At 43.4% G+C, this 69747-nt stretch overlaps 7 protein-coding genes across 9 annotated transcripts in view; 2 read left to right on the top strand and 5 right to left on the bottom strand.

Annotated features, from left to right (window-relative positions):
* Positions 1 to 14404: 14404 nt before the first annotated feature.
* Positions 14405 to 18484, bottom strand: klhl23 (kelch-like family member 23). The gene is made up of 4 exons (XM_062533521.1): positions 18374 to 18484; positions 16693 to 17949; positions 15409 to 15561; positions 14405 to 14820 (listed from the first exon to the last, which is right to left on the bottom strand). The coding sequence occupies exons 2-4, from the start codon at positions 17942 to 17944 to the stop codon at positions 14510 to 14512; spliced, it is 1716 nt and encodes a 571-aa protein (XP_062389505.1). The 5' UTR covers positions 17945 to 17949; positions 18374 to 18484; the 3' UTR covers positions 14405 to 14509.
* Positions 18485 to 19159: 675 nt separating this feature from the next.
* Positions 19160 to 27373, bottom strand: phgdh (phosphoglycerate dehydrogenase). Its single transcript, XM_062534907.1, has 12 exons — positions 27163 to 27373; positions 26388 to 26539; positions 26227 to 26292; positions 25819 to 25873; positions 25502 to 25600; positions 24555 to 24687; positions 23953 to 24101; positions 23110 to 23262; positions 22377 to 22515; positions 21968 to 22095; positions 20978 to 21194; positions 19160 to 19616 (listed from the first exon to the last, which is right to left on the bottom strand). The coding sequence occupies exons 1-12, from the start codon at positions 27298 to 27300 to the stop codon at positions 19462 to 19464; spliced, it is 1584 nt and encodes a 527-aa protein (XP_062390891.1). The 5' UTR covers positions 27301 to 27373; the 3' UTR covers positions 19160 to 19461.
* A 627-nt stretch (positions 27374 to 28000) lies between these two features.
* On the top strand, positions 28001 to 32737 carry cfap210 (cilia and flagella associated protein 210). The gene is made up of 9 exons (XM_062534906.1): positions 28001 to 28212; positions 28290 to 28492; positions 28730 to 28903; positions 29075 to 29280; positions 29825 to 29981; positions 30249 to 30388; positions 31001 to 31193; positions 31789 to 31953; positions 32263 to 32737. Exons 1-9 carry the CDS (start codon positions 28152 to 28154, stop codon positions 32614 to 32616), a joined length of 1653 nt encoding a protein of 550 aa, XP_062390890.1. The 5' UTR covers positions 28001 to 28151; the 3' UTR covers positions 32617 to 32737.
* An 854-nt stretch (positions 32738 to 33591) lies between these two features.
* On the top strand, positions 33592 to 48918 carry fastkd1 (FAST kinase domains 1). Of its 3 annotated transcripts, none has more exons than XM_062534903.1 (17): positions 33593 to 33945; positions 34285 to 34829; positions 36422 to 36490; positions 36798 to 36923; positions 39046 to 39175; positions 39571 to 39839; positions 40064 to 40174; positions 40855 to 40986; positions 41809 to 42027; positions 43354 to 43621; positions 44603 to 44717; positions 45378 to 45506; positions 45971 to 46102; positions 46606 to 46728; positions 47285 to 47426; positions 47919 to 48033; positions 48432 to 48918. In XM_062534903.1, exons 2-17 carry the CDS (start codon positions 34489 to 34491, stop codon positions 48522 to 48524), a joined length of 2514 nt encoding a protein of 837 aa, XP_062390887.1. In that variant the 5' UTR covers positions 33593 to 33945; positions 34285 to 34488; the 3' UTR covers positions 48525 to 48918. The 3 variants fall into 3 exon arrangements, with proteins under 3 accessions (XP_062390889.1, XP_062390887.1, XP_062390888.1); XM_062534904.1 differs by having other exon boundaries at positions 34276 to 34829; XM_062534905.1 differs by lacking the exons at positions 47285 to 47426; positions 47919 to 48033; positions 48432 to 48918 and having other exon boundaries at positions 33592 to 33945; positions 46644 to 46728.
* Positions 48919 to 49917: 999 nt separating this feature from the next.
* klhl41a (kelch-like family member 41a) lies at positions 49918 to 55061 on the bottom strand. Its single transcript, XM_062534900.1, has 6 exons — positions 53612 to 55061; positions 53152 to 53309; positions 52840 to 52947; positions 52316 to 52501; positions 51714 to 51860; positions 49918 to 51425 (listed from the first exon to the last, which is right to left on the bottom strand). The coding sequence occupies exons 1-6, from the start codon at positions 54758 to 54760 to the stop codon at positions 51314 to 51316; spliced, it is 1860 nt and encodes a 619-aa protein (XP_062390884.1). The 5' UTR covers positions 54761 to 55061; the 3' UTR covers positions 49918 to 51313.
* Positions 55062 to 55934: 873 nt separating this feature from the next.
* On the bottom strand, positions 55935 to 65018 carry bbs5 (Bardet-Biedl syndrome 5). The gene is made up of 12 exons (XM_062534901.1): positions 64884 to 65018; positions 64596 to 64678; positions 64138 to 64203; positions 63982 to 64031; positions 63690 to 63817; positions 63204 to 63339; positions 62487 to 62582; positions 62059 to 62121; positions 61645 to 61779; positions 59033 to 59116; positions 56879 to 56902; positions 55935 to 56447 (listed from the first exon to the last, which is right to left on the bottom strand). The coding sequence occupies exons 1-12, from the start codon at positions 64943 to 64945 to the stop codon at positions 56346 to 56348; spliced, it is 1029 nt and encodes a 342-aa protein (XP_062390885.1). The 5' UTR covers positions 64946 to 65018; the 3' UTR covers positions 55935 to 56345.
* A 3523-nt stretch (positions 65019 to 68541) lies between these two features.
* Positions 68542 to 69747, bottom strand: part of LOC134078938 (CSC1-like protein 1) — a 15917-nt gene continuing 14711 nt past the window's right edge. Inside the window, exon 7 of the mRNA XM_062535102.1 lies at positions 68542 to 68617. Coding sequence (XP_062391086.1) covers positions 68542 to 68617 — 76 coding nt within the window. The remainder of the gene's footprint in view (positions 68618 to 69747) is intronic.

Here is a 69747-nt window from a genome sequence, read left to right as displayed (position 1 = left end):
AATGAAAAGGACATTGTGGCATGAACTGATCATGAATTGTGGCATTCGATTGTGGCAAAAGCAGATATGAAGCGAGATTAGTGGTATGTTGACCCTAAAGCCAGAAGTGCAATTAATTTGATAGAGATGAATGTTCTTGGCAAACGTGTCTTTTATTATTATTATTTCTAAATTTGAATGTTTAGTTTAGTTTAAAAACATTTCCATAGTTGGTTTAAAACTTAACAAAATAGTAAGCAACAATGAAATCTTTTACCACTGTTAACTCTGTTTTCCAACATACCGTTAATCTTGTTTCTTTGTCCACCCCTCAAGTCCCAACCTAACACTTTTAAGAGCTGAGATTGAAAAATAATTACAACAAAACAAACACTGCCAGATGCGCATATCACTCCTGAACATTAATTTTGTGAGACAAAAAGCCCTGAGCTCATGACTGACAGACACACCTCTCAATGGGCGATGCCACACTGACACGACAGACACACACACAGACACACACAGACACACACACACACACACACACACACACACACACACACACACACACACACACACACACACACACACACACACACACACACACACACACACACACACACACACACTGTAACTTTAGGACCATCCCCACCTTGGATCAACTCTGGGGCTAAGTGCCTTGCTTAGAAACCAATTGCAGCAGCCCCTGTAATCAAACTTGGAAACTTCTGCTGTCACATAAATCAATAAATAAATAAACAGATCCTTCGCACCTGCAGAGTGAGGTGCATTTGTAACTTACTGCAGCCCTGCTCAGTGCTCATAAGTAGACAGTTGAACCAGCTCAACATAAGTTCCATATTTGCATAGTTCCATCGTAAAATGGCACTATGTTTGAGCTTATGAGCTGACACAATGTAACTGAAAGAATGCAGAAAAAAATAATCATGATCATTCTTGAGCTTTATGTTATAAAAAAGATTTGCCCCCAAGCTGCCAAATACCTTACCAGGCAGGGTTTTTTTTCTCTTTAGAGACCCAAGATCTCTGAAAAGATCACAGCACATGCAGCTCACATAATAACAGGGCTTTACTTAGAATTTTCCTTACAAACCATAAACTGAGATGTGTCCACATAGGTTAAACTGGGAATTCATAATACTGGCTGTTTTTGAGATATTGTAAGTTATTTTCTTTATGAACAATGATTGCCAGCTCAGACCTCAAGCATGTGGTAAGTGCACTTGCACGCCATATTGATAGATACAAATAGAGTTATCAGGATTCACTTCATTGTGAATCCTTTGTTCTAATGTGAAATTGGTTGCACTGCTTGAAGTAGGCTATTCTCCAAACCATCCCTTAACATCCTGAATTCATGATCATTCTAAAGAGGGATGAACATTACCCCAGTGATGTTATCGAGTGTTGGGTGTGGTTTAAGGAGGGAACCGTGGAGTTGGAATGAAAATACTATATAAAGTCTCAATTTCAGGCATCAGAGTACAGAACCTGCTCCTCTACTGTACGAAGGTAAGAGCTCTCCGCTGGTCTTCAACTATTCTTTTGCTCTTTGAAAACACAGAGTACATGCTTCTCTTGCGCAGTAACGGCGACAAACGATTGAAGTTTCGAATAACTGAAGTTGTTAATGAAACATTTCCAATTGTAGTGTTGATGCAGTTAGATATTTAACTCTGTGCTAATAGGCATGTGCAAAATATGATTTAATGCATTCATATATTTTTTTTTTCTTTAAGGATGTTCAAATTCAAAATAAGTAACATGTTCGTATAAGTAATAAGTAAACACATTTTCCATGTGCTTCTAGATTCCTAACTATCTCACGTTAAAGACTATTTCTAAGTGGTTTTGAGTGACTGTCTTTGTAAATCAGTGGTCAATTCAGAATATTGACATATATCTTCAATATTTAACAATGCTATGTAGTATTTTATATTCTTACAATCAATTCAGACCCTCCAATTCCATATTGTACCTGTTTTAAGTGAATATTATTTTATTATTGTTATTATTTTGTTATTAATATTTTATGTATTTTTATTGTTCCCTTCCTCCTTTATGTAAAGCACTGGGTTGCACTCAGTGCACGTTAAATGCACTACATAAATAAATTACTTAGCTTACTTAACTCAACTGTGTTATGTAGGTTATCTTATTATTTGTTTTATTTTGTTTTATTTAGACCTTTTTAACCAAGCTGGGTGAACCCTGCCTGACCTGCCGGTAAACCTGTACACAACCTTTGGGTCCAATCACACTCTAGCTTATCCAAAAGACGCACCCGGATCGTTGGTCTGATTGGTTGTAGGACTATCCAAGCGTACAGAGTCATTTGAACTAAGCCCATTGATCATGGCTCTTGTGCAGTAGAAATAAACTCCCCAGACAAATGTTCAATCTTAAAAGATTTTTAACCACAATTATTATACTATATCTCTTGTTATTTTATTGCTATTTTATCTCAGCTTCATTGAAAATGAGGACTACCCTCAGTAAACCTCAGAGAATAAATAAAGGTTGAATGAATGAATTAATGAATGAATTTCATTCACATAGAATATGATATTAACTCTGAATCAAATACAATTATTTTGTAGGGCTACAGGGTGCAACCAAACATTTCCGATGGTCATACCTGTGTGCCTACAGTTTTACCAGTATAACTCTGTGTGCACCCTTGATGCAGCATTACTTTATTCCCCACTTACAACTGCAGTCAGAGTCAAAGCAGGCTTCTCGGAGGAGCTCCCCTACGGAGTCCCCAATCCTTGCTTGGAACTGCAGCTCTGTGAGGCAGAATTAGCTTGCAATGTTGCTATTGAGAACCTGGAGGCAACAGCTTAATATGTCCCAGTAAATAAGTATTTATTTACTGGGACATATCAATTCTTACACCATCAACCACCTTGCTATATCTTCATTATGTGTACGTATAATGGACAAGGAGCAGATATTGTATTTGGCAGATATCGTATGCGGCATGCTTTTTCATAGTGTACAAAGCTTTCCATGGGATGTAACCAAAGGTTTGGATTAAATCTTCATAAAGAAAAGGCCTATTGAGAGATGTAACTAAGGATTGACTATGATGGACAATTACAGCTTTGAAAATATATTCCTACAATATTCTGTATTAGGTGTCCATGATGATGATCAAGGGGGTTAAGGTAGGGTCTAACCTCCGTCTTCTCTGAAGACCCGCCCCTGCTCTGCCTCTGGTTGGCTCTCAACATGAGCTTTGACTCTTGACACTCGTGAACAATTTTGGTGCACCTAAATCAATGTAAAAAGTCTTCGGTCCTATATTGAATCATACGGTTTGTAAATCATAATCAAATCCAAATGGGTATGGGTAATATCTGTGCCAATACCAGCCCTATTCAACACAATCACATGTTCTCAAGTGGTAAACACAGATGCTGAGTGTTACGTTCTCCCTCTCCTCTTCAGTGTCCAGTGTTCAGTAGGCTATCTGCTAAGATGAGGAAGCTGAAGATGACCTTCACTTTGCTGACTCTGCTACTCCAACTGCTCGTGTCAGTGAAAGCTGGAGGTACAGGCTCTGGGCCACCAGCAGAGGTATGTATGTATATTAAAATGTATGTGGAAGCATTATATGTGCTCTCTTTCTCTCGTTTGGAGTTTACTCTTTTTTTTTTTTTTTTTAATTGCATTGAGCTCAATGAGAATGAAACCAGCTAATAACTGGCTAACTGATATAAAACCTGCCAATCTGTTTTAATTTCAAAGGCCAAGGGGACTTTATCAGGGTGCATAGTGACCTGTATCCATGAAATAACTGGCATTTTAAAAAATAAATAAATAAATAAATAAATAAATAAATATGCCTACCTCTATGGGAAATTTAACACATAGGGTCATCGTAGGTGTTCCAATATTTATGACCCCTGTATTTTAAGGAAATCATTTATTTACTTATGATACATTATTCATTCACAAAGAAAATGTATGTACTTATAAGTTGGGTATTTCCTAATTTATTCATTTAAGGTATTAAGATCAATTTTCAAAAGATGATTTTATATTCCTCTTTATAGTCAACTTTAGCATGTGGTCCAATACTTATGGAGGGGACTGTATATGTGATAGCCAGAACTAGTCAATTCAGAATTTGAGTCTGATACTGCACCTTTAACATGATTATGGTTTGAACTAAAAGGGGGGGGGGGGGGGGGGTAACTTTTACGTTTATTTATAACTTTTCATTTCTCTCTCTCTCTTACAGCCCGCCTTTAATCATCTCATCCTCATAGAATACATTATTAAAGATCAAACAATAACTTTTGAGTGGGTTTTGGGAGGAGGCATTGAGACAATGACTGATGATACTGATGTTTTTCGCCTCCAAGGTAAATAGAATTTAATATTAGTAGCCTACATAAGCCAGTATCTCAACAAGACTTTATTGTTGGTGAAGGTTCAGTAGAATTACACAAGCTAGGGGCTTTATCTCAAAGTTGACTACAAAAGAACTAATGTATGTATGAGAATATCTGCTAACATCGGTCAAATCCTTTTCTCCAAGAGTGTGCCATTGTTAAATGGAAAGACTACACGCCAGGTGCAATAACAGATGTCATCAAATTGGAAAATGATATGGCTGAATGCACTATCGAGCTCATGACGGATTGTAAACTCATCAAGGCCGTCGATAAGTGCAAGTCTTTGCATCCATTCATGACAAAAAAAGAAAAAGAAATGTTTCCGGTATGTGTAAAATGCCAGTACCTGATAACATTTCCAGATACAATGTACTTGGATGGGATTGAGTCAGAATGCTATAACAGTAGATTGCCATCATTGAGTGTTTGTGACTTTGTAACATCTGTATTAGATCATGTCTATCAAAAAGTTGTTATTGGGTAGTTTACAGTTGATCAAAGTTTCACATTATACCATTTGTGTTCATACACTTTATAATGATATGAATGATTCAAGATTTGAATGTATTTTTGACAGCACGCATTAGGGGATCTCATCTGCTTTCATTACCCTGCTCCACAAAATAAGGTGTGGGTTATATATGTAGGAGAAGGACAATTGTATGGACATCAGACAAAGAAAGATGATGTCTTCAAAATTGAAGGTAAATGTACAATACAGCCAATATCTATCTAAGTATTGAAATGTTAATCCAACAAACAAATTTAGCCTTTTTCAGAACTGATTCTATTTTGTAGAACTCATGCTTGTGTGTCAAATCTTTCTCTTTCTACAATCTTCCAGACAAGACATTTGTAAACATAGACACACTAGAAACAGAAGCATTGCAAACATCATCCTATAAAATGAAGGGGTGGGATTCTATTGAATGTATTAAAGCACTCCGTGAGGGATCGAAACCTTTCAAGAAGGTAGACAAGTGCGGTTTTTTGTTTCCTTATATGGAAGAGGTAAGTTGCCAGTAAACTGCTGTAACATTATTTCCACATGGATGGGTATGACTTGAGATTTACTTTGCAGAGTAACATAGTGAAATGACAAATTTTACCCTAAAATTATTTAGCATCTTTTAAATAATCTTAATTTGATGACAAACATTTTTAGGCATAAAATCACTGATAGTCTCAGCTCCTATTTAATTAAACTATTCTGGATAGGGCCATCTCTAGACTATGATTACAGACCTAGCCACTTTAGTTTCGGGTAGGAAACTGTGCTTCTCAACCAGAGGAGTCTGAATCCATCAGACCAGACCAGACCATCTTATTCAAAGCTGAGAAAAACGGCATAATTTAATTTCAGGTGCAAATGTGTTTCTTATGTAATCTTATGTTCCTCCCTATGCCAAAATGTCACAACCTATTTGCCTTACCTGCTGCAAGTCTTATGTTTTCTATTCTTTTACAGCTTAAGTTTGGGGACCTCATTGCATTTGACCACTCACTTTATATGCACTGGGCTGTTTATGTGGGGAAAGGCTTGAAAGGCTTGAATTCAGACCTGAAAGGAAAGACGGAGAACGATGATATTTTTCATATCACTGGTAAATAAACACACACTAGTAGCAGTAATAGACAGTAGTCTGCAAAAGCCTTAAGCCACTGTTGTAAGTTTTGCTTTAGCAATGTTATTACACCCACATATTTTAATTTATCATCCTGCTCTTTATTAGAAAACATCCAGGATATGTACAAAGTATGAAACACTTACATAAATGTGTGGTTTTAGTAGATTATAATTATAACCCTAAAATGTACTGTACATATTTCCTGTTTTTCTCTGGTGGGTTATATACACACACACACTCTTTGAAGAGTTCTTTTCCAGAAAGCTATATCCACCATATTAATGCATTTTCATACATCATTTTTTTCCTTTTGGATTTCCAAGTAATTTTAGGGGAACTATAAATGGGTTATTGTTATTTGATTCATCTTTACTCTAATCAAAACACAACTGCACTTTTACTAATATTACCCGATAAACACCATTATTAGCATAATAACAACAGTTATTAATGCTTTCACAAATGGATTTATAGTGATTTGGAAAAGAGCTCTTCATACATATATATTTAATAAGTCATGTCATGAGTATATATATATATACCATATATACCGTGACCAATATACTACTATAGATTGGCATTGGATTGGCATTGGATTACCTTCACATCTCTGTAACAGGCAATCTGAGGTTTATTGTCCTGGAACAGAAGTTATCTGACTGTGTTTACGGCACCATGGCCACAGTGTCAGGCAAATGGCGTAGGTTTAACTACCTTGATGGAGAGGACGGTTGGAATGTAGAGAAAGAGACTGATATGATTGAAACAATAAATGGGTTGAACAAACAATGTAAGAACAAGTGGAGACCAAGAAAAAACAACTGTGAACACATTGCTACCCAAATTCGCTATGGACAAAGAAACTGCGCGCAGGTAAGAGTGCAACTTACTACAGTAATTTCCCGCATATAAGCCGCATTGTGTATAAGCCGCAGGACAGTGTTATATGCAAGTTAAAATAAAGAAAACCATATTAACACCATATTAACTGCCCCCCTGTATTAACCTCTTAGCAGAAGATTTTTTGCTAAATCTATGTATAAGCCGCGGCTAATAGTCGGGAAATTACGGGTACTGCAATGCTTAACAGAGTTTAAAGTCTCATGAAAGCCAGTGAGTTGTCAAACACCAGGCACACAGTGTTTTTATTAAACATATGCAACTGGATGAATGGATGAATGAAGTGGGAATGTAAAGCCTCTACATTTACTCAGTGTGACATGCCACCAACACAAGCCGCAGGAGAGGGTGAGATCATCCTTTACTAACATGCCTTTTGTTTTGATTGTTTTTCTTTTTATTACTATTATTATTATCAGTTTGAGAAACCCGCGAGCAGATTGTTTAAAAATGCTGTGAGGCCCAAGCCCAAGAGGAAGTTCTCTGGCGAGACTGCTGCTGCTGCAGCATAATCTGATCCTCATACGTTCATCTTTCCTCTGTTCTTCACTGAAGAAAGTCTCCAATAAAACCACAAGCATGCAAACAATGAGTTTTGTCCAGTGTTTATGTATTACCCATGTCTGTGGCCTGATACAGCAGTGACAGAAAGCACGTTTTAAAAAAGATGCATCCTGACTAGATGTGCCGTAGAGTGGTGCAATAGTCCTCCTACCACATACAGTTTGTGCTCCAAGCATTCACTAAAGCAGCTGATTCTAAGTGGCACAACTTCTCAGCCAGGTAGGCTAGAAGAGCTAAGTAGTGAAATCACCTGTGTTTTTAAGCACACAGATAGAACTAATACATGGTAGCTGATTGAAAACCAGCAAATATAATCATATACAGTACCAAACAGAGAGGAAATTTCCCTAGAAGTGAAATATACAAGGACTAGTCCTCAGATGTCCAGATACAGGCAGACCTCATGAGACCACAGTGGACAGTAGCCATGTCTGAGGGTCACGTCAGTGAAAGGGGATACTTCTGGGTCACTTGGCTTTGGATCCCTCGGCAATTTTAAGGGCCAGGGGTAGACTATTGACACACAGTGGCGTGGCGTGGCGTGGCATGCACGTTCATTCCTTGACCCATGACCTCTGTCATCCCTTCTGTAAACTGTGTGTCTCTGAAGACATTTTCAGTTTTCCTGTACCTTTCCAGTTTCCTGTGTTTGTAACAGTTTTAAAAAGGCCAGTAGGTACACCTGTCATGATCCATCTGTTGCACCATGCATCCAGTCACTCCATGACAGAGTTTGCTCAAACACACACATTGCAGGGTTGGCAAGTTTCAGAAAATGGCAAGCGTGAGAGTTCGTCCGCCGACCTTGCGAAAAAAATTTTCACTGTCACACTCAAAGCGTGACATTTGGCAGCTCCGATTAGAGTCGATTTTTCAAGTGTGAACTTATTAAGAAATAGGCAAATAAATGTTACACAGCTCTGCAACAAGTGACAATTATAGACTTAGCAGCCTTAACGTTAACTTGGAAAATCAAGGAGAAACAGCGAATCAACAATGAACAAAATCTAGCAAGCAGTAGAACGTTTTAAATCTAATTGTCGGAGTCGGCACTGGTGTGTGTTTCAAAGAAAAGTAGAGGCGCCAAGACCCGCCTTACGTTGCTTCTGATTTGTTTATATTGCGTGATGCCTTCCGTGGTTGGTGAGATTTAGGCACAAAGGACTGATGGATTGGTTATTGCTGTCAGTCAATCAGAGCTCGAACTACGGCAAGGCAAGGACCAAAGTTTATCATCATGAAAAAAAAAAAATATATATAGTGCACTGAAGGGGGAAATATTTTGCGTGAGAAATGTCAAGTATGGCGTGTGGTGTGAGAATGGGTCAAATTGCGTGACTGTCACGCTCAAAGCGTGAGACTTGGCAGCCCTGCGTTGTCAGAGACAGTGACCTGATCTGCAGACTAGGCCACCATATTTCCACAGTGACAAAGCCTGTAGATGCTGGTCTCTCCTGTGCCTAAAACCTTCCCTCCTTGGCCTCTGTTTTGCCACATTTGAGCACTCCCTGCTCACTGAAACTCCAAACGTGAACATGAACGTCTTCCATGTGTGGAGAACTCAACATACATTTTAATGATAATTTATTATCATTAAATTACTGCAAATAGACTTCAGCACACTTTTTGTGGGAGCTACTTTGTTTATATTTGGAGAACCACGAGTGAGGGGCTGTGGCATCACAGCCCTGGCTACTGCAGTACTGTGAGGGTGCAGCAAGGGAACTTCAAAAAACATATTTAATGACATAGAATGGCAATCATTTTTGTCTTGGTTTTGATGAATTCGGAGAGGTTGTGCATAACCAAAGAGCTGTCATGAACATGAGGCATGGTTGTGCCCTCCTTCATACGAAAATCTTGAACTTAAAAATAGCCACTAAAAAAATGGGCGAATCAGAACAAAGCCGATGTCAAATATCGCAAAGCCATTGAAGTTCAATTGGGGTTGCCATATTTATTATACAGGAAATTATTAAACATAACTCAGTTACAGTTTAAAACGGGCCTGACTCAGTAAAAAGCTGATCTCCAGCAGGTTCCTGTTCAGAAGCACATGTAACAGGGACAAGGCACATCACATCTGCTGCAGTAGCCTACTGTGAGGGCGCCATAAATGAACTTCAAAAACACACATCATACAAGTTCCATGAAAAGAAATCGGCAAGTCAGGTGTCAGTACACACCACACTTTAGTGCACACTAAGCAGAGTGGTGTCAGTGGTGTCAGTACACACCAGACTTTAGTGCACACTAAGCAGAGTGGTGTCAGTACACAACACACTTTAGTGCACACTAAGCAGAGTGGTGTCAGTACACAACACACTTTAGTGCACACTAAGCAGAGTGGTGTCAGTACACAACACACTTTAGTGCACACTAAGCAGAGTGGTGTCAGTACACAACACACTTTAGTGCACACTAAGCAGAGTGGTGTCAGTACACAACGCCCTTTAGTGCACACTAAGCAGAGTGGTGGTAGCCCACTTTACTTGAATAGTTCGCCTACAGCTAGCGCCAGTCAGCTGTATGGCAGCCTGCCACTAGAAACACTTACCCACTCCACAGAACACCCGAGACAAATAAAGACTATCGATGTAAATGTCTGTGTTAGAAATAAAACTAACCTTGCATCACATTGCTATATCTACTTTGTTCCCTGTAGTTGCCAGTAGTGCAACGGAGTATTAGGGCCACACATGAAGAAAATAAATATTTTTGCCATGACGAGATTAAACTCGACATGTCGACTTTAAAGATCATATATCGACATTAAACTCAACATTAGATTTCGAGAACAGAAGTTGAAATGTCATGTGAACTTTAATCTTGACATGTCGACTTTAAACTTGAAATTACAGTTTAAACATAGGGTGATATCAGCTAAATTGGGCCACTTTTTGGTAAATTGCTTGGGACAGTAATACAATGTTATCTATGCCTTTTCCAAGTGTTTTTATAATTAATAATGACTGTTTTTCATACTTTTGTGTTGAAAGTATGTAAAAAAATATAAGTATTTAGGCCCTACAGTTCTTGAAACATCAGCTGTGCCAACTTTTTTCGCATGAGCAGTTTCAGGTAAAATGGGCCAGCAGCTTCAGGTAAAATGGGCCAGTCTAATTTTAAAGGGAAATTATAGTTAATTATCCATTTTCATTTTTAAAATACAATTGCTAATACAGCCACATAACATTTAGACTGCATTAAACAAACATATTCATATGTGGCATTAATAAAAACACATCGTGGGTGCAAACCCATGAGCACTTAAAAAAGTCAATTTTGGAACCTGACTGATGCCAGTGGTGTGTGTGTGTGTGTGTGTGTGTGTGTGTGTGTGTGTGTGTGTGTGTGTGGGTGTGTGTGGGTGTGTTTAGAACAAATGTGTAAATTACAAAAATTCACATTCAAAATTGATAATCGATATATTCAAAATACTAATATTACTAACTAATATTACTAGTGCGTGTGTGTGTGTGATAAAAACATTTTTCCTTCTTGTTTGCCATAGCCTACTGGTGGTGGGGGGAGGGGGGTCATGGTAAGTGTGTGTGTGTGTGTGTGTGTGTGTGTGTGTGTGTGTGTGTGTGTGTGTGTGTGTGTGTGTGTGTGTGTGTGTGAGACTGTGTGCGTGCACGTGTGTGTGTGTGTGTCAGTCGGTGTGTGGGTGCATGTGTGGGTGTGTGTACACACCTACATAGGCTACACACACACACAGAGAGAGATACACCGTGACACACACTCACACACACACACACACACACACACACACACACTCACTCACACACATGTGTATGTGGCCCATTAGAATGGGCCCATAGGATGGCCCATTTTAGCTGAAACCATATGGCCCATTTTACCTGAATGGGTTAAGGTAAATTGGGCCACCAAGAAAAACATGATTTTTCCAAAAAATATGTTCATATATCAAGCTAACAACATTAAGTCTGATGGATGCCATCAAGACAGATATTTTGCATAGTTTTTTTATGGGCATGTTTGTTTTTTTATAGATTTATCATCCTTATAATAGTTCAGTCAGATTCGCTATGCCAGGCTACTTACCACACAGTTTTCTGGTGCAGTCTTGATTAGCATTATTGCCCTGCCCACCATAGCAACCATAAACCAATCAAATCACCTGTTACTTGTCAAGCACAGTTATGACAACAGTTTAACATCCTTTGCAGTCATTGGCTCTAAATTCCAGAGGGGCTGGGACCCCCAAACCTTAAACGGCCCATTTTACCTGATGGCCCATTTTACCTGATATCACCCTACAGTACAGTTTAAGCTGTAGGCCTACACTTCCCAAAACTTCAATATTTGACAATCCTGAATGACAAAAGGCGACCATTTAATTTCTTACATTATATGACATAATTGCTCTAATTCAGACGTTTGTGTGATTACATGCTCTGTAGGTTTCGGATGCCGTTGTGATTAAATAGGACAGCGGTGGCCAACCCGCGGCTCGCGAGCCACATGCGGCTCTTTGCCTCCTCTCGTGCGGCTCGCGGCTGCTCAACTGATGTTCTCACTTCTACTCGGACTTAAACTTTTTCTTTTTGAAATAGCCTTTATTTCCGGTAAATCGAAAAATAATTTCAGAATTTGATAGTAGCCTATTGCCAAAAGTAAGTATTAATAGTTAACAATAATAATTTTACCGTCATGATATGGATAGGAATTTGCCAAAAAGAAGCAGACGTGTTTATTCTCAGCCAGGTTTAATGCTACTGTTTCAATCAGGAATACCCTGAAGCTAATTGTAAGTAGAAGGAACACGTGCCATTAAAAAGGAGGTTGATATCGTTTTGTAGCATTACCCCTCTGGTTAATATGTCAAAGTAATCAAAACAAAAGCACTCCGAGATCGCAAACCTCCGTCTCGCGCATCCTGCTTAACATCTCGCGCCTCCGCTTAACATCTTGCTTAACAGACAAACCCCGATGAAAACATAACCTCATTTGCGGAGGTGATATGTTTCTAGCCTACACATTAGTTTGGTACTTGGTATGCCACTGATTCATAAAGCTTCAAACCTGAACATGTCCTACATACTTTTGCAAGTAGGCTACAAGGTAATGTCTATAGACGTCAGTCACTCGTTTTCTTTTTGTTTATTTGACAGTCACATTGCATTATCAGTTGTTGGAGCATTGCTCATGGTAATAAGTCATTCAGTGAGGGGGAATTTGATGTGTGTCTGATCTTTGTTGCTTGCTACTGATCATTTTTCAATGATCATTGAGCATCTGCCAAGTGTCTTACTTTAAATGAAAAACAAAGGAGCTATAACTGTAGGCCTAATGTTGTGCTGTTGTAGTATGGACACCTTTTTTGTTGTGCGGCTCTTTTGAGTCTTGTGGAATGTTTTTTGGCTCTTCATGCTAGACTGGTTGGCCACCCCTGAAATAGGATAAAAGCACAGACCACTATAGACTCTTTCATGGTTCAAACTTCTGTGGATCAACATTTAAGTCATTTTTATTTTAGAACAAAACTTCTAGAAATGAATTGCAGGGAGGTAATGCTAACAGTTCACTATTTAAAAAAAAAAACACAAATATACAGTATGAACTGATGTCATTGCACATTGATTCATCAGTAATTAAATAAAATAAAAAAACATGTAATATGCACACAGTTCTCTGGCAAGACCATTTTGAGAGGCATTCAAGAGCATTAACTGGGTAGAAGATACCAGTAGAAGATTCTATTGCACAATTAACACCATTGCACTCCATGTTCAATACAATGTCAACTTGGATCTGTTTGAAAACAGTGCACATTAGATACAAAGAAGCTACAGTATACTCACCCAACAATAAAGTAAAAAAGCAATACACGTTTACTTTATAATATATAACATTCTACAACAAGTATAAATGATTTAGTGCATTTGTGTATGCTTTGCATAAGGCATGCATCGTCTTCAAAACAGAATGAATAACATTTTGTTTGCACCAACACCTCTGTAACTGGTCCTGGCTGCATTACCAGTGGTTTCATAAACATCATCCATAATTTTCTTAACTATATGCAACGCAATCGAAATTATTAGAAATTATAGAATATTGTGAAATCTTTCAGTGAGCTTTCATGTCATGAATTGATCTTTTTATGAAAAAATGGCAAATCCTACACGGGTGTGACCATCATTTGAACTATTTACTTTAATCTTATTCAAGGCATTTTTTTAGGAATTAATACTATGTTTATAGGTGTCAAAATATACTAACTGTATAAGCCAAAGGCATATTTTGATTGATCTACTTGATTCACATTTTAACTTTGCTATCTCTTGTTCAAGGAGCAACAGCATCTGCTATGACAGAGGTAATCCGGTGTTGTGCACCTTTATCAACACTAGATGGCAGTGAGTAGCTGCATCCGTTTGGCTCAAATACATGCTGGACTGCAGCAGCTCTCACCTGAGCACTCTCTAAGCTGCTTAGCAGAAATATATCACACTCACCTAAAAGTGTCCTTCACAAATACACCACATTAACCTAAACTGATTTGTTAATAACTATATCACATTAAAGGTGACATAGAATGGAAATCACTTTTGTCTTGGTTTTGATATAGAAGAGGTTGCGCATAACCAAAGAGCTATCATGAATATGAGGCATTGTTGTGCCCTCCTTCATACAAAAATCTTGAACTTAAAAAGTGCCTCTAAAAAATGCAACAAAAATAGCCTACTTGTGATGTCAAATATCGCAAAGCCATTGCAGCTCAATTGGGGTTGCCAAAGAGGGCGCCATTTAGTCAAAGGCACCATTTCAATACCTAGCCTAAATATAAGGTTTTAATTGGGCTTGTAAAATTGCAATTGAGTTTAATTTTTATGAATCAAAGTTGAATATATACTATTGTAACATCAGAGAACACAGTACAATACTCAATTCATCCATTCTATGTCCTCTTTAACCTAAAGTTAACTTTTACCAGAAACATTGAGCACCCCACAAGGTAACACTGACAAGCCCAATCCGGTGTTAAACGCCATAGAAACAGACACAGCCGTGAGACCGGGTGGCAGTGGGCAGGTTGCCCACGATCTCCCAGGTGTCCAGCTCGGGGTCGTACTTCTCCACGCTCTGCAGGTACGTGCCCTTGGAGTACGAGTAGCCCCCCGTCACGTAGATGCAGCCGTTGATGATGGCGGCGCCACACTCCATCCTCCTCTCCTTCATCACGGACATCTGTCGCCATTCGTCCCGCTCGGGGTCGTAGCAGTCGGTGATGGTCGTCTGGCCTCCCACCAGGTACAGCTTGTTGTCCAGGGACACCGAGCACAGGCCGTACTCTGTCAGCGAGGAAGAAAAATCCAGCATGAACCACTCCAATCCAAATGACCATGGTGGCTTATATCTAGATGCCTTCTTTGTGACATAATATATTTTCACTACAAAACAAAACTGTCACATCAAATTCACTGCATCAGTAAAACGGTCTTGATAAGGTGCATGTGTTACCAGTGTAAATTACTGGCATTACATTTTGCCTAGAAAAAAAATTCTTTCAACGGACTTTGGGCAGTTTATCGGACAGCTATTTTCCTGTTCAAGTGAATGATGAGGCATACAGAGGGTGCCTCTCATTTGGTCTTGTATACACCCTCCCTTCCTTCCTCGATCCTCGTCCTCACTGATCTAGATAAAGAATGATGGGGCGGCAACAATGGGATAGTCTATCCAGTGTTAGTTATAGATCAGTGGGAACGAGCCTCGTGGACCGAGCATCGAGGAGAGAGTTTGAGAGCCACCCAGAGACTACTGCCATATTGCCATTACAAGTTCTAAACTAGACTAGAGATCTTCATTGATGAGTCTAGTACTAGGCTTAATCCATGCACTGGCAACCAGCCCAATGTCTACTAAATAAACCGCATTACCTGGATGAGGACAAATGGTTGCAATGCTCCACTCATTGGTGTCTGGTCTGTACATCTGAATTTTTTCATATGTGCAAGTTCCTCTGTAGCCATAGTGACCACCGGTCACATAGATCCGGTCATTCAAAACACAGGCTGTGGCATTTCCAACTCCTGAAAACACATGACCACATCTTATGAAAACACAAGTAATAGCAGACATAAATAGTTTTTCATTTAATTCTCAACTCAAAAGCAGAGGCCATCCTGAATAACTCAACAGGACTCTTAGTTGCTTTCTATGTCCCACCCACAAGGCCATGTTCAGTTCATGTGACTGGGTCAAGGACAGTTAAGCTGCACAAAGTGACTGTGCAGGATTACAGCACATAGTGTTAACTGGCTAAACCAAAGCCTCCAGGGGGCTTCAGTCCCTTCAACTTCTACTACCAAAAATACAAATTAAAATCCAGATCTCTGTTGGAAGACATTTTTCATGTCATGTCATTTTTCAGTAGCTTGTGCAGTCAAACTGATAGATACATTTTTGTGTGGTTTAAAGCCACAGTGTGTGGCTGGATTCTGGATGATGATGATATTTCAGTTCATCCTCCAGTCAAATTACACCCCTCGAGTCAATGTTTCTGAGCCAACGTGTTAATTAGCCGGAGTCGGTGTTAGAATTGGCAATGCACTTACAGGAATAGGAGCAGGCTTAGCTCAGTCTCTCCAGTTTCTTGGAGTGCTGGACCGAAAATGTAACTAAGTGAAAGAATGGGGGAAAGACCATCCCACTGCTAAGTAGGGCACTTAGCCGGTATGGGAAAAGTAACTTTGCAGAAAGTAACTTTGCAGCCTTTTCTTCATTCAAAACCACTCCCTTACCATTTACAGAGCCAGGACATTACAAACACAAAGTTTTTTTCAAGGTAACTAGCTGATACAGACAGTACAGGTTAAGCATTCACAAACAGAACAGGCAGCTATTGAGCAGTGAGGAGCAAATTGGCTGCATACCACAAAGAGTGTGTTGGATTTAACATTGTGGAGTCCAAGACAGACTACACCTTTAAAGACAGTCTCCAGGGGCCCTGGGGCGCAACAGGCTACGGGGCTCGGGCCACGTACAGGTCCGAGTACCCTCGGGGACCCAGGTTTGACGCCGACCTGCGGTCATTTCCCAATCCCACCCCATCTCTCTCTCTCCCACTCACTTCCTGTCTCTCTCTACTTGCCTGTCTGAATGAAGGCAAAACAGCCCAAAAAAATATGTATTAAAAAAGACAGTCTCTCCAGTCCTCATACCTTGAATCATGTCTGCCACTGGGAACCATTCCTTTTTCAGTGGATCGTAAAACTCGGCCTCCCTTGCAGGGGCCCCACCCCTGTACCCCCCCACGGCATATATGCACCCCCGCACCGCCACCGAGCAGTGGTAATATCTGGCCGTGATCATGGGGCAGCCCTCTGTCCACTCGTCTCTGTCCGCGTTGTAGACCCACACCGTGTCCAGGGCCTCAATGGTCTCCGTCCTGTAGCCCCCGGTCACGTAGATGTTTGGGCCCAGCAGCGAGATGCTGTAGCTCTCTCTGCCGTAGTCGGGCATATCCTTGCCCTGTACCCACGCGTCAGAGATGGGGTCCCATATGTGGACCTCGAAGAGCGGGTGCCAGTAGTAGCCGCCTACGATGTACATGCTGGAGGCGAGCTTCTTGCAGCCCAGGGCGAACCCCTTGCTGCTGGCTTTGAGGGAGTGGAGGATCAGGGCTCGGAGTTTCTCCTCGCTGCCCAGCTCCGCGGCCCTGTGGCCCGCGTCCAGTGAGCAGCCTCCGCCGCCTCCGCTGCCGCCCCTGAAGCGCGCCTCGTCCAGCTCCAGGTGAACGCAGCGGAGCAGTTCTTGGGTGCGGTCCAGGCGAGAGCGCGGGTCGTGGGCGACCCAGCGGACCACGGCCTCCAGCAGCAGCTCCTCCCGCCAGGCGTTGAGGTTCTCGGCGGCCAGGACGCCGGCGAGCTTCGTCTGGTCGGCCTCCAGGAACTCGTCCTGCTGGATGAGCTCGTCGAAGCGGCCGAGCATCACCCTGCGCGCCTCCCTCTCCAGCGCCGCGCACACGTGCAGCTCCGCGAAGGAGTGCATGCCCAGGCAGTTGTCCACGTCCAGCAGCCGGATGAGGAACTCCTCGCAGGCCCGCTTGACCTCGCAGAACTGCAGCAAGTCTGCCGCCTCCAGGAGGCTCTGCACGTTGCTTTGGGTTATGGTGACTCTGGACGTGTACACGTAGGTGATGAGAGCGTCGAGGATGTCCGCGTCTACACCGGGCAGGTTGATGAGGTCGTTCGAGCGTTCCTGCATGTCGAGCGTGAACATGACTCGGAAGTAAGAGCTGCGCGCGGACAGGACGGCTTTGTGACAGCGGTAGACTTGACCGGAGGCGCACGTGAGCGCTATGTCGGTGAAAAGTCCGCAGGTGTAGAATTCCCGGAGCGTGTCCAGGAGTTCCGTCGGGTGAGTGATGTCACAGAATTCATAAGTGTAACTTTCCTGACCTTTTGATGACATTGGCACTGTAAGGGAAATAATAACTTGTTGACATGAGGCTTCAGCAGGCCTTGCGTGTGAGCTAAATATTAATTACATGTTTTATCTGTTATTCACAGTTGGATTATGGAACAAGAAAAACTATAGAAAATAGTGGGCTAACCGAACCATTTAACTTTTTTTGCAGACCCACACGTCTCAATTGATAAAATCAAATCACAAAAAGGGTCATGCAGTTTAAATCCAACAGCCCAATGTGAAAAGGCACGGACTTGATATTTGTTTGAATTAAGTTAACCGACACGTGACGGCGCATGCTTTTTCTGTTCGGGTGAAACTTGACTCCATCTATTGAGAACCCGCTTCATTCTAGGTTACACGATAATACAACTGATATGTCAGCAATCCCATAGAAGTCTACACACCATCTCCGGTAACAGCGAAACGTACCTTTTGTAATGAATGTGCGCCGGGTATCCCTCCCGTAGACATTCAAATATTCGCGTTTGTTGTGCTCCAAACGTGTGTAACTCCCTCGACCAGCTCAGACATTTAGACCTCGATTTAGCTTGAGCCGCGATAGTGGGCTGCTGAGGTCCTATTTTGGTATCTGTGTACACTTGGAGAGGCACCCGCTGTCACCCGGCTCTGTTGATTCTAGGCAGCCTAAGAGATCATTCTTTCCAACGAGGCACTGCGCCTCAGAGAATTGCTGATGATAACTGTTCAACAGGCCTACTGAAGATGAATAACCACACATTTATGACATGTAAGTCACTAAATAACGTGTTGTTGTGTCTGGATGAAATGGAGAGATCTTAAGGAGAGAGAAACGACATCCCCTATCCAAAGGGGAATGACCAATGTAGCCTATGGTCATTCCTCTTTGTTGCCATGGCAGTCCCGGTCTAATCCTAATAAGGATTAAGCACATTGCATAATGTACATTCTAACATGCTCCACCAGTGTTCAGTAGGACTACAAGCACACACCAAAAATTAATCTTTTAGACTAGACATTTCATTTCTCTGCACGCTTGTAAATATATTTCCATTCCCAAATTCCTCAGATGTGTTTCACAAAGGGCCTTTACTAAATTTGGCTTGACTCCATGATGTACTCTCACATCAAGTGCACCCTGGAGAATGCACAGAAATAACTTATTGTAACTATAGAGACGGTTTGTGTTTAAGAGAAACATAAGTGTTGACATAAAAAAACAATCCTTCTCTTAAACAAGATTAAAGTTTTTATTATCTATGAAACACAAACACTTGAGACCGGAACGATTATTATTTAACAGTTCAATCACATAATAAACTTGTCTGCAACATGTAAGTGCACTTTGTAAACAAATGTCAAACAACAACTTCACCCAAGCACTTACTACAAATCTTTCCATCGCACTGAAATGTTAATACAGCGTGTAAAAGTTAAGAATAGACATACATAATTTTAACAATATTAATGTATGGTTAGATTATTAGACTGGAATGCTAGAACACTGGTCCCTTGGGGAAAGTGGTTTGTTGCTCATTTCAAACAGTAATCTGGGCAGCTTCCTTCACCAAAGCCTTGAGGGAGCCAAGATCTCCCATCAAGGAGGAAATCCCCACGCAGTACCACTGCTCACCACCACGGGCAGTGGGGGCGCTAAACGACTCCATCTCCACACCTGCAGCAGCCAAGGCACCTGGAAGCAGAAAGAAAAAGAAAAAGAAAAAGGTCAATGTGTGTGTGTGTGTGTGTGTGTGTGTGTGTGTGTGTGTGTGTCTACGTCTGTGTGTGTGTGTGTGTGTGTGTATGTCCGTCTCTGTGTCTGTGTGTGGTGTGTGTCCCTGTGTGTGCATCTCTGTGTTTTACTACCACATAAACATGTAAACCAAAACAAAAATGAAAAGAATATGGACTCTAGGACCTGAGGGACACACAAGCCTTACTGATGGGGAATGGTTTAGGAATGGACAGGGTGGCCGACAGCTGTTCTCAAGGCAGCCGTGCTGCCCCTCACCTGTACAGGACGGCAGGGGCTATGGCCAGGTGGTAGCATCATACGTACGTTAAACATACAAGCCACAAAATACCACCTATTATTTGGTTATGGTTATGGTTATGGTTATGGTTATTTAGCAGACGCCTTTGTCCAAAGCCACAAATAAATAACAATACAAATTAAATAACAGTGAACAATTACAAAAGGGGAGAATAGCAATATTATCAATAAAACAATCAATTAAGCACTAACCTAATGAGAAATAAAACAATGAAATGAGAATAGCAATCAAATAAGTCACTCAGTTAATTATATAATAACAATAACTATAGCATGGTAAGGCTAAATTTAAGGACAATAGCAGAATAAATGTCAAATTCTAACAATGGACAAATTATAACAAAACAATACTATTATACAAACCATAACACATAACAAACGCTCAAAAGACTAAGTGCATATTAAACAAATATGCCTTGAGACCCCTCTTGAAAGATCCAAAACTGTTGCTGGAACGGAGAGCACTGGGCAACTCATTCCACCAACACGGAACCACTGAAGAATAGGATCTACAGTTTGACCTAGCATGAATGGTTTGTCGACATAACAGACGCTCCTCATATTATTATTATTATTTAAATCAATAATCGCTAAAACATTTGTTTTAAAAAAAAAAGCTAAATCACTAAAAAGTTAAACAAAAAGAAAGTGCAAATAGACTTTCTTCCCATGTTTCAAACACTTTTTTTAATGGACACTGGACTAACTGATGGTTTAGAACGGACACAGTTGTGCTGGAGGGCAGGGGCTGAGGTGGGGGGTTGTCATGTGTACGTTAAACACACTAGTCTCAAAATACCAACGGTCATTTAAATCAAAACGTTTAAAAAAAAAAAATAATAATAATAATAAAAAAATCAACGCCCGTCACCTGTGCTGTGATCGAGGGCAGGAGCTGAGGCGAGGTGTTGTCATGTGAATGTTAAACATGCAACTCACAAAACACCAACGGTTATTTAAAGCAAAACTTAAAAAAAGAAAAAAACTCAAAAGCCGGTCACCTGTGATGGAGGGCAGGAGCTGGGGCGAGGCGGCGGCCTTGAAGAAGAGCAGGTGTCCGGCGAGGGGCACGGGCTGCCTGAACGGGCTGCCCTCCAGGTCCTCCAGCACAGGGGCGTCGGCCTGCACCGAGCCCTGGGCCCTGCTGCGCGTGCCGTTCACACACACCTCCACCACACACGCCGCGCCACCCGCCACGCCATCGTGCTGCATGGACACCTGAGGACAGAGAGGAGGAGGTGAGACAGAGAGAGAGAGAGAGACACACACACACACACACACACACACACACACACACACACAGACACAGACACAGACACACACACACACACACACACACACACACGCACACAGACACACGCACAACACACACCTTTTCGAAAAGAGATTCAAATCTCAATGGGCCTCGATTAACTAACGAGCTGATTAACAGAAGGTTTAGGAAATAAACCAAAACTGGAGGTATTGTTTTGTGTATACCAGTTATTCGCCTGGTGATTCAGAAATCTTGATTTTCAAGGTTGTTTTTTTTCCCCCCTCTCTCTTTCCAGAAGTTATCTGTGTCACAACCAAACCTCATGTGAATATGAACACTGTATGTGATCATCTCTGAATATGAACTGGGACATAAATGAATTAATTTATGTATTTACCTATTTAGCTGACGCTTTTGTCCAAAGACTAAAATCATAGACCAACTTCAGGTACTGCAATTTGGGGTTTAATGGCTTTGCTGAAGGGCGCAATGGTGCCAACTAGGAATCCCACCCACGGCCTTTCGGTTACCACTTACTAACCCTGGAGGAACCATGCTCAACTAAAAAAAAAAGTGAATGACTGCACTCTCAAGTGTCTCAAGTGTACTCTTATTAAAACTTCATTGGAGCATATTTGTTTATTTTCTTGCCCATGTCCTTTGCCACAGCGCTATCACAGTGTTACCACGAGATTAACCAAGTAAAGCGTTGAGTGTTGCCCAGTCAGAACTTTACCTCCAGGCCCGTCTCCTTGGCCAGGGTGAGTGCGTTCACCAGGTTAGGGCCACCGCTTGAGTTGTCCGTCAGGAGCCCGACCACAACCGCCGAGCTGAGGAAACCAGTGGACTTCTTAAGGCAGTCACCTGAGGTGAGAACCGTGATTGAGTCAAAACGCGAAAAAAGATGTTCAAAATGATTTCAGTCTTTTAGTTGTCCTTCCCCTCCCACTCACACCACACACAGCCTTAATGAGATTGATGTATTATTGCAGGCACTGGTACATTAGCATTTAGTGGCTTGTGGATTGGTATTGTGGGAAGTGGTGAGGCAACGGAGCGACATTTCACCTTGCAATAACACCCTCTCGCCAGCAGGGGGCACATGTTAGGTGTCCAATGACCTTTAAGTAATGCGTTCTTCTTACCCGTGGTGGTGATTTGCACTTGGCTGTAGGGCTGCTTTGAGGAGGTGCATGCCCTCAGCACGGTTCCCATGGCCTCTCCAAGCCTGATCCACTGGTGAGACTCAGGGGAGAACGTACTGGCCAAAACCTGGGCATTCACCTGGGTTACAGATATGACAAAGTGACATACAGTAAAAACACATTGATCAATTAGTATGGCAGGTTTTCAATTATAAACACAACAAAAGTATAACATGGAAACAATTTTTTTGCCTTAGGTTTTTTTTGTATCATTTCAGTGGTTCATCAACTCGTAACAAAGTGAATGGCACTTCTGCATTCACTTCGCAACTCTTAATCGGCTATAAACCACACTATGTAAGTTAACCAGATTGGGTAGTGGATCTGTAGTTCGATGGAATGAGACATAAGAAACTGCAAATTTGACTTGCTTCGATGTCGCAATACATCATACTTTCATAAAATCATGCAACACCTTGTCTGTGTATGAGGCTGTGTCGTTAACATCGAATGCTGCTATCTTTTTGTGGAATGTAAATGGCGTGTGAAAAAGAATATCCTTAAAGGACAAGAAAGACTCCATCTCTCTGTGGGTATCACTATTTGCTGGATAAACAAATAGTGTGTGTGCGACGGAGAAAAAGTGCTTTAGTGTTGCTTTAAGTGTGTAAAAGGATCCCCATAATCAATAACTAAAGCGGATAAATAACGAGACGTGTCCATTGCCACTCACCGCGCCCACCAGAGCTTTGCCCTTCACCATGTCCACCATCTGCAGGGCGATGTCCTGCCCGCAGCGCGCCTGGGCCTCCTTGGTGCTGGCGCCCAGATGGGGGCAGCTGACCACGTTGGGGTGGTTCACCAGCGCCCGCTCTTTAGGAGGCTCCTGTACACACACACACCACACATTAACAAACATCACTCGAGAGTTGGTACCAGAGAAGACTGGACATATGGTGTGGAAGAGTGAGTGAGAGAGAGAGAGAGAGAGAGAGAGAGAGAGTGAGAGAGTGTGTGTGTGTGTGTGTGTGTGTGTGTGTGTGTGTACACAAGACTGATGGTCAGCTGGACAGAAGAAAGGAGATTGCTGGATTTGCCTTCACGCTTCATAGCACTAAAAGACGCTTGTGATGACAAGACAAGTCTAAAAATGACTAGTGCTTTTTCCATACACTGGATAACCAACTCCCTTCTCCCTTGGTGGTACAGTGTGCGACTTAGCAGCACTGCCATAAAAGCTTTTATGGGCATTTCCAAGAAGAACGTCAAATGTTACTGCCCAGTACTGATTAATTAACTGCACAATAAATCATTTTTCAATCAAAATCGTAATTTAAACAAACACATTTATCTTATTGAAAAGGCTACGATTAACCCACAGCTCACAGCTCTGTCCCAGCGTTTAATCTTGTCACCACTATGATTTTGTTGATGATTTTGTGTTTTTCTCCATGTGGAACATGCAGAGAAGCTTACATGACAGGAAAGTGTTTCATAAATGAGGGCCAATATGTGGATCCATTTGCTTGGACACACACACACACACACACACACACACACACACATACACACTCACCTCCACAAACACGTCCAGGCCGGCACCGCCACACTGCCCCGACTCCAGGGCACGGAGTAGGGCTGCCTCGTCGATGATGCCACCCCGGGCACAGTTCACCACCTTCACGCCCTTCTTGCACTTGGCAAATGACGCATCGTTCAGAAGCCCTACCAAGAAGCCATAGGGACACATTATGGCAAAGTGGATCAAAATCCAGACCCAAATCCAAGTGGACATCAAAATCCAGATCCAAATCCCCCCCCCCCCCCCCCAAGCAGACGGCCACGTCTATTAATCAAATCACATTCATGGAGAGTTGCCAGGGAATGCACTGCACGGGTAGAATAAAAGCCTCCCCCTTCCCCTGTCTCATATTCTTCTTGGAGTAAACCCCCAACATATGAAGAAATAATAAAACATTCTCTCTCTCTGTGTCTGTCTGTCTCCAATATAGATTGCTCTGCAGGGAAATCTAATCTACTTGCCAGTACACTTCAAGAAGAAATCACAAAGCCCAAACATATGGCCCAGGCCTTCCAAGGCTTCTCCATCCCCGCAGGCCCCCCCCCCCCCCCCCCCCCCCGCCCGGGCCCCCCCCCCGGGCCCCCCCCTTGACTGACCTGTGGTGGAGGGCATGAGCGGCGTGTGCACCGTGATGTAATCGCACTGGGGCCACAACTGCTCCAGAGACATCTGCTCCACCCCCCAGGAGGCGGAGACTTCCACGGGGGTGATGGGGTCGTAGCCAATCGTCTGCAAGAGACAGCACAAGGGGACGCCACACCAGCATTCCATACGAGTGTGAGAGGCGGGCTACTGTTCAGCGAGAGCGAGAGCGCAGAGTTGGCAATGAAGAGTGAAGAGTAAGGACAAGGGGGGGATGGAGCTGGAGGTCGGGACTGCAGCAATTAATCGCCAACCATTTTGGTAATCTTTGAGTCATGCAGCTTCTAAAACTTTTAATATTTCTAGCTTGACTTGACTTTTCCTCTATGACAGTAAAGCAAATATCTTTGGACAAAAATCTTTTGGACCAAAATCTTTGGGGCAGCCCTGGCCTACTGGTTAGGGCTTGTAACCGGAGGGTTGCCAGTTCGATCCCTGACCAATCCACGGCTGAAGTGCCCTTAAGCAAAGCACCTAACCCCCCTCGCTGCTCCCCGAGTGACGCTGGTTGGGCAGGCAGCTCACTGCTCTGGGTTAGAGTGTGATTCACCTCACTGTGTGTTCACTGTGTGCAGTGTGTGTTCACTAATTCGATTAAATTGGGTTAAATGCAGAGAACGAATGTCCCTCACGGGATCAAAAAAGGATATACTTAAAAAGGAGGTGTGTTTGAGGACATAATCTTGGGCTTTGGGAAACACTTTTTTCCCCCCACAATTTTCTGACATTTTAGCAATCAAACAACTAATCAATGAATTGAGTCAAGTGATCAACAAAGAATGATGTTGGAGAGAGAAAGGAAAGTGGGACAAGAACTGGAAAGTGGGGAGGAGACCAGATGGACAGAGATGGAATGGAAGTGGATGTGAAGATGGGATTGGAGAGATGAACTGATCCTCACCCTCATCCCGAAAGACTGCATTCTGCTGGCCACCTCCTTCCCGATCCGGCCCAATCCGACGATGCCCAGTACCTTTCCATACAACTCCGCGCCCATGAACTGCAAAATCGTTATCAAAACATTACCCCGCTTGCACCCGCTCGCAAACACACGGCTCGGCACATTTCAGTGATCAAAGTGGATTAGTGTCAACAGAGTAGACAGTGCACCAGGGGACAAAAAAACACTGCCAGTGGCCGACAGGCTCTCTTTCTGATGGGGGGGGGGGCACACTGATTACAGTCAAACACCATGATTAAAAGGTATTATGAACGTACCTTTTTACGGTCCCATCTTCCCGCCTTCATTGACATATCTGCTTGTGGCACATGCCTATGAAGGGGAGAATACAACAGCTCTCAGTAAGCTAGAGGATTGATAGATACTTTCATATCCAGAGAAATGTTGCCAATGCATGAATAGTAACATTTTGAATGCAGTGGTACTACATGGAGTAAGAAGTTAGGAAAAAGTGTATTGTAGTATGGTAAAGTGAACAGGGAAATGTTTTATCATTATTATTATGATCATCATCATCATTATTATCATTATCATTATAAGTAGTAGTAGTATTATTATATTATTTTTTTTATTATTATCATTATATTAGCATTATTATCATTATTATTATTATTATTATAGCCTAATAGTATGGTCAAGTTAACAGGGATGCTTGCCAAACCCACCTTGAGAGACTCATGATAAGGGCGCAGGTCAACTCGGCAGCACTGATCGTGTTGCCACTTGGGGTGCTGTAAAAGAATCACAGGGACCATGAGCTCTTGAGGAGCTACGGCACAATTAATTCAGCAGCATTCATGTTCTGTAAAATATACACTGCACCTACTTCATGACAATAATGCCGTTTTTGGTGGCCGCCTCCACATCCACGTTGTCGACTCCAGTCCCTGCGCGCCCGATGATTTTGAGATTGCTTGCAGCATTGATGACCTCGGCTGTTACTTTTGTGGCAGATCGCACTACTAGACCGTCGTAGTTCTGCAAGACAGTATGCGAAACTTTTCACAAGCTGATCACCCGCATGATCTGTAATTTGGCTCATGACTTTGTGGTCATGTGTTTATCTCTTCTAACCGTAAGTGGTAGTGTAAAGTGATGACGAGTCAAAAAAAGTATCGACAAAACCCTATTCATGTTCACAATGTTCACATGTTGACATTCATGATCAGTGAGAGCAAGTGATGGCTTGAAGATGCAGTTTGTTGAGTCGGCGTATATGAAACTCTGCGCTTTCATCGGGACAATTGCCAAGTGGCTAGGTAAATCTTGGTGATATTGCATCATACTGATAGGCTGCATTGAGGGCGGTGCTGGCGAAGAACTCTTTCTCTCAGAAGAAAACGTGTTACATGATTAAAGTGTTAAATGATTAAACTGCCAAATTAGTGAAATATGCCAGTAATCCGAATTCAGCATCTGCATGAACTTTAACGATTTTCGCATCGACTTAAGTGATCATCCATCAACTTGAATGAGTCTCCTGGAAACAATTTTATGAATAGGCTAAAGACTAATCTAGCACTTGTTTGGCCATTATCAAAGTGGCTATCGCGTAGTGTGAGTGTTTCTCAAATTTGGAAAATGCTGCATGAAGCTTTTACCTTTATGTCAGCAATCAACTCATCCTTGGTCATGTTCTGCTTCTCCGTCACTTCAATGCCATTTTCTTGCAGAATCTTTTTGCAGCAAGCGTCCACACTTTCGCTGATTAAAATGCGTTTGATTAATACCGGGGCCATTTTGCAGATCTGTCGTCGATGTGGGGCACTCACTGGTCTGATGAGAATGTCGTCGGGTTAAATATTTCAACCTCGTTGGTTTTGAATGAGTAGACGAGGGATGGGCGGACTTTGGGGAGAGGATGACTGGACAACTCCGCCTCCCATCAAGCCAACACACGCTTTGAGAGACATTGGGAGTGCCAAACAATTAAACTAGGTTAACCAGAAAAACTACACTACGGGATCCCTAGCCTAGGGTCTGAGACAAACGATTGCAACACCGCAACAGATATCGGTTAACATGAGGCATGTGAAAATTAAGGCAAGTTATTTTTAGGCACACAGAGGCACCTGATCAATTAGAACAGCACATGACAGACCATTTTGTTTAATTAGGCATGAGTCTTCAGCAAGTTTGTCAGGGTTCCTTTCCTTCCTCCTGCAACATTCAAAGTATGAGTATTGAAGTAAGTTGAAAGTACATTATTGTGAATCACACATAAATGTAGTAGCTATATCATAGAAAAAATAAACCTCACTTTTATCAAAGATTTTAGATTGAAGCGCTTCAGAATCTTTGCTATTCTCTTATCTTCTCTTCCTTCAAGGGAAAATGTTCTTGAAATTCTAGCCTCGTCATCTGGTCATTTCATTGGTCCCCTCGCGGTTGCCCTTAGAGACACAGCAACAAAAGTAATCTACGTTGCTAGGTTGCAACATGTAGAACTCTAACACGCTTTAAGTGCGGTAAACGTGGATTACAAACAAGTGTGTCTGGGTCGGCAAGCTAGCCCCGAAAAACAACTTAATGGATTGGATGCGACACATCTTTCCCCTCAAGATAGAGTAGTACACTGGGGTACAACAAAATGTCCACAGCATCAGCGTCTGTGGTCCAGTACGGTCGGCGAAAGGGTTCCTCAAAAAACAGTAAGTATCGGACCGTGGTTATTTTGTGTGCTTGGAGTTGTTCTGTAGGCCTAACGTTATGCTATTTTTCTCAATAGTTCATGAGATAAAAACTGAATCGATGCCACAGCCAGATCTACGCCAAGTCACTGTTCTACCGAAGTCAGAGTGGCTTCGTATTCAAGACAATTTGAACCATGTAAACAAATATAATGAAAGTCTCAAGGAGGCTGCCAGGCAAAGAGAAGCCATGCATCAACGCTCCAAAGAAGTGGTGAAATTCTGGTCCAATACCATTGCTGTAAGTTGTACTTAATTATATGAATATTTGTATATGAATGTGTTGATTGGTCATAACAGTTGCTTTTGAAGTGAACAAATTAATTCACTGACTCAGTTTCCTATGTTCCTATCAGCCTGTCACTGCCATTATTGTTTCCTTTAGGCCTACCCTGCAACCAGAGAGGGTTGAAGTTATCAGAATTTTTGCAGTAACATTGATGATTGCCTTGCAACTTTGTTGATGATTTCCCCACAGGGTCAAAGACAAAAAAAGCTGGAGGCCAAGAAGATTAGAGAAGAGGTGGAAGAGGAGGAGCGAAAAAGACTAGACTTAGAAGAGGCCATGTACCAGGCTGAGAAACGGAAAGAAGCCATTGTAAAAGCAAAAGCTCAGCAATACTACCAGACTGATCGAGTTAAAGGATTTCATGTAAGTATTCATAGTGCGAAGATCATCTTTACATGCGGGTATCTCACAATTTTTACTTTAAAAAAAAAAAAAAAACCCTCATCTGCATTTCTTCCCTCCCGAATCAATTCAAATTACATATGGATGGAAAACATGGTCATGGGCAGCCTTTCCTCTTTGTCCTTTTCCCAGAGTGCTTTGCTCTTGACGGAAGTGCTGAAAGAGAGAGAGGCTCAGCTTGAGCTGAAGAGGCGTATCCGTGAGGCCTCCCGCGACAAGGACAAGGAGATGATGACCACACTGAAGCAGCGGGATGAGCAGGCCCTGCAGCAGGAGAGGGAGAAGGAGCTGAAGAGGAGGCAGGACAGTGAAGTTACTATCAAAGGGCTGCAACAGCAGTAAGAGACTCCTGGGGCGAAGAGATGATGTGGAATAGACCTGGCTGTGTGTGTGTGTGTGTGTGTGTGTGTGTGTGTGTGTGTGTGTGTGTGTGTGTGTGTGTGTGTGTGTGTGTGTGTGTGTGTGTGTGTGTGTGTGTGTGTGTGTGTGTGTGTGTGTGTGTGTGTGTGTGTGTGTGTGTGTGTGTGTGTGTGTGTTTGTTGCACATGTGCTTTCACACTTTTACTCTTTATACACTTGAAATTTAAAAGCAGTTGTGGCAGCAGTGGGATTTTCCGTGTTACGCTACAGTCCAATGACATGCTTCTCTCTCTCTCTCTCTCTCTCTCTCTCTCTCTCTTTCTCTCTCAATTCAATTCAATTCAATAAGCTTTATTGGCATGAATGTAAAATGTTTTCAGTGTTGCCAAAGCATTCAATAAGAACAATAATAATACAGATAATGATAATAATAATAATAATACAATGAATAAACACAAATAATAACAATGTTAATTATAGTAATAATCATTAATCTCTCTCTCTCTCTCTCTCTTCTGCAAGAATAAAGGAGCATGAGCTTACCAAAGAGCAAGACATGAATGAGGATAAGAGACAGGGAGAAGAGTTGAAGCGTCTCAAGGAGCTTTATGATCAGGAGCAGGCCATGCTGGAGGAGAAAAGACTGGAGGACAAGAGAAGCTTTTTGAAGTCCCAAAATGTAAGAGACTCAGAGACACAGACAACAGAAATGGTTTGTGTTTTCACACACAACGCTTTTTTTGCGGTCAGTGCTAAATGCATTGCTTTCCGGGTTCTTCTGACACATAATAGAAGCTTTTAAAATGAGTTTATTATACATGTTTGCAAAAAGACAGAAAACTGAAAAGAGAACATGGGGAAGCTATGAACCTCTGTTGTTCATGAAAATCGAAATAAGAAAAAATAAATTGATGAAAGACGTTGTTCTTCCTGTCGGCATTTGAAGGAGCACATGTCCAACAGAGACATGGTGAAAGCTGTGGAGACTCAGAAGCAGCAGATTGAGGAGGAGAAATGCCAGATGTATGCCAGTGCCAAGCTCAAGATGATGAAGATGAGGAAAGAAAGGGAAGCGGAGAGGCTCAGGTAGATGTGTGCTTAATGCATCTCCAAATGTTGAGACTTGAATTGGTCTGAATTGACCGCAAATCCTGGTAAAGTTGGCGTTTTTTTTTATTTTTATTTATTTGAACATCTATATCTTCTCAGTTCTCACTTACTTTACCCCATCCCCCAAGTCAAGTCAATTGTGTTATCCCACAGGGGGACATTTAGTTGTAGCCAGGTGTTAACACATAACAAATGACGCAAAATACAAGCTAATAAATAACAATGAAGACAACATTACAACACAGATAGACAAGGACCATTACATAAAATAAAACACAGTGCAAGATCACTCCATGGAGAGGCCAAGATGAGCAATATGGCACAAAAATGGCGGACAATATATGCAGAAAATCACAAAAAATAACATATAGTATAGTAATTCCGTGACCATTCTCTGGCAAATATGTTTTGTCGACTGATTTTTCTATACACCCTATACATCTCATTTGTATACTTCTCACTGTACTTCCAAAAGTACAGTGTGCAAAAGGAGCATAAAGTGCAATAGTGTCATCATTTTGTGCAAATTCAGCATGTTAATTTCATTACATACTGTACAAAGGAGAGTTGTATGTTGTATCTCCCAAGGGAGAAGCAGAAGGTCAGAGACGAGACCATTGCGCGGCTGGCCGCCCATCAGGAGGAGCAGAAGATCAACGAGGAGGATCTCATAGCCAAGGCCATAGAGGAGAGGGAGGCGCGGCAGGCCCGTCAGCTGAGGGAGAAGGAGGAGAAGAGGAACGCCATGCTCCAGTCCATTGCTGCTCACCGGCAGACCACGGTAATGGCAGCCTCTCGTGAAACCAAAGGTGCTTCTCAACATGCCTCCTCGATCCTCGAGGGGCGTTCCCACTGATCTATAACTAACACTGGATAGACTATCCCATTGTTTTTAGCCCCATCATTCTTTATGTAGATCAGTGAGGATTGAGGCCCGAGGAGCGAGGAAGGACGTATAAAAGCCCAAATGAGAGGCACCCCAAGATGTCACCATGGGACCTTGTGTTTTGAATAGGATTTGATGTTAAGGCGTTTTTGATGTTAAGGATTTGATGTTTGGGCAGTTTCTCATACATGGATTAAGCCTAGTCCTAGACAAAGAGCTTTTTTTTTTTTAAGGAGATTTTTGTTTACGTTTTCGTTTAGTCTGGGCTTAATTCACGTATGGGAAAGTTTCCCTTTATTTTGGTTGTGTGTGCTTTATTGTGTTAACTGGCTCTCATCTTTTCATCTCAATATTTCAAATATGTATCAGATGCATTATGCTGTATCGTGTTCAATGCAGGTGTCATTTGTTTGTCATTTTGTATCATTGTAAAATGTTACTAATGGTATGGATTCACAAATATGGATCATTCTTTGTGGTGTCATTTTAGCGTCAAGAACAGGAAGAGAGAGAGAGTGAGGAGAGGCAGAAAGCTTTGGATTTGCTTCTGGCTAAGAAAGAGGCTGACCGGATCTTCCTGGAGAAACAGCATCTGAAGGCCGTAAGAATGAAGGAGGACGGTCAAACTCTCCAAAAGATCTACGTCCATCAGATGGTGAGCATGACTTGATCTGATCTCGAATGTTTTTAATTATTATTTTTCCATAGATTTTCAGTGAATCACAAAAGTAAAGAAATAAGTTAGAAATTAATGTCTCAAGAAAAAGTGCCATTTCCACGTGCCATTTCCCAAGTTTCCAGACTGTACATTGAAATGTTCTCACATCTTAGTCAAATGTAATTTGACCCCCCTCCATTCATTTCTCACATCATCATCACACTTAAAATGCTAGTGCTAAAGAGGTAGATCACTGATCAGTCCGACCATTTGCCATCGCATCTCGATTGTCACACACACACACAGGCAGAGAAGCGAGCCAGAGAGCAGAAGCTGAAGAAGGACCTGCAGATGTTTGAGATCACCAACGGCCAGCTGGTGTCCGAGGAGGAGAGACAGTTCCAGCAGTACGCCAAGCGCATCATCGTCACGGCCAAGGAGGCTGGACGCGACCCTAGCCTGCTCCAGAGGGCGGCACGAGAGGGCATCGGGGGCGGCCTGGGCCCCATCTTTGGTGGGGTACGACCCAGCTACCTGGTTCAGGACGACACCGGCGTCCAGATGCCCAGTTACGTCGGCACTGCTTCCCAAGATATCAAAGAGCTGAACGAGACCACTGACATCCAGAGGGCAAAGAAACGCCTGGGATTCACATGGTGACATGGGTTGTCATTTATAGAATGAGCTTACGGGACTATGGTTCCTGATGCCTTTAAATTACAAAACAGATTTGCTTAATAAAAGTTTCATTAATGTGACCATATAAGTCAAGGACACCAAATGTTGTCAGTATATCTGTGCAGTGAAGGCTTGCTACAAATAAAGAATGCCAGCAAATCACCAAAGTCACAAATGTGTTGTATAAATAAGTAGTCTGACAAAACCTAGATGTGCCAGTCAAATGTCTGGATTTTTGTCTGGAGGCTGTGTGAGATTCTCACATTTTATTTTTATTTCATTTTTATGTGACCTATGAAACCCATTGAGACCTTCAGCCTCTTTTGCAGAGCTCTAACATAACATTGCACAAATAAGATGAAGCCTAGAAACAGAGCACAGAAAAGACAGGTTCAACAAAACATAGCCTACATAACACTTCATTGTAGGCTACTTACATGTCATTATAGAATATCAATTAAAAAACAATAATGAAAAAACAAGTGTAGCAAGCAAGACAGATAATGCATAACACAAAATAATAACTTAATGGTTAGTAAGTGAAAGCATTTACAACTGTCAGATCTTAATTTGCTTGAGAAAATGGCTAAAATGGTTAAGATAGATAGCAACAGATAACTTAAGTTCTTTGGAGATTCCAGCACCAGGGAGCTGGAAAATTAAAAGCTTAGCTGTCAGTGTTTGTGGAGTGTGGAGCTAATGAATGCATTAGACTAGATTAGATTAACAAGTTATGAAGGCAATATTTGCCAATAATACCTATGCAAATTGATCCATCTGCGCAATCAATATATTTGAGCGAGCATCCATCTCGGTAATGGCTGTCAATATATGTGAGAACAGAATCAATTTAAAGTATATAGTAGGCCTACAGAAGTTGAGACCGATGCTTTTATTGATATTCTTCGTGAACTGCGATTGCACTCCTGTCCTACAGGGGCAAGCGTAAGCAGCACTTAGCTGTTGTCCGTACTTAGCATGTTAGCTAACTGTTGTTTTACTACACTCAGACCGGCTTCAACTAATATTTCAGAAACCTGTTCTTTGTAAAGCGCACAGTAGAAGAACGTAGGTCATTGTGAAAAGAGCCTGTCAGAATACGGTCTCTACCAAAGTCGCCGACAAGCTTGTATGTTGTATGCATAGACTATACCATATGACACGTGAGTTGCTAAACAGGTCGTTTTTGTAACACTGGGGTGTGCGCTTCTCGTTAGCCATGCTTGAAAGTCAAACCCGCTGTCTGTCACAATGATAACCGATCACAGGCCAGCGTCGGCGGTGTTGTGATGTGCCTTTGCACCTGAAGAGGTAAGCTGGATTTTGAGAATGGTCTGCCCTGAAGTTAGGTTACGTTAATATGGGTAAATTGGCTACATAGCATCAAGCTACATGCATACAGGTCTACTCTCAGGTTTGACACTTGACCAGTGTAGTGACACTCGTGTATTTGAATACTTGAACTCAAATGCAATAAGGCTCTGATATAAAGATTTATAAATGTAGGCAGAACTATGGCACGTGTCAGCATCTCAAAGTCTAAGAAACTGTGTGGAAGTTTCTTACCTGTCATCTTCATTAACTTACTGTTATCTACATTTCACATTTAACTTACTACAAATCCTTTCTCTTTATCCGCAGCTGTGACAGACACTTCAGGCATGACAAAAGAAGACAGCATTTCACATGATCTGAACTGATCTTGAACAGAACCATGGCGACCAGTATATCTCAATAGCCTGAATATGACACCCTCCTGATCAAACCTGGTCATTCCCATCTCCCCCTTCCTCCTCCTCCTCCTTCTTTTCTCCCCTTCCTCCTTCTCCTACCCCCTCCTCTTCCTCACCAGCCATGATGCGCCTGAGATCCCTCAGACTTGGCTTGTCGCAGCTGCGGTTCTTCCGCTTGAGCCCGGCGTCTCGGGACCAGGTGATGGACCAGCTGCAGGCGTGCTCAGGCGAGGACCAGGTCCTGGAGGTGGTGGGGCGGCACAAGGCGAAGCTGTCGGTGGGCCACGTGGGCTGCGCCATGGACCGGCTCTGGCACCTCCAGAAGAAGAGGCCCGAGCACCTCCGCACCATCGACCAGGTGCGCGCACACCCGCAGTTCCTCACGCTTTGCGTGCTGGCCGAGAACAAGATCAGCCAGATGGACGACGACATGGTGGTGGACGTGCTCTACGATGCACACAGGTGTGTGTGTGTGTGTGTGTGTGTGTGTGTGTGGTGGACGTGCTCTACGATGCACACAGGTGTGTGTGTGTGTGTGTGTGTGTGTGTGTGTGTGTGTGTGTGTGTGTGGTGGACGTGCTCTACGATACACACAGGTGTGTGTGTGTGAGTGTGTGTGATGGACGTGCTCTACGATGCACACAGGTGTGTGTGTGTGTGTGTGTGGTGGACGTGCTCTACAATGCACACAGGTGTGTGTGTGTGTGTGTGTGTGTGTGTGTGTGTGGTGGACATGCTCTACGATGCACACAGGTGTGTGTGTGTGTGTGTGTGATGGACATGCTCTACGATGCACACAGGTGTGTGTGTGTGAGTGTGTGTGATGGACGTGCTCTACGATGCACTCAGGTGTGTGTGTGTGTGTGAGATGGACGTGCTCTACGATGCACACAGGTGTGTGACAGGTGTGTGTGTGTGATGGACGTGCTCTACGATGCACACAGGTGTGTGTCTGTGTGTGTGTGTGTGTGAGATGGACGTGCTCTACGATGCACACAGGTGTGTGACAGGTGTGTGTGTGTGATGGACGTGCTCTACGATGCACACAGGTGTGTGTCTGTGTGTGAGTGTGTGTGATGGACGTGCTCTACGATGCACTAAGGTGTGTGACAGGTGTGTGTGTGTGACTGTGTGTGTGTGGTGGACATGCTCTATGATGCATTCAGGTGTGTGTGTGTGTGTGGTGGACGTGCTCTATGATGCACTCAGGTGTGTGACAGGTGTGTGTGTGTGTGTGACACTGTGTGTGTGTGTGTGGTGGACGTGCGCTATGATGCACTCAGGTGCGTGTGTGTGTGTGTGTGTGTGCGTGTGTGTGTGTGTGTGTGTGTGTGTGTGTGTGTGTGCATGCGTGGTGGACGTGGTGGACGTGTTCTACGATGCACTCAGGTGTGGGACAGGTGCGTGTGTGTGAGAGAGAGAGAGAGCGAGAGAGATTTCCAGCTGAGTCTTTTGACGTTCCAGGCTCTACCTGTTTTGCTGGACAGACCTTTATTAGATGGCCAACCTGACCACAGCCAAAACATTTCATCGAGTTTGAATTGACATAGATCGTGTAATAAAAGTAATCAATCTTCAAATTTAGAGTCACATCAATCCGCGTTTTTCAAGACCATGTACACGGAGCGCCTAAAAGAAACAACATTTTTTAACAATGACGATTTAGACGCAATGGGGGGGGGGGGGGGGGGGAGGAGAGAGGGAGAGAGAGAGAGAGAACGTGCTCTACGATGCACTCAGGTGTGGGACAGGTGTGTATGTGTGAGAGAGAGAGAGTGTGTGTGTGTGTGTGTGACAGACATTGGGTGAGGTAGGCAGTGCAGGCCTGATAGAGTTCAGGCATGGTGCCTGAATCCAGGCTTGAGCTTGGCCATGTACAATGTCAAGAAAAGCTGTTCTCTCTATTGTCTTTGAATGAATTTGATCATTTCAGGCACAAATAATGTCCTGCCTATCAGCCCTGAGTGTGTCCAGGTTATGGTGAATGATTGCTACAAGTCTGGAAGTTAAAATACAATCAAAATGCTTAATTGAACGTGAGGTGTTTTCCGCAGACTCGGTGTGGAATCCCACGATTCCCTCATCCAGCAGTTGGTCACGGAGGCGTGGAACAGACTGGACAGGTGAACGATCTATCCAATCCCTTCCAATCCTAAATCTTGAGGATTGGAAATGCATTTCAAGCATTCGCAAATATGCATCTTTCATGTTCATCTTTATCTTTAGTATATTTTACTGTTCTTTTAGTCATTTTATTTTTTTTAATTGATATGCTTTCATCCTGTTTACATTGTAGTGTATGTTGTGTGTGGTGTCTTAAGCTGCTGGGACCTTGAATTTCCCCATGAGGATCAATAAAGTATCTATCTAATCTATGTTAGGCTGAGTATTGCAACAGTGTGTTGAGATGTGGACTTCCTTTTCTTCCAGAGTTGAGATGCCCGCACTCTCCAAGTTCACGGTCAGCTTGATTGGCCAGCACCACTATCATAGTACTCTGATGGGCGAGATCACCGAGATTGTCAGACAGAAGCTTCACTTGATAAACGATGTGAGGTGGGTGCTGGTTGTCCTGTGCTGTTTGGTTTTGTTCAGAAACTCAGGTTCTCTGTTTGTCTACAATATGTCGTGTGGACACATGCACGGCATCAGACAACTTTAAAGTACCTTTGTTCCCCAGACTGAGACCCCACTTAAAACTTGTGTGTTCTCTCTCCTGTGTTATATGTGGTGAGGTCGCCCGCTATACTATTAGGACATCCTTTTATATTGATCTCAAGGTCCGATTTCCTTCATAAGCCCACTTTATTGACATCCATCGTCGTGAACATTGATAGTGAAGAAGACTCAAGGTTTTTTGTTAAGGCACCAGGATTGTTATTAAAGCAACTCAAATTGCTGTAAGTGAATGTACTGTAGTGCAACATCACCTCAGCCTCGTTTTTGCCCTGAAAATGTTCAAAATGGCACTCGTGTGACACAAGCGTATTGGAGTATTCTCAACATGCCTCCTCGATCCTCGATGCTCGATCCTCAAGGGGTGTTCCCACTGACACTGGATAGACTATCCCATTGTTTTCGCCCCATCATTCCCCCCCATCAGTGAGGATGGAGGCCCGAGGAGCGATGGAGGACGTACAGTATAAAAGTCCGAATGAGAGGCAGCCAGTGAAGTCCAGAGAGCTCCTGTTTCCTCCTCTCCGCCTCCCCCTGCTTTGAGCTTTGTTTGTGTGCTGTGTGTGCGGTCACTACATGACAAGTTGTAGTGTCTCCTAGGAATCTGAATTTAGGCCTCATGTCCGCATCAAATTTCAGCAGAGTAAAGCCAACATTTACATCAGGAAAGGAAATAATTGATTGTGTCTTACGTTAAGAATGAACAAATAGATTAATAGTTAAATAAATAAGTTTTCCTCGGCCCTCTCTGCTCTGCTTATCTCCTCAGGATAGAAAGTGTGTGTGTGTTTTCCTCAGTCCCTCTACAGTAACTAACGGCCGCTCTGCTCTCCTCAAGATGGAAAGTGTGTGTGTGTTTTCCTCAGTCCCTCTGACTAACGGCCACTCTGCTCTCCTCAGGATGGAAAGTGTGTGTGTGTTTTCCTCAGTCCCTCTGACTAACGGCCGCTCTGCTGTCCTCAGGATGGAAAGTGTGTGTGTGTGTGTGTTTTCCTCAGTCCCTCTGACTAACGGCCGCTCTGCTGTCCTCAGGATGGAAAGTGTGTGTGTGTGTGTGTGTGTGTTTTCCTCAGTCCCTCTGACTAACGGCCACTCTGCTGTCCTCAGGATAGAAAGTGTGTGTGTGTGTGTTTTCCTCAGTCCCTCTGACTAACGGCCGCTCTGCTGTCCTCAGGATGGAAAGTGTGTGTGTGTTTTCCTCAGTCCCTCTGACTAACGGCCGCTCTGCTGTCCTCAGGATGGAAAGTGTGTGTGTGTGTGTGTGTGTGTTTTCCTCAGTCCCTCTGACTAACGGCCACTCTGCTGTCCTCAGGATAGAAAGTGTGTGTGTGTGTTTTCCTCAGTCCCTCTGACTAACGGCCGCTCTGCTGTCCTCAGGATGGAAAGTGTGTGTGTGTGTGTGTTTTCCTCAGTCCCTCTGACTAACGGCCGCTCTGCTGTCCTCAGGGTGGAAAGTGTGTGTGTGTTTTCCTCAGTCCCTCTGACTAACGGCCGCTCTGCTGTCCTCAGGATGGAAAGTGTGTGTGTGTGTGTGTGTGTTTTCCTCAGTCCCTCTGACTAACGGCCACTCTGCTGTCCTCAAGATAGAAAGTGTGTGTGTGTGTTTTCTTCAGTCCCTCTGACTAACGGCCTCTCTGCTGTCCTCAGGATGGAAAGTGTGTGTGTGTGTGTGTGTTTTCCTCAGTCCCTCTAACTAACGGCCGCTCTGCTGTCCTCAGGATAGAAAGTGTGTGTGTGTGTGTTTTCCTCAGTCCCTCTGACTAACGGCCGCTCTGCTGTCCTCAGGATGGAAAGTGTGTGTGTGTTTTCCTCAGTCCCTCTAACTAACGGCCGCTCTGCTGTCCTCAGGATGGAAAGTGTGTGTGTGTGTGTGTGTGTGTGTGTTTTTCTCAGTCCCTCTGACTAACGGCCGCTTTGCTGTCCTCAGGATGGAAAGTGTGTGTGTGTGTGTGTGTGTGTTTTCCTCAGTCCTTCTGACTAACGGCCGCTCTGCTGTCCTCAGGGTGCTCTCAACCCTGATGAGCACGGTGTCCGCTCTGGCGTCGCCTCGGCTGCAGGACGCGCTCAGCAAGAAGGCCAGCATCCTGCTCGACTCCATGGACGTCAACCAGTACAACAACCCACGCCGCGTGGTGCGTCACATAAGTGGAACACACAGATAGATAGATAGATAGATAGATAGATAGATAGATAGATAGATAGATAGATAGATATGCTTTATTCATCCTCAAGGGGAAATGGCAGTGTTTCAGCAACAACACAAACACAACATTCAACATACGGTATACATACAAGCATACATCTATACAGAGACTTTCTCTCTGCCCAGAGAGGAGTCATTCTAAAGTGCTATTGCAGTTGGTAATGATAGACATTCCCTCTTTCTGTATCAGTTTGGATATTGTAGGCCTTACAGTAATTTCCTGCGTATAAGCCGCAGAGCAGTATTTATGTTTGTGTCCTCCTTTGTTATCTCATGCATATTTTACATTTTTTAAAAAAAATATATATAATTCCTGTGCACCAGGTGCAATTCATGCGTTACTCCAAGCACATGGACCGTGAGCTGCTGGAGAAGTGCAACCGCCTGCTGCTGCTCAACGTGGAGCGGATGCACGTCCAGGACCTCTTCCTGATCTCGGGCCTCTACCAGGGGCTGCAGTTCAACAACTGCGACTTCCGCCTGGCCTCGCGCCAGCGCCTGCTGGAGCTGGTGGACGCCAGCAGCGACCCCTTGTCCTTCGCCAAGCTCTTCGCCTTGCTCGGGCCCATGGCCGACCAGGAGACCCGCGAAAGGTACCGGCCGCAGAGATTAAGGGCGTACTCACACTAGGCAATTCGTTACCGTACCCGAGTACACGTGGCCCCTAAAGTCCGCTTTGTTTGATAGTATCTTGATCGTAATGAAGGATGAAGGGACAGTAAAGTTGAATCGAATCTAATCTAATCTACTGTATATATGAGGCGATATTGTTCTAATAGAGCGCTGCGCTGTGCTGTACTGTGCTGTGCTGTGCTAGGCTGGAGAATATGGCCCTGCTCCTGGCGGACGAGCTGAGCGGCCAGCAGGCTCTGACTGTGGCTGAGACTCTGGAGGAGCTGAATTGCAGGAACCCCCAGCTCATCAGCAAGTAAGTATTTCTTCTTTTTCTTTCTTTTTTTTTTAAGTATATTTTTTGGGGCTTTTTGCCTTTATTTGTGCCAGTAAAGACTGAGACCGGAAATGAGTGGGGGAGAGAGAGCTGGGGTGAGATGGGGATATGACCGCAGGCCGGACTCGAACCTGGGACCCCTGTGGGCACTCGGACCCGTACGTGGTATGAGCGCTGTAGCCTGTTGCTCCACAGCGCCCCCACGCCCCCCAGCAAGTAAACATTTCTGCCCTCGTCCTCACAGTTTGCTACCCTGGAAATCCAGAGTTCTTGCGAGAGCACAATTTGAATAGTGTCCGCAAGATACTCTGGCCACGAGCAATGATGCACGTTACGTTTACCCCCACCATCTGGGGTAACCAATCAAATCGGGCTAGGGGCGAGCTTTTACGTCAATCTGCATCAACATTTGTCACAACTTTGTGCCAGTGGGAGTTAGCTGATGTCATTGTTATTGTTCTTTTGTGCATGCGGGTCAGTTCAGAACCGTAAACAGTTCACACTGGATTCTGATATAGGCCACATTTTAAAAGGTGATGTGAACAGCCGAACAAAAAGTCGGATCAGAGCAATTGAGCATTAACATTTGAGTCGGATCAGAGCAATTGAGCATTAACATTTGTGGTGTGAACGTAGCCTTACTTTGAGTGTGCCCACAGGTTTGCCTCTGTCCTGCACAAACACCTGGACCACTACCGTCCAATGGAGGTCGCCAGGGTGACCCATATCCTCACGGAGCTGCACTACCAGAGTCCTGCCTTCTATAACCGGCTCCGCAACATCATGCTCCAGTGAGTTCTAAAGCCCACACACACACACACACACACATAGTGAAGAGTTAACCCTACTGTATGAGCCCGATTGACACAAAGTATATATACACAAACAAGTCAGGCCAGATCAGCTCGTGTCACAAATATGGAGCACAAAAAGTGTCAAAAAGTCATTTTTCATCACTAAATATTTATTTCTGTAAGGCACACACCACATATTTCTGTAAATTGTTCAGCCCCAAAGTATCCCTCCACCATGGTTCTTATATTGCCATTTTTAGGGCAGTCAGGCCTACACAACCATGAAAGTCATGTCGAGCTGTCAGCTTGCTGTGGTTAGATACACACATATCAAAATGTAAGAATTTGTATAGTATGCTTTTTTGTATTTTTATTAATACAAAATCAAATCAATGCAAGTATTAATACATTATATTGTGGCAGATCTGGGTAGCCTAGACTGTGCTGAAAAAAAAACCCAATATGTAGCATGTGTGAATGGCACTTACAATGACCAGGATAAATGCTTCTAACTAAAGGAAGTGAAAATGCCCTTAAAACAGGGTTTTATAAGTTAAACCATAAAGAGTTGTAGAGATGCAATAGTGAGACAAGGAAGCACTCACACGTAAATCCAAAGTAGAGAGAGACGGCAAGTGTGTGTATGGGAGAAAGACACTCTCTCTCTCTCGCTCTCGCTCTTGCTCTCGCTCTCTCTCTCTCTCTCTCTCTCTATCTCTCTCTCTCTCTCTCTCTCTATCTCTCTCTCTCTCTCTCTATCTCTCTCTCTCTCTCTCTCTCTCTCTCTCTCTCTCTCTCTCTCTCCCCCCCCCTCCCCAGGTTCCTGCAGACGAGCGTGTACCCGTACGAGGTGACGGCGCTGATGCGCGTGCTCTCCCGGCTGCCGTCCCCCCGGCTGGACGACGCGGCGCTGGCCCGCGTGGAGGCCGTGCTGCCCCAGTGCAACCTCAGCGACCTCAACAACCACGCCCAGTCCATCGCCAAGCTGCTCCGCTACGACCCCACCTACCTCCACCACGCCCCCAGCCGCTACGTCAGGTGTGTGTGTGTGTGTGTGTGTGTGTGTGTGTACGCCCAGTCCATCGCCAAGCTGCTCCGCTACGACCCCACCTACCTCCACTACGCCCCCAGCCGCTACGTCAGGTGTGTGTGTGTGTGTGTGTGTGTGTGTGTGTACGCACGCCCCCAGCCGCTACGTCAGGTGTGTGTGTGTGTGTGTGTGTGTACGCCCAGTCCATCGTCAAGCTGCTCCGCTACGACCCCACCTACCTCCACCACGCCCCCAGCCGCTACGTCAGGTGTGTGTGTGTGTGTGTGTGTGTGTGTGTGTACGCCCAGTCCATCGCCAAGCTGCTCCGCTACGACCCCACCTACATCCACCACGCCCCCAGCCGCTACGTCAGGTGTGTGTGTGTGTGTGTGTCAGCGCCCCCAGCCGCTACGTCAGGTGTGTGTGTCTGTCTGTGTGTGTCAGCGCCCCCCAGCCGCTACGTCAGGTGTGTGTGTGTGTGTGTGTGTGTGTGTGTGTGTGTGTGTGTGTGTGTGTGTGTGTGTGTATGTGTGGGGCGGGACTGCTTGTGTTGGGTTGTATGATAACCTTTGTCAACATCGGACATCCCAGTTCCAGATAGTAAAGGTCCTGTCATATATTCTTTCTACCTGTGCACATTACACAGGTGATATCACTATTTATCTGATCTACCTGGATGCTGATTAGGATGAGCTGGTTTACTAAATGTTTGGATCAAATACTTGGCAGGACTTTTACTTTCTGAACCCGAGATGTCCGTCTCTGCTTGTCAAACTAGTTGGTGTAAGGGCAATTAGCCAGTGTAGAGATCAGTTTGGTCTTAAGTCTGGACTTGAAACTGGCAAAAGTTGGAGCATGTTGCAATGAAAGGTTTATTGTTAGGGGTGTTTCAATTTGAATTACTGATTTGAATGTGCTGAATAAGATGCATAAATACATGATTCCTTGTTTGAATGACGCAAAGCGTTTGAATCGCCGCGTGTAAACATGAGACTGGGCCCAAGCGTTTGAATCGCCGCGTGTAAACATGAGACTGGGCCCAAGCTGGGGCACACCTGGCTGGGACACCTGCGCCGAACACCGGCGGCCTGGGAATGGAACCACTCGAATCACTTTCACACAGGGCCATGTCGTTTTTGATCCCCCCCCCCCCCCCCCCCTTAATAATAAGAACCTTCATTTAAAAACTGCATAATATTTCAATTTGTTTGATGATCTTAAACATGTAAGTGTGACAAACATGCAAAAAAAAAAAATAAGAAATCAGGAAGGGAGCAAACACTTTTTCCACACAACTGTATGTAAAAACGGGTCTTATTTCTCTTCTCCCCTAGCCTCCTTCAGAGCCTGATCCGCTGCGGTCACGAGAGGCTGGGCCACGCTGACCGCCTGGGGCTGCTCGTGGAAGAGCTACGGTACATGACGGGGGAGTGGTTCGAGGAGATGCTCCTGGAGGAGTCGGTGGCCGCGTGTCGGAGACTGGCCGACCAGATCGCCCCGGGCAACATGGCGGACATGGCCGTTTTCCTGACCCGCTCCACCTACCTCAGCCCGCACCTCTTGGACCGCATCGCCGAGGTGACCCTGGAGAACATACAGCAGGTGTGTGTGCGTGTGTGTGTGTGTTTGTTTGTTTGTTTATTATTTAGATCTGCATTAGCTACGCAGCAGCTATTCTTCCTGGGGTCTTTGATCAGAGTGACAAATGTAATATTCAAATACACAGATGACAACGGACATGACATACATCACATGGATGCATAATGCACAGACAATACATAATTACATTTCGCATAAAACATGGTTAAAGAGACCCTATGCAACTTTTTCATAGTCATAAAATCGATTAGAAATCGTTGTTTTGCTTGACTGACCAGTTTTATCGAAAACAGTCACATTTCCTCCCGCCCCCGGTGTCCCTATCCGCTATTGCAACCTTGCAGTTTCTGCAGGAGACGATCGTTCCCTGTTCCCTTCCCAAGAAGAACCACGCTTACAATTTATACATTTATATATAGCCTATATATGTATAAATATACACGCTAAAGCTGTTGGGGAAGCTCTGCAGAGAAATATGCAAGCATAAAACGAGCGAAAATTAAAACCGAAACCGGAGATGAAATCGCCAATCCTGCATAGTTTCTCTTTAACATCACATGACAAATACAAAACAAAACACAAACAGACTAACAGCAGCATCAATTAAAGTTGATATTTAGATAATGACTTTTATTTCTTTATTTGTTTCTTTAAGCTATGAAGAAGAGTAGTAGGATAAGGGAGTGAGTTCCACTGTTGCATTGCATATATAACTGTACGTTGAATCATAGACTTGGATCTTGGTAAGGTGAAACAACCTCCAGCTGCATGCCTTGTTGAATATTTATGTGTCACTGAACTGAAGAACAAATTTCTATAAATAATAATAAAAAAAACCATCAATGATTAGATGACAAAAATCTAGCTTTTACATCTAACCAACCTAATGATTCGTGCATCTTAATAACATTAGTTCTCCTTCCACAAGAAAGAGCTGATCTTGGGTGACGTTGTAATGTTTGTGTAATTGTCACTCTTCTGTAGATTCACTACTCGTCCATGTACGCCATCTTGGTGCCTTTCTCCTTGCTGAACTACGACACTCCCCTAGTGGACGAGATGTTCAACGCGTGCATTCAGCACCTCACACCACACATCAGTAAGATCTCATGCTCATATTTGTTATTATACAATACTACATTTTGAAAGGTAATACACATGATGTTTAATAGATTCTTGCATATGCCGCTATAAGAAATGTGAAAATCTGTTGTTAACCCCAAGAAATTACTTCTAATTCTAATATCAATAACAGTGATAATAGAATGGTATAACACAGTAGATTTGTATTCATGTAGTTCTTGAAGCACAGCAAAGTTTGATTTCTTCAGTTCTGTAGTCCTAGTGGAATGTGATTGAGATGGTTCTTTCAGTTGCCATTATCAGTGTATTGCATATTTGGTCTAGTTTGAACGTTTATTGGAGTGTAGAAGCTATACTAAACTGAAGGTACAAATAGTGTCATCATAACACTCAGTTGTTACTTAAATGTTTACACCTCCTCAGTTGTGAGGTTGCCGAGATGCAGACCCACACTTTACAGCCAAACCTAAGAAGTGCAACCCGGCTACTGGCTTTGGATTTGAGGAGCTGCACTGTATGTAAATGTTCTCTCTGTCTCTCTTTCTTTCTTTCTTTCCTTCTTTCCTTCTTTCCTTCTTTCCTTCCTTCTTTCTTTATTTCCTTCTTTCTTTCCTTCTTTCCTTCTTTCTTTCTTTCTTTCCTTCTCTCTCTCTCTCTCTCTCTCTCCCTCTCTCAGGCTCGTTTGACCCTCACCTGCTGGTGCTGCTGGCTCACCTGCTGGCCATGGCTGACTACTTCCCAAAGGAGATCATCAAGGAGATCTTCACAGTCAACTTCCTGGGCAAGCTGGACTCCCAGTTGGAGAGTGAGTATAGACGTCCACAGGGCGCTCATGACGCCCTTGGGGTAATTTTAAAGGACAGTGGCCACACAAAAATGAAATAATATAACAGCATTTTAGCAGTTACATTTTTATTCTTAGTTGCTAATGAAGTCCTAGAGATGACAATTATCAGAGGGAGAATACGAATAAAAACTATGGTGACTCCTTACTCTTGTGATTCTGTTGAGTTGATTAAAAGCTGATCTAGAGTGTGTGTAATGATGTGTATATACAGTCATTTCCTGTGTATAAACCGCAGGACAGTATTTTATGAAAGTTAAAAGAAGCAAAGCCATATTATTGCCATATTAACTGCTCCCATGTATTAACCTCATAGCTGAAGAAATGTTGTAAAATCAATGTATAAGCCGCGGCTAATAGTCGGGGAAATTACGGCAGAGTGCGTGGCTTTACGGTGTGCGTTGGTTGGGTGTTTTTGTGTGCAGCGCTATCAGACACCCTGAACTGGCGGATCCGACAGCGCCTCATGGAGCTGAACCGGGCCGTGTGTCTGGAGTGCCCCGAGCACCAGGTGCCCTGGTTCCACGACCGCTACTGCAGACAGCAGCAGAGGAGAGGTATGGCTCCCTAGGGGCGGAGGAACTCATCTCTAATAGGCCTCTCCTGTGTTAACTACAGGGAATGGTTCTCATCTCTTGTGTGTTAACTACAGGGAATGGTTCTCATCTCTTGTGTGTTACCTACAGGGAATGGTTCTCATCTCTTGTGTGTTAACTACAGGGAATGGTTCTTATCTCTTGTGTGTTAACTACAGGGAATGGTTCTTATCTCTTGTGTGTTAACTACAGGGAATGGTTCTTATCTCTTGTGTGTTAACTACAGGGAATGGTTCTTATCTCTTGTGTGTTAACTACAGGGAATGGTTCTCATCTCTTGTGTGTTACCTACAGGGAATGGTTCCCATGTCTCTTGTGTTAACTACAGGGAATGGTTCTTATCTCTTGTGTGTTAACTACAGGGAATGGTTCTCATCTCTTGTGTGTTAACTACAGGGAATGGTTCTCATCTCTTGTGTGTTAACTACAGGGAATGGTTCTCATCTCTTGTGTGTTAACTACAGGGAATGTTTCCTACATGTCTTCCCGTCCGATCCAGCAGCAGATCCTTAAGATTCTCGGGGAGGTTCTTGGCGGGATCGACTGCGCCCGCGTAGCCGTGGTGACCCCATACTTCTACACTGTTGGTAAGCAAGCGCACGCTACACACCTCCATACTTCATGCTTCTATACTTACTTTACACACACTCCACACTCCTCTACCATACTCAGTCATACTTCGCCATACTTCTACACTCGTTCCATAGTCCTCTACACACACTTCACGCTCCTACTCTTCTATACTCACTCCACACTCTTCTACACTCATTCCATACTTCTACACTTGCTTCACGCTCCTCTTCCTCCTGTTCTCACTCCACACTCTACTACACATACTTCATTCTCTACATACTTCCACATGTACTTCACATTCCACACTCTTCTACATAACATTTCCACACTGTACACTCCTCCATACTTCCATGCTATCTCCACATTCTACACTCCTCCATACTTTTGTACACTCTCTCCACATTCCACACTCCTCCATACTTATGTACTCTCTCCACATTCTACAATCCATACTTCTATACTCGCTCCACATTCTCCTTGATGAGAGTTTTGTTGTGTGTGTGTGTGTGTGTGTGTGTGTGTGTGCGTGCGTGCGTGTGTGTGTGTGTGTGTGTTGTGGTCTCTCCCCAGACTTTGAGTTTGTGTTGGACCGACAGGGCCAGCCCGTGCCCTACTCCGTGCCCAGCCAGCTGCAGATGGGTGAGGAGGGCAAGGTGCAGTGGATGTCCGACGCTACTGAGGATGGGGCGGAGCTCCCCCCAGGACCCCAGAGGTAGACACACACACACACACACACACACACACACACACACACACACACACACACACACACACACACACACACACACACACACACACACACACACACACACATAACTCACAGTGAAATGGCAAAATGTGTTAAAAATGTTGTTCGCTGCCAGAGATGAGATGCTACTCCTTTCAAAATGCACTAGACCAGGGGGGAGCAGTGAATTAGTGAACATTTGCAAATAGTTTTCTCTTTGCCTTGAATTCTCCACGAACTTTTGCGAACACCAATGAAATGGACTGTTGAAAAAAAAAAAAAAACGGTTAAATTTAACTGTTTGGACAGAAGGTGTTCAGCATGATTGTTTACCACTGTTGAAGGAATTTGGACGTACAGTAATTCTAGTCGGAGCATCAAGGGTTAAGGGGAAGTAAGACGGTAACAAAATCCAATCAAGTCAAACAAACGGTTAATCTGACCTTTTGTTTTTTTGCCGTCTTCTCTGTTGAAAAGAATCGCCCTTGACTTCCTTGGCCCAAAGTCGTTCTGCAAAAACTCTCGGCATATCAAAGCAGATGTCCTTTTGAAAAAAAGGCACCTTGAAATTCTTGGATACCATGTCATCCAGGTAAAGTAAAAGATGCTGGTGTTTGTAAATATGATTATTTGGGGGAAATGTTTTTAATATAATGTGGTGTCTGTTTATTTGTGTATAAGAATATATGTATGTGTGTAGTCATTTAAAAAAAAAAAAAATGTGAGCAAAGTAACTTGTATTATTAGCTTCTCAGATATTCATAATCACCATTACCCCCATTGACCTGTACAGACATTTTTTGATGAAATACTTTTTCTATTCAATTTTATCATCTTACATAAATGTATGGTCTACTTTGTGAGGTTTAAGCCTGCTAATGTTTCAACTGTTGGTTTAGGCTGCTTTTTCCACTGTAAAGCACTATGTGGAATGCGTTGTGAATAAAACCTCCCTCCTAATTTGATGGCTTCCCCTCTCTGCTTCTGTAGATCCCTCACTATGAATGGAACTCTATGGAACTGTCCACTCACGACGCCTGGCAACAGTACCTAAAGAAGAAGATATTCCCCGACTCACCATGAACTTCTGACGGACATGAAAACATTATGCACATTTACATATACAGTATATGTATTTTTTTTATATATATATAAAGGTCATGTAAGTCAGTGCATTGCCACAGGTTCATGGATGGACATCGTCTGAAGATGACCACGATTATGAGCAAGAAGGGAAAACTGACTGGGGATCAATTCATCTTGCAGTATGATAGTGTGACTTATCCAAAAAAAAAAACGCCTTGGAAAATATATTATGTCTGAGTTTGAATTCCATGTGCTAATATTGAGTGTGACCCCTGTTCTAACAGCGCTACAGAATATTTAATAAAATGTCTGATGCTCTTTTGTACACATTTGGACATAATCTTTGATTATGCCATTTAAAGCAGTATATGTGTGTATGGCAGAGGAGGCTTCTATAAGACTACAGGTGAAGCAGTGCTTCACCAAAAAAAAAGTAAACATAAAAAATAAAAAAAAACCTTACAATAATCCCATTTTCACTGTTTTGAAACAGAAAGACAGTCATTAAGACGAGTTGTTTTCCTGAATTCAATTCTGTGAGTGACAACAGCGCCATCCCCACACCCGCGGTGAAACAGACAATTGCAGTGAATCAGACGATTTTCTTGCTTCACTACCATCGATATCTTTTCCCATTGACTTCAATGTAAATCGAGTGAAACCCCCCGCGGCTCGTGGATTTTTCCCGTTTCAATGGATCCTTATGGCAGATAAGTCCCACCCGTGAAGCAGTGACCGATAGGGTAGAATTTTGCACTTCCGTCACTTGAATATGATTGACACAATACTCTGGCCAGTCAACGCCTTCATAAGGCAACTATCGTTAACTGACTTTGACAGCGATGATTTAGGAGAGCTTCATAATCAGCAATAACAACACATAATTTGTTGAACAGTCATTTCATAAGACATATCTTTATTTTTCCGTGTAGATGAGGATTTTGTTACTTAGGGTTAGTGAATATATTTTTTGTTTCCTAATATAATTTGTTTAGCAAGAGCCCTTACAAGCTAGGAGGGTATTGCTAGGAGGGTAGCTAGCTTCGTTTCCAGTCATAATATGAGGACAAATTACGAGTGGAAGCAGAGGGCAGACCAAAACTTTCTGTGGAAATTACACAGCTCGTTGATGCTACGGTAAGGAGACATTTCAATTGTAGAATGTGAGGAAGAACCGTGAGTAAGGCTGAACGATATACCGTTATGTAAGGGATAATCAACGACGCGCCGTGCGTCTATAGGAAAATAATGCACGTTCGAAGTGGTAATAAGGTCCCGACGCTGCAACCGCTTCGGTCGACGGGGTTTGCTCTGGGTTTGCTTCACCAACATTTTTGGTGACCAGCCGCCACTGGTGTATGGACAATCACATGAAAAGCAGCTTGGTCTATACAACTTTATTTTTTTTTTATAAAACAACTTATTAACACAGATTCTATTTAAAGTGAAAAGTCTTTTTTTTAACAACATGTGGCAGTGTCCTATACTAAACCTCTGCTAGTTTATGTTGAGAATAACAGACCTGAACAGTGGTCAGTGGTCAGCAACACTGATTGAACTCCGTTTTCACACATGATATGCATCTGCTGGGCCTATCACAGCAGAGTAGGAAGGCCATGCCTCAACCCCACAACAACCATGCAGGAACACGAACATAATTAAAAAAAAAAAAAAAATGGAATATTAGTGCGAAACCCCAAGTCACTCCACAGTGTACGAAAACAAAATAAGTGGACATGTTTGAAAATAATGAAATGTGAACTGGTAGAGTTTGTTGTTCTGAAGGCAATGGTGCCCTCTAGTGGCACTAGTAGCGTATTAGTATTGGACATTCCTGAGCCAAGAGATCCTGCTCAAATTTTAGAGTCTGTTGGCGTAATGCTTGTGAAATTTTGCAGGCTACATGACCACTCTCCTGTAAAGCATCCCCAACAGTTCTTGCTGAAACTTTTGGACGAATCTAGCACTTCTAAAGGAATCACTTGTTCAGTCCAGCACGCAGCGTTGCCAAGGTGAAACTCCAACAAACAAAATTGTTGAACAAGAATGGTCATGAAAAGTGGATGTTGTGCTTCTACTATCTTCACATTCAGAAGGCACACTGGTGGACAAAACACCCACCAGCAGTTTAGTAACATTTTATATCAGAAGACAAGCATCCTTGATTCATTGGGTCTAGTGGTGTGTAAAACTTTACATCACTCAGTATCAAAACTTGAAGCTCTCAGGCACTGTGTCAGTCTGTTTAACATTCTGATATAGATGATTATATAGAACCGCTTTGAAAGGTTTCTGATAGTCAAGCACAGAGATTTTCCTTTCTTCAAGCCCTGCTGTATGATATAGCATACTACACTATCAACTTAAGCCTTCCTTAGACTGACAAGATTTGGGAAAGATTCTTGAAAGATTGTACTCCTAATGCCCCTCATTCAGACTTTACTCAAAAGACTACAGTCTTTCAAAAATCTTTCCCAAATCTTGTCAGTGTAAGGTAGGCTTTAGCCTTTGACAAGATTTGGGAAAGATTGTAGTCTTTTAACTAATGCCCCTCATTCAAGCTTGACTCAAAAGACTAAAATCTTTCAATAATCTTTCCCAGATCTTGTTAAAGTCTGTCAGTGTAAGGTAGGCTTTAGTTGTGTGCTATTAATTGTGATGGTTATTTTTTTTCCCAATGTAACAAGGAGACCGCAATATGACTTGTGTGATTTTCTTCTTCTGGTATTTCTTGCTTTCTGGCCGGTGAGTTGCCTCTGTGCGTGTGCAGGAGGAGGGGGGCGGAGTTAGAGTTTGGGCATCTTGGCGGGGTTGAGGCGCATGGACACGCAGGTGGCCCCTGTGGCGTAGCGCATCTCCCTGATCAGACCCGTCCACTCCTTCTTGTCCTCCTCGTACCTGCAGGGACGGACAGTGAGACGGGTGGCACCATTTGACGATTTCATAAAGACTTCTTTACTAAAAAGAGTTCCTCAAGGTTAAAAACATCAAACACTGAAGGGTACCAAGAAGCAAGTATAGGCAAAGTTTTCCTTGAGGAGTCATTGAAAAAGTGCCATGAAATACAATACATTTTTATTTGTATCTATAATCAGATGTGTTTGAAAATTGACTATAAATATAATAGAGCTGAAGTATCCCTACAAAGCCTCCACCATAGCCCTGTGCCGATGAACCCATACTTACTGCCAGATGTCTGAAAGTTCCGAGGGGGCACACTCCTTATCGTCCGTCTCGACCATGGTGTACCCCCCCACGGTGAACAGGGCCCCGTCACTGCTCACCACGTTCATGGAGCTCCGCTCCTGGGGGAAGTCTGGGAGGGCCTCCCACCTGGGCAGAGGGGTGAGCAGTTCATGGTTAACTAATTACCTCCCACCTGGGCAGAGGGGTGAGCAGTTCATGGTTAACTAATTACCTCCCACCTGGGCAGAGGGGTGAGCAGTTCATGGTTAACTAATTACCTCCCCCAATTAGGTTATGTTTTCAACTGGGTTTGTTTGTTTGTTTGTTTGTTTGTTTGTTTGTTTGTTTGTTTGTTTGTTTGTTTGTTTGTCTGTTTGTTTGTTCGCAAGATAACTCAAAAAGTTATGGATGAATTTAGATGAAATGGTCAAAAAAGGTCCGAAATGACCTAAGGGAGAAACAACATTTTGGGAGTGATCCGTATCACCATCTGGATCCAGGGGGCGGTTATGTTTGTAATGGATGTGCCTCACACACACACACACACACACACACACACGCACACGCACACGCACACACGCACCCACACCAAAACCACATACTTGTTTGTTCCGAAGTCGTAGGCCTCACATGAGCTCAGCAGCCCACCCTCGTTGACCCCTCCCACCACGATAATCTTCCCCTTGTGCACGACCGCGCCGAACATGGACCGAGCAGTCTTCATGGCCGCCACCTCCTTCCACTCGGCCTTCTTGTGGTTGTACACAAACATCTTGTTGAGGTGCTTGCTGTCAGGGGGAGGTAAATGGAATGTTTTCACTCGATGATGACAATAAAGGTCAAATGAAAGTGAAATAAAAAGGCTCGGCATGACACCACCTGGAATGTTTCACGCACTGTTGTCCAAAATTGAACTTGTACTGTTAAATTACTGACATGCAGGTTTAAATTCTACAAGGAGGAAGGAAATGCTACCTGGTGTAGATTCATACAAAAGGTGCTCTTGCGGGAGGCAGGTAAAATGATTAAAAACAAAACCCCAACAGGTCTCAATACATCTGACACAAGTCCTCTGGGAATCTGTTTTTGATGCATATTCATAAAAATATAAAATAAGTTGACTGACCCGTCGTCTGTCTTGCCTCCTATAGAGTAGATCATTCCGTACTGTGACACGACACTATGGCCGTGTGTCCTCAAGGGTTGCTTCTTGGTCTCACTCCACTTCAGTTTACTGTAAAGCACACAGTCAGATTAGTTACTACATTAATGCACACCATCTGTAATAAACTAAACATTATAGTAATATGTAATGAACAGTGAAATGAAATGCTATAGGCAATAAACAGGTAATAGTAGGTTTTAAACTCTAGTAAAATATAATATTAAAGGACAGCAAATACACTGTATAACAATGAATATTTTGTTCCATTCTTACTCAATATCATAACACATCACTGAGTCCAAGGACTCATTGCTCTGTAGGTCTTTGCCACCAATAGCAAACAGGAAGTTGTCACATTCCCCCATGGCGAATAGACATCTGGGGGAGGGCATAGGGGGAAGCGCTGTCCAATCAGCAGAAATGGGGTCCAGCTGAAAGAGCCACGCCCATTTTGTTAAGGATCTGTCCTCATTATATATCTAATGTGATAACAGTAACATTTCTTATAATGTTCCTAATATAGCCAACATTTGAAATGTCAAGATAGCTGATATGCATTTGAACAGAATATATCACACATTTACAGAGGTTACAACTCAGTGCATTTCATGATTTTAAACAGTCCCACTAGGCAGTTTATCTAATATGTAAGTTCAAACTGCAGCTAACAGAAGTAACACCAGAGTGGAGCATCTTTGTAAAACTGCAGCTAACACTTAACACTGTGAGGTACCTGATAGAAGTAGCACTGGAGCTGGCCGTCTTTGTTGTCGTCGTCCATAAACAGGCCTCCGACCACGAACAGCTGGTTCTTGGCGGAGGTGATGCTGACGTGGTTCCGCGGGATCTGCTCGGCCAGGGCGGCCAAGGCGCACTCGTTCTCCACCGAGTCGTACGCCACGGCCGCCGTGTCGTTGATCATCAGGATCATGTCCTTGCTGAACATGCCGACCCGGCGCGTGTCGTTCAGGTACCCGGGCAGGCCGGCGTCCTCCTCCCCCTCCTCCTCCTTCCCATCTTTCCCGTCTTTCCCGTCTTTCCCATCCTTCCCTTTCTTCGCTTCCTTCTTCTTCTTCTCGGGCAGCTTCCCGGCGTACGCGTCCTTGATGACCTCCACCTTCTTCGCGAGCTCGGGGTCGGCCTTGACGATGTCGTCCGTCTCCACCTTCTCCTTGAAGTACTTCTCCGGGATCAGGCGGAACCGGACGTGGTCGAAGGCGTCGCCCAGCGTCTTGAGGCGGTGCTCCTTGTCCTTGCGCACCCAGCGCATCAGCGTCTCGAACACCAGCTCCTCCTTCTCCACGTTGAGCGAGTCCACGCCGATGATGGCGAAGAGCTCGTGGGCGGCCAGCTCCAGGAAGTCCTTCTCCTTCGACAGCGTCTCGAAGCGGTCCGTGATGTAGTCCCGGGAGGCCACGGCCAGCCGGGGGCAGTTGAGCACCAGCCCCATCCGGTAGATGGCCAGGCAGTTGCCCACGGAGAGCTGCTTGAGGAGATAGTTGGCGCAGATCGTGAACACCGAGGGGATCTGGAAGCGGTTGGCCACGGCAAAGACGTCCTGGACGTTGTCGTCGGTGATGTCGATGTCGGCCGCGTACAGGTAGTTGATGATCATCTCCATGATGGACGGGTCGACGTTCTCCAGAACCACTTCCTTGTTGCCCTCGGCGGACTCCCCCTTTTCCTCGTCCTCCTCGAAGAAGAGCTCCCTGAAGTAGGGGCTGCAGGCGGCCAGGATGAGCCGGTGGCAGGGCAGGCTGCGCTCGCCCACCTTCAGAACGCAGTCCACAAACTTGTTCTCGTTCAGCAGCTCCTTGAGGCCGTCCTGGAGAAGCGTGCTCTGGTAGAGGCGCAGGTCCTCACGTATACCTCCTGGCTCCATGTCTTGATGTGTGTGTGTGTGTGTGTGTGTCCGGCAGAAAGCAGGGGGCAGAGGGGGGTTAGCGTGAATAAGCTGAGAGGGGAGAGAGTTGTGGAGAGAGCTTCACCGATGGGATAAAAGAGAAAGGATCCCTCTCTCTTACAAGAGGAGAATTGGCTTGGGTAGTCCCTGGAGGAAGCGAGCAGGGTAGTCCTGAGCCGGTCGGAGAGAGAGGAGAGGAATGGTAGAGCAAACGGACGGAGCCTCTCGGGCGTGGGTCGTCTGGTCCTCTGGTCTTGGCACAATGAAGAGGAGGCGGGTTGGGCAGCCTTGGAGGCAGTGGGGCAGCCCGAATCACCTCCCGCAAATTTAACTCCGCCGCCGCTAAATTTAGCGAGGCCGTCACAGCCTGCTGGAATTCAGGTTGGCCGAATCGGAAAACAGACGAGGACACTCGGACAGCTGTCACGGAGTGAAAGAAACAACTGCTGAGCTTTAGTCACTTTGTGAGTGTGTGTGTGTGTGTGTGTGTGAGTGAGTGTGTATTTATGACGGGGTGCATTCCCCAGGAGAGAACACGTTTGCTCCAACTGCCCTTTACATCACTCTATGAGCTGTAGTAGTAAGTGATACCAGAAGGTAACAGGGGCAATAGTAAGCATAGCATTGGGGCAACAGAATACACAGCACAGAGGATGGGTCTGTCTGCCCAAGGGTCATCTATAGAAAGAGAGGATGAATATAGCTCTTGTCTGATGGGGCAGGTGAGGCTCGAGGGTTCGAGATGTTTCTTAATGCAAGTGACCAAACGCACAAGGACTGCTGGCATCGTCACCCCAGATGATGATTCATCATTGATCCCTCACACCTCACACTGTAATTCGTTTGTATTTAACCATGAGTATGATTTTCCCAGAGTCCGACCTTCCAAAGCAAGGGTCAGTGAACAGCTGCCAGTCCGACAGGTGACGTTTGTCCGTCCACTCTAGCTGTTAGTGAAGCACTCTGGCTCTTGCAGAGTCGTTTGTAAATAGCTCCGGGATTATTGTTAGCAAAGCATCGCGGCCTAAAGCAAGCGGATGACTCAGATGCCCCCCTCCCCCCTCCCCCCTCTTCGAGAACGCCACTACTGTTCGCGAGCATTTACACTAAATCAACATAGCAACGGGATTAACACAGGCACATAACAAGAGGGTTTAATCCTGTACAGACTTTAATGTGTCTCAGTAGCAAAACAACAAAGCCTTTCCCTGTACAAATCTATATAATATACAGTTACATGTAAAAATAACACAAGACCTGAAGTACAAATAAATAACCTCTCACACATCAACACCTTATCAGCAAATGCCACTGACATCCATAATAACTCTTTATAGTTTACATAATCACTGACCTCTGCACTGACAGACATAATTAAATATTTTAATGAACATTCAATTACCAACACAGACTTAATTGTGGTAAGCGAGTAACTACCGTAGCGTCCCATTAGACCTTTAGCTGTGACCCCCGTGCACTTCACCCCAGATTAGCTAGCGGCCCGAGCCTGGCCCAGATCCACACCGGATCGGCACCGCCAGTCACAGCCGGACCTGAGCCGGACTCAGCCCATGACCTCCCAGAGCCCCTGTAGGGTGAAGCCGTCCTTCAGCTTCTCTATGGCCAGACCCAGCTCCTCAGAGAACACCGGCTCCCGGTCCTGTTGCTGCAGAACGACAGGAGCAGGAGGAAATCAACATCACAAAGGCACATACAGACACGCACGCACACACACACACACACACACACACACACACACACACACACACACACACACACACACACACACACACACACACACACACACACACACTTGCGTGTATGAACTTGTCTGGCTATTTTATATTAGACAGGTGTTCTCTGGGTCACACTTCACTTGGTACAGACTATGTACAGATGCTCACTCAGATCTGTAGATCACAAACCATCATTTGAGAACTGTCACAACAGCTTATGGTTAAGGTTAGTATTAAAGTTTTGTTTGGTTAAACAATTTTAAAACTTTAACTTGAATCTCAACACATCATCTTTGTGTCTGTATGTTGATGTAGAGTACTGTACAGTCCTACACACATGCAGTTTAAATGGGAGTCTCACCTTATTTCCATCAGCAAAGTAGGCCTGAAAAGATAGCAAGGATGGCAGAGCATTAGAAACACACACACACACACACACACAGATTGTATTATTTATTTTAATTTCTTCTGTTATGACTATTACTATTATAACATTGTTCTGTTTATCTTATATGTATTGAATTTGTATGTATATGCTTTGACAACACAAGCACACTTGTCATGTCAATAAAGCTCATTTGAATTTGAATTTGAGAGAGAGAGAGAGAGAGAGAGAGAGAGAGAGAGAGAGAGAGAGAGAGAGAGAGAGAGAGAGAGAGAGCATCTTTGAAATGACACGGACAGGGGGGTATTCCATCAACCTCGCTAAACAAGGCGGCGCTCAACAGAAATAGCCTGGCTTGAACTAGTGTAGACTTCCACTTGAAGCTAAAGCCGTTCCATTAACTCAAGTTAGCTGCATCTTGCCCTCGTTTATTCAAACGAGGCTAAAATCAGCTTCATGTCTGCTCGTGCACGAGGTAGAAAAGTAGACCAAAACCATAGATTGACGAAAAGAGGATGCATGTCGTAAAATTAAGGCAAACTAGAAGATTTCAATTCGATTTACAAGCGCCATCTACAGGATTTTCATCGGAAGTAATCAAATTGAACACGAGAGAAAAAATAGATACAGTAGTTGCTAATAACGAAATCGTAGGCCTACTGTAAATCGCTAAACAGTAGGCCTAATTATGATGGTTTGAATTGGGACTTTGATTGTCTTCACTCTGAACAAAACGAGTGAATAAGCAGGCTATTTAAACTCAAAACAACTTTGGCATAGGCTATTCAACAATAAAGATAACCTACGTTTGTAAATTAAAAGGGTTCACTCTGAAATATTTTTTCGGTGGTCATAAAATAAATTGGTAGCCTATATATTGTCCTGGGAGTATTGGGAGAAAACCTAGCCTTGTCTCCCATAAGCATATAGTTCTGCCAAAGTGTTTGTGAAATATAATTAGCCTATCTGAAATGCAATATTGGCTTTCAATATGTCATTTCATATTTAATTTCTGTAATACAGTTGGTTTGATATCCGAACTACATGCATAATTAATTAGACGAAGCGGTTTTAATTATTATAGCCTTTACAGAATTAGGCTATAGGCTGGCTTGCCTTGCATCGTATAGCACACTGACAGCCTGCCTACTGTCACTGAAGCTACTGTATATGACCCTTAATAATGATGCCTTTCATTAAAGAGTATAACTAAACATGGCAATATGAATGTGTTAACATAGTCTATGTAAATTCATCGCATGGGAACCGAACCCGAGAACACGCAACACATGCCTCGATTGTTCTCCTGTCACGCTGCGCATGACACCACGAAAGACATACATTGCGCAGAGCCGCAAGATTCCTTGGACCACACACATATCAAGTTCAAACAATGTAAGTTGCATAATTTTCAGAAATTCATTTAAACTAGCGGATAGGTAGCCTTAATCAATGCTTGCAACACTGTCGGAAAAAAGTTTCTCCTTCTATTTTTTAAGTTGTAGCTACAGGTGACGAAAGCACAGGTTGACGGAACCAACGGTTTGGGACTCGTTTTCCGACTGTTGTTTTTTATTTGCAACACAGATTAATTTAGCTCGGCAGTTAGCCTGCCACCGACCAGGTTAGTTCAGAAGCATATGTTACCCCAGCAACTCAGCTGAGATTCCTGTTAGCGGGAGTAATGGAACCGAGCTCTCTCTAAAATTAGCGAGGCTTATCAAAGTTAGCCGCGATTTACGGTTAGCTCGCTTGATGGAATACCCCCCAGGTCTACAATTGCAGGTCAACAGGTCTCAAGGGGCTTCTTGGTTTAGTGACACTTGACTCCTACACTAACCTAAAGCCATTTGGCAAATTATGTGTTTGAAGCTAAGCAACATCAGCTTGTGTTTGTGGGACATTGTGACTCTTGGCTACGGCACCCTTCTATTTTGAGAACATGGAAAACGAGATAGAGAGAGACAGTGAGTGAGTTAGAGAGAGAGAGAGAGAGAGAGAGAGAGAGAGAGAGAGAGAGAGTGTGTGTGAGTTTGTGAGAGAGAGAGAGAGAGAAAGAGAAAGAGAGTGTGTCCGAGAGAAAAAGAGAGAGTGTGTGTCTGTGTATGAATGTTAGAGAGATATGCTTACAGTGAAAGCATCAGTCTGCTCATCTGGTTCGATCTCCACATCATCAGGAGGCTGGTCCACGGTCAGCTCCTCCAGTGGCTGAGGCTTAAACACAACAACAACAACAACAACAACAACAACAGTTCATACTTGTGTAGTAGCCTACACACGACACATCAACACAGCCACAAATCTCTAATTAACCATCCCCAACCAACTAACTGGCCAATGTTATGTCATGTATGTCCTGTTGTGTCTGTTATGTTTTGTTGAGTCATGTTATGTTATGTTATGTTAAAGAAGATATTAAAGAAACACTGTGTAGTATGTTTACTTTAAAGTATCACATTCACATCGCACTGAAGTTATGTCATGTTATATTGCATGTTATGTAAATTCCTTTCAGGTGACCACTGACCAGGGTGCAACTTCACCACTAGAGTGCACTAATGTGCAAATGTTTTCAAAGGCACACGGGTGCACCGAAAGGCAAAGCAAAGTGTGCTCTATTCTATTTTTTTTTATTAATAAATCTGTTCTTTAGTAGGCAACCATTCTCAGTTTGAGATTGTAACATGAAGCTGAGATCCATCTCCTTCTAGGCAAGCCTACCACAATAGTATACTCCCTGTAGTTGTTAAGATGTGTTGCAATTGCTAGATCTGGCAACTTTTTCACCTGCATTAGTACGCAACAAACAAATAAAATCACATTTAGCAACCAATCCGAGAAAGGACTCGTGTGCGGGACACGCTGGGACGAGCGGAGCAGAGCTAGTGAATGCGTGAGAAACGCCATTGTGCTTGAGGCGGATGGGCATCCCTCCCAAGAGGACAGGGAGGGCAGTGTGACGGAGTGTGCGCTTTGACTACCATACCAACGGGCCCGGCTCTTTGGCGCTGTGGTCAAGCTGCAGGTTAAAGGTCAAGGGCCCTTCTCATTCGTCTTTTTATCTATCCTCCCTTCCTTCCTTCCTCAGTCCTCCAGCTCGTTCCCACTGATCTATAAAGACCACTGGATAGACTATCCCATACATACAGACGGCATCTCGTCATACTCATGGTTCCCGCCCCCAGTTACCGTGGTTACCATGGCTGAAACATCCCCGTGGGGGAAAACATTCGTTTCTACTGCATGCAATCTAATGGAGGTGGACGGTGTGAGTACAGAAAACACCTTTAAAAAGATTAAATATTTTAACAAAGATCAATAAACGGCTAAACCACGTTTGGACTGATAGTTATCTCTGTATCACCGAGGTTAAGAGTAACATTAAGTTCCCTCATTTTGCTAATTCCAGTTAAATAGCCAGAACTGTCTCGAGTACACCCATTGTAGAACTGGTGTCAATGGCCGGACCGAGTAGCTCGGTTTAGCAAGCTAAGTCTTATGGCATAACACCACATACACATAAGTTGCATCTAAATGTATTCTCACATTAATGTACATTTCCTACAATGTCCGTGGGAATAGTTTTAATACGTAATGTGTACGTTGATTATGTTAAACTGATGATATTAAAGTTAGCTAGTTAGCAACCTAATGAAGCTGCCATCGAATATTAGCTTCCAGCGAAGCTTGTCATCAAAATTGGGAAACTGAGAGTGAGTTAAGTTGTTAGCATACACTGGACAGTTAGGTAAACACAATGTCTTAACATCATTGTGTTCAGAAACAAGCAGAGCTGCATTTGAAAGTAAAACGAATATATAAAGTGTAACTGTTAGCGAGTTCGCCCATTCACGTTCACTGTGCGATATTAGCATGTTTTCCCCCACAGAGGGGGGCGGCAACCATAGCTATATGGGCGGCAACCTTCTAACCGTCTGTATCTATTGTCGCCGCCCCATCATTCTTTATCTAGATCAGTGGGATTGAGGGCCGAGGAAGGAAGGGTGGATAGATAAAAAGACGAATGAGAAGGGCCCCAGGTCTCTACTCTCTCCCTTTGCAATTACAGTCAGAAAAAAAGTGAACTGTTGTGCCTTGGCGTTTCGGTGTGACCTTAGCCCCGTGAATGTTGTGAAACTCTTCTGTAGATTACCATCTTGTGTGCGTGTGTGTGGATTGAGAACCTCTGCTGTCGATTACCATCTAGTGTGCATGTGCGTGTGTGTGGATTGCAACTAGATGCAGCTTGATGATTTCTTTCCAACTAATATGATTTTTTATTAGTGCTGGTTTCAAAACACTCAAAATCCCCAGCTGCTATATTGAGATAAGCCATCATTTGATCAATGTCAGTGGACGCTAGTGACGCACAGAAACTAGTCCAAGAGATAAAACACCAAAAACCACAAGTTATGAGTTTCTTGAAAAAATGTGTTATTAAAGTGTTTTTCCTCTAAAATTACATCTTCAAACTCATTTCAGTGGCAGACTGACTCATAGTACCTGTAGGGAGAATGGCATCTCTGCCATTGCCAGTGCACACTCGGAACACCAGTTATTTCTCTATGTAACTTTGTTCTACATTGCAACACTATTACACTTCTTTGTCACTTGCAGATATTCTGATAGACTTCCGTTAAACGATACATGTTGTGAAATGATGGTAGACGTGTACGCGGTGCAGTGAAAATGGACTGTAAAATAAAATAAAAGCACGTCTCTCAGTGTTGAACCATACATACCTTCTCCTCCATCTCGTAGTCCACGCCGAAGATGGGGTTGGCAGAATAGACCTTGTGCAGCGAGTTGATCTCTTTCACCGCGTCCTGCAGTTTGTCCATCGGGTCGATCTTGAAGCCGAGAACATACCCTCCTGTCTGTAAAGATTCAAATAAATATGTGACAAAAATATATAATCAAAAGGACATTGACCGATACAGCACGGGAGTAATGTTATCCAGAACACTGCATGGCAAGCCTTTTAATCACCATACTGTTATCTCAATGACTTTTGGGGATTGTGTCTGAGTGGTGTGTTGTCAGTGGTGTGTGTGTGTGTGTGTGTGTGTGTGTGCTGTCAGTAATGTGTGTGTGTTGTCAGTAATGTGTGTGTGTGTTGCATTGTGAGTGCCTGGTGGAGTGTAGAGTGGCCGTACCTGCTGTGAGCTCTCGATCACCAGGGCCAAGCCAAACTTGGAGTCTCTTATTCGGATGGAGCGCTTCACACAAAGACAAATGGCACAATACATACATTCAGAATATCCACAGCTATCAAACGACATAATACACACATTCAGTATATCCACAGCTATCACACTGTGTGTCTCTCTCTCTCTGTCTGTCTGTCTGTCTGTCTGTCTGTCTGTCTGTCTGTCTGTCTGTCTGTCTCTACACTGCTATGTAGGAGCTGCAGTGCATCCATAAAAAAACATTAACACGAGATGAAATGCTGAAAGAGGGCACATTTACAAAACCATTTGAGGACATATTTTTCAAATCAAAGGCTTCTTTTGGCTTGTACGTGAAAGGCACTTGAATGGCGTTAACATTCTCCTGACGAAGCAAAGTGGTCTGGAATACGTACTATCTGTAGATAGGGAATGCTGACGTTGAAGCTCTCGTTCATGTTGGCGTGCCACACGATCCGGACGTTGGTAATGAAAAAGGTCCCCAGGTTGCCCTGAAACACACCATGAGCCAGTCTGCTTACAAATACGGGTGCTGAATCGGAACGTTTCATTATTCTGATTAAAATAAATTAAAGGTACTATATTGTGTCATATGTTTCCTGTCCCAAGCTATACAATTTCGACACCAACCACTTTGAGGAATTAAGAACAAGGTCTTTAAAAAAATAATAATGGTTAATCAGAGTCAGTCAAAAACATCAGAAGTCAAAGGTCAAGGTGTTTATGCAGCCCCAGCTCTGTAAATGTGTGACCAACAATGTAGCTAGGAGCGCTCGATGGTGTTTTAAGCCCCCACCGGTAACTTCAAGGCAGCGCTGCGACTGCCGACTTCAAGGCACCTAACCCTAACCGTAACCCTAACCCTAAAGCCTCCCATGCAGCGCTGTCTGGAAGATGACGTTGGGGGCTTAAAACACCAAAAGGCGCTTGGAGGACACTGAACCCAAAACACAACCTTTGATTGACATTTAAGACAACCACCTCTCGCCAGAATGAGGAGATTCACTTTCATTTCTGAAGTTCTAAAGTCATCTTTGGACAAACATTTTTAAAATCAGCCATGACATCAGATGAGCAAATACGACATCTACACGGAAGCCCGGGCACCATACCTGGTCACTGGATAAATTCCACACGCCGTTGATCTTGTCGTAAACCTGCTCTCGTGGAAGCAGGCGCAGCTGTTTATTCTGAATCAGAGCACCCCTGAGCTTCAGGTCCCGGTACATTTTAGAGGTTTCATAGGCCCTGCAGGAAAATAGATAACTACATTAGTAATCAGAGCCACCTGCGCTAACAAGCACTTGGTTAACAGTGTTATGGTAACAGTGGTCTCACACTGTATGTGGCCAGTACTAAAAAAATAAGAATCAATCAACTTCATTACATTATGTTCGTCAAGTACGTCAAATACAGTGCACAGCCTAACTGAATAATATTGTCATTTCTGACAATTTAGAGATACCCATACTTAAATGTGAACAAAACATTTTTGTCTATTTATTCTGTTTGCATGTTTCTGGGCCTTGTTTAGTTTTTATATGAAACATTTTCATAAAAGAAGTGAAAAGCTGCCAATGACAAGATAAGGAACTTACCTGTGTACAGCAATGACAGATGTGAACAGTCTTGGGCTGCCTGGCACCACATTGGTGAAAATGAACTCGAATCTGGTGTTGTTGGACTTGGTCAGTATATACAGAGCTTCTGTTTGTCCTCTAAGTTTCTGTGTGTATGCACAGCAGTGTGTGTTTGTGTGTGTGTGTGTGTGTTTGGTATGAGAGCAGGAGAGAGAGAGAGAGAGGGAGAAGGAAAAAGTTAGGGAGAACACCAAATTACGATAATAAGAAAGAAAATGTGAACAATATTAGACTGATAATTCAAACATACTGAATTGGCTGTTCTAGTTGTGATGTTGATGATAGTGTTGTATCCCACGGCTGTGAAATAGAAAATAGCATCGAGATGGGTAACTCCTACACTACATCACAGAAAATGAAGAATGTTCTGTTGAATGTAAGTCGAGCTGGAGTGTATTTTACTTACAAAGGTTGACTCTTGGCAGAGCTAGTGAATGCCAGATGATTCTTAGGTTGGTCACCAAAAGTCTCCCTGCGAAATTGATATTGTAATGATAATCCTGTCACTCGACAAGCACTTATAGTAGCCTACAATGCTGCTGCTGCAAGTACTGTATCTGGCAGTGATGTCTAGAATCAAGAACACCAGTGCATGTTTATGTTCATGTTTACAAAGGCACGTTCAGTCTTACTAGTTAGTTGCAGATGATTAATGTGCAACTCACCAATTCAGAAACAGGTGTAATGTTATGCTGGGTGAATCGACATTGTTTACTGGTCTAATAGCCAACAAGCTGCAGAGAGCAGCAACATGGCATCACTTTAGCTACAGCGTATGACGGAGAAGTTAACGAAGTAAGCTGTTGGCACGTAAACTAACACCAGGTTGCACGTATTGTGAACTGCATCTGTGTTCAACGTTACCTCTGTCACCGTTGTTTCCCTTCGTGTCCTCAATCGAATCCAAGCAGTCAATAAGAACTTCTCCGGGTCTCGTTTTCATTTGTCTGTAAAATATTTCAGAATCAGTCTGTTATTGCTTCTCAGTTGCATCTATGAGGTACCTAACATGTGTTAGAAATGTGTTGGACGAACATCTAATGCTTTCTATCGCATTACTCCTTTAGAATATTAGCTGGAGTTTTATGGTAACAATAATTTAGCATAGTTTGATTAAAGCGACTTGGTTGACAGCTAGAATCAAGAACTCACTGAGCAGTGATATCGAATCTGACATCTCGGTCTTCCCATAGCACATCTAAGACAGACGCCATAATCAGTCGATCGGAATATTTGTTTAGTTAACAAATAGAAATGGTTTGTTGGATTAGCGAACGTAACGTTAGCGTTAGCTACAATGCAAGCTTAATCCGCGTCTCTGCGTCACCTCGGCAACAACCCATCTATGGTGAGCATTGAGGGACAAATAAAGTCCAGCCTAGTTTGCGTGTACTGAACTTTAAAGCAGGAATACTATTTTATGCATTTGCTGCATTGTAAACTAGGCCACATGTGTTTACCTTTCTTGTAAACAAAGGTTTTACATGCAGTTTTTCTCAGTCACAGTCACTTTGATGCATTTCTTGAATTCTCATTACGTTTGCACAAGAACATTGTAAGTGCATATCAAAACTATTTGTGTAGGCCTAGTGTTCCTTAGCCTGGTGGTCATACCAAACCCTCGTAGGCTACTAATATCGTACAGAGGTAATGGTGAAGTGAAATGAAAATTGAGCGGAAGCTTACGTATGGCTATGCCAGGCCAAGTGTTCCTGGACCTATAGTGCAAAAAACACACAAGTCACTCAAAATGCCAAGTTTATGTCTCTAAACAATGCCTATCAACATGTCAGTGCCTTCAGAATTATAAGTTTCTGTGTCACTGTTATGAATGAGATAGTCAACATGCTTTGCTGTAACACTATCTGCATGCATTTTCTTCTAAAAATGAACAAGGCTGCACTCATACTGTATGTGGGAGATTCAGATTGTATTCAATTATTTTATACTTGGACATTTTTAGGCCCTGCCATTAAAAAGATGCAGACTGTCTCACTGCAGTTCTTTCCAAAAATGAAGTACGATAAAAATAGGAAAATTATAACAGATTACATGTGGCAAGTTGTTCTAATGACAAAAGCAATGAACTAATACCTGATATGGTATTCAAAAGGTCATCAACAGGTACCTGTATAATGTCATTTGATTTGACTGACATGGCATGGATGAGGTGGATAATAAATGGTGAACAAAAACAGCAGACAACAGTTGCTGTTTGTTAAAGAGAACTTAGTTTTAGGATGCTAAGTGACTAGATGATTTTGAGTTTTAGATTTGAGTATGGACATCTTGAGGATAGAACTTCCTCCTCATTCATGCCATGTCCACCTGAATGAGAATAAATTAATAAATACACATGTTTACTCTGTTTAAAGAAAAAAGTTTATCTGCATCAATCATTTTCCTGTTCATGTCAAGTTAATGATTGTACAGTGGGGAGCACATGTATTTGATACCACGCTAAAGTTGCCTAAAAAGAGGAATATAAAATCATCATTTGACAATTGATCTTAATGCCTTAATTAAAAAAAATAGTAAAAATCAAACCGAAATATACATAAATATATAAAATATAAATATACAGAGATATCAACCGCAGCACTTGTAGGCTACTGTTGTCTGTGTGAGAATGAGCTGATTCAGAACGTTTGTGAACATCACTGAGAGCAATGGGTGTGAGAATCTCAGAATGGAGGTGGGAAGACTGGTCCCATTTTTGCTGTCGATCCATCTGATCACCAGGACCTGCAGTCATTAAACTTGGAAAAGACTGGAGAGGATGTTGTGTTTTTCCTAAGGGCCGTGAGCATGCTGACAACGTTCTATACAGGGCTTTTACGGATTAAGCATGAGATGTGACTGAAGTTCATATGTGAGTCAAGGCAGATGAGCGAATACTTTTGGCAATATAGTGTATACTGAATAGTCAGTCATATGGTCATATAGTATACTAAACAGTCATAGTCATGTAGTCATTTTTATGTTATGTTGCCATGACATTATCTGTATGAACTGTTTTCCTGTAAGTACCATCTGAAGCATTATATAATCGCATGCACTTCCTGAGCAGAGGAGGCCTGTAAGATAGAGAGATATTACCCACAGCACTTATTAGTCTGTGTCCGAGTGAGGGGATTCAGAACGCTTGTGGACATCACTGAGAGCAGTAGTGAGTGTGAGAGTCTCAGAATGGAGGTGGGAAGACTGGTCTCATTTTTGCTGTCGATCCTCATCAGTGCTGCGAGCTGTCACCGGAATGCTGAGTCATATGTGACTGCATTAGTCGGAGACAATCCTGAGTTTTGCACATGGGGTCTGGAATTTGCTGATTACTATGTGCTGTACCGGGTAGCTACAGACGGAGACTGGCAACTTCTCAACACTTCTCAGCCTGATGGATCATATCCACAGCATCGTGTCACGTTTAATTGGCCTCATTTTAAGCTACATGCAACAGGTGCTTCGGACAGCGGAGAGTACCGGGTGGAAGGCTGGCTAGGCAGGAGCATCAGAGTGCAGAAGAACTACTCCCTTGTCGTCTGTTCGGCAGGAGAGACATTTGTCCACAGACAGATGTCCAGTAAAGTTCAACTGTGTGGAACAGATTCAGGGGATCTCCAGATGGACAAAATACAGCTGTACCGGACCTCTGCAGACTGTCAAAGGTATGTCCCAAGAAGTCTGGTTTTGGACACCAACTCATCCATGGAGAGATTCTCTGAAGACCTGAGGGGTAGACTGCAGATTAACTTCAAGTCATCTTCAGTCATCCTCAAGGATATAAAAGAAAAGGATATCTGTCATGATTATGAGTGTCTGATTTGGCGTAGAGGTCAGTGCCAAACCCGGAGAGTGACATCTCTAAGGTGGCGTGTGATTAAACTCCACTCAAACCGTGGAGGCCAACTGACTCTTCCCTGTAATGTCAATGCGACGTCTCCTCATCAGGTCTACTGGAAAACTCCCATTGGTAACATCACTGTTCTGTCTGAGGACCCCTCTCACAATGAGACTCACCAGGAGGAGATGTACATGCTGAACGGCAGCCAGACGGGAGACTACTCCCTTATCATCCCCTCTGTTAAAGAACAACACAGTGGCTCATACCACTGCACTCACAAGGAAGTGTTACTGCAGTATGACGTTTTGATTTGCCTTAACGTTTTGAATACAACCGCCACATTTTCCAAACACAAAACCGTTAATCTCGAATGCTTGCGCAGTAATAAAAGCAGGGTCCAGTGGTTCCGTCAGAAAGGCGCAGGTGCGGAAGAGTTGATTCTAGACTCCCATAGCCAAGCTGTGCCTTTACATGCGGATCTGAGAGCCAGAGTGAACACGTCAAGTTCTTCATTCTCCTTGGTCATATCCAAGCCCACAGCCGAAGACAGCGGCACATACACATGCAGGACGAGAGTATTGACTTGTAAACACTTGTGCCTGGAGAAAACCTTCCACCTGTACTGCAGCGTTGACTCTGCCTTCTACACAGTCTACACTTCTGTGATGTGCTGTGGGTTGCTGGTGATGGTCTACGCTGTGATCGTGGTGTGTCTGAGGAGCAGAGGAGGAGACCAGGACTCCCAGGAGACCCTGAGGAGAGACACTGAGACTCCAGGACAGCTGAGCAGAGAGGGGCAGCAGAGAGGAGATGGAGCCCTCCCTGATGACATGGAGATGGAGGAACTCAGTGTCTAAACCCACGCGCATCAGCCTGAGACAGCTCCACCAGTACATGTGGTAAAGGACTTCAGATTTGAGAAACAATAGAGTTGCATTACAAGGATTCTTACGGCATTGACTCTCCGTTCTACAAAGCGTACGCTTCTCTGATGGCCTGTGGGCTGCTGGCGATGCTCTCATCTGCTGTGATCTTCTTGGTGTATCTGAGGAACATCAGCCTGAGACAGCTGCACCAGTTCATGTGGTAAAGGACTTGTCAGATTTGGCAGAATATTGTTATGTTAGGCCTCTGGAAATGTTGTATGTCTACTCGTCCACTTACCCACTGCTTCATGTTTATTATGGATACAGAATAAAGTAAAAACTTTAGTCATGTAATGTTCTTACACAGTCACTGATATTGAATAGGCTTAGTTTTATGTTTGTTACAAAATCGGTCGACAAAGCATAACTTGGTAAAAAAATGCATCTATACTTCTGCTTTTATGATGCTCATGATAAGGCTATGTTTACAGTGAGTGCTAGGTGTGTGATTTTTTGTGAAAGTGTATGTTTTTTTAGGTGTACTGTATATATGCGTATATGTGTGCGCTTGCGTGTGTGTACAAAGTGCATATTCCATACTTCAACACTTTCTTCAGTCTTTGAATATTGTTTAATGCAAAAAAATGTACTCTTTGTAAAAGTAGAAAAATTACATACAATTAAAGTAACATCCTACAGAACTCTGACATGTTATAGGCCTAACTGGTTAATGTACATGAGGTATACAATGAGGTTTCCTCTAGTTACTGTAACTCAAGAGCTTACCTTTGGTTAGCTCTGACTTTATTAAATAAAACATGCCTTCTCGGCTACGTCTCTGCTTCTCGCTATTGATCTGCAAAGTCCAAAGGCACGCTCTGGCAAGCCCTAGCTCAAGCTTATTTTTTCGGCCATGAGCAAATGATTTCACTACTTCATGTTCCTTTTTGTCCGTTGACTTCATGTTGACCTCCTCACTGGCCTACAGTTTTTTACTGCTAGTATAGACCTCTCACTTACATTCAGTTTTGTTCTATTAGTATGTATTTTTCTTACATTTGTTCAAAACACATTTCATTTAACACACTTTGAATCTTAAACAAAACATTTTAAATCTAAGCAAAAAAATATTTTAAAGCAAACATTCTGTAAGTCTAAGCAAAAAACACTTCATGTTTTCAACAAACATTCTTTAAGTCTAAGCAAAAACACTACAATGGTTCCATAATGGTTATGTCTTGTCGCAGCATTTGCATATTTTTATTTGTTTTAGAGCAAGCTGGATTTAAGCAGTTACATGATTAACAGA

Source organism: Sardina pilchardus, chromosome 4 (assembly GCF_963854185.1).
Source record: "Sardina pilchardus chromosome 4, fSarPil1.1, whole genome shotgun sequence".
NCBI lineage: Eukaryota > Metazoa > Chordata > Actinopteri > Clupeiformes > Clupeidae > Sardina > Sardina pilchardus.
Note: the sequence above shows the minus strand (reverse complement) of the source record. Positions and strands in the feature narration are given on the sequence as shown.

Coding starts and splice junctions, on each gene's coding strand:
- klhl23 (XM_062533521.1), bottom strand. CDS start 17,944: ATGTCATCAAAAGGTCAGGAAAGTTACACTTATGAATTCTGTGACATC. Junction 15,562..16,692: donor AGTGGCAGACATGATTCAAG/GTATGAGGACTG, acceptor ATGTGTTTTCAG/GAGTTGGAAATGCCACAGCC. Junction 14,821..15,408: donor AACCATTTGTCCTCATCCAG/GTAATGCGGTTT, acceptor CCTCGCTGACAG/AGTACGGCCTGTGCTCGGTG.
- phgdh (XM_062534907.1), bottom strand. CDS start 27,300: ATGGCCCCGGTATTAATCAAACGCATTTTAATCAGCGAAAGTGTGGAC. Junction 26,293..26,387: donor AACGGCATTATTGTCATGAA/GTAGGTGCAGTG, acceptor ATTCTTTTACAG/CACCCCAAGTGGCAACACGA. Junction 22,516..23,109: donor GCAAAGCTCTGGTGGGCGCG/GTGAGTGGCAAT, acceptor TCTGTAACCCAG/GTGAATGCCCAGGTTTTGGC.
- cfap210 (XM_062534906.1), top strand. CDS start 28,152: ATGTCCACAGCATCAGCGTCTGTGGTCCAGTACGGTCGGCGAAAGGGT. Junction 28,493..28,729: donor TCTGGTCCAATACCATTGCT/GTAAGTTGTACT, acceptor ATTTCCCCACAG/GGTCAAAGACAAAAAAAGCT. Junction 31,194..31,788: donor CTGCTCACCGGCAGACCACG/GTAATGGCAGCC, acceptor GTGTCATTTTAG/CGTCAAGAACAGGAAGAGAG.
- fastkd1 (XM_062534903.1), top strand. CDS start 34,489: ATGATGCGCCTGAGATCCCTCAGACTTGGCTTGTCGCAGCTGCGGTTC. Junction 39,840..40,063: donor GACCAGGAGACCCGCGAAAG/GTACCGGCCGCA, acceptor GTGCTGTGCTAG/GCTGGAGAATATGGCCCTGC. Junction 48,034..48,431: donor TTGGATACCATGTCATCCAG/GTAAAGTAAAAG, acceptor CTGCTTCTGTAG/ATCCCTCACTATGAATGGAA.
- klhl41a (XM_062534900.1), bottom strand. CDS start 54,760: ATGGAGCCAGGAGGTATACGTGAGGACCTGCGCCTCTACCAGAGCACG. Junction 53,310..53,611: donor TCCAGTGCTACTTCTATCAG/GTACCTCACAGT, acceptor TGGCTCTTTCAG/CTGGACCCCATTTCTGCTGA. Junction 51,426..51,713: donor GAACTTTCAGACATCTGGCA/GTAAGTATGGGT, acceptor CCGTCCCTGCAG/GTACGAGGAGGACAAGAAGG.
- bbs5 (XM_062534901.1), bottom strand. CDS start 64,945: ATGGCGTCTGTCTTAGATGTGCTATGGGAAGACCGAGATGTCAGATTC. Junction 63,340..63,689: donor TCTGTCATTGCTGTACACAG/GTAAGTTCCTTA, acceptor ATTTTCCTGCAG/GGCCTATGAAACCTCTAAAA. Junction 56,903..59,032: donor AGCAGACTGATGCTTTCACT/GTAAGCATATCT, acceptor CTATCTTTTCAG/GCCTACTTTGCTGATGGAAA.